The sequence below is a fragment of the Aegilops tauschii genome, chromosome 3 (assembly GCF_002575655.3).
Source record: "Aegilops tauschii subsp. strangulata cultivar AL8/78 chromosome 3, Aet v6.0, whole genome shotgun sequence".
Taxonomy (NCBI): Eukaryota; Viridiplantae; Streptophyta; class Magnoliopsida; order Poales; family Poaceae; genus Aegilops; species Aegilops tauschii.
In genome coordinates this window covers 610,678,383-610,750,471 of record NC_053037.3, presented here as the reverse complement: position 1 = coordinate 610,750,471, position 72,089 = coordinate 610,678,383, and the positions used below count along the sequence as shown (strand labels likewise).

General features: G+C 43.5%; 1 long non-coding RNA gene and 1 pseudogene across 1 annotated transcript; both read left to right on the top strand.

The window, feature by feature from the left end:
* The first annotated feature begins 4,969 nt into the window (after positions 1–4,969).
* Positions 4,970–8,922, top strand: LOC120962086 (uncharacterized). Its single transcript, XR_012205757.1, has 2 exons — positions 4,970–5,488; positions 5,575–8,922. It is a non-coding gene; the product is annotated as an uncharacterized lncRNA (long non-coding RNA).
* Positions 8,923–18,759: 9,837 nt separating this feature from the next.
* LOC109773306 (long chain acyl-CoA synthetase 8-like) lies at positions 18,760–45,548 on the top strand (annotated as a pseudogene).
* Positions 45,549–72,089: the final 26,541 nt, after the last annotated feature.

Here is a 72,089-nt window from a genome sequence, read left to right as displayed (position 1 = left end):
TTGGACACCGGAAGTGTTTCGGGACGTACCGGGAAGAAATCAGGTCACCGGAAGGGGTTCCGGGCACCCCCGACATATATATGGGCTTAATGGGCTAAGGGAGGGACCGACAAGCCCACAGGGGCTGGTGCGCCCCTTTTCCTAGACAAACAGCCCTAGGGAAGGAAAAGGGGGAGGGCTAGCCCCTCCTGCCTTTCCCTCTCATGGGAGAAAGGAAAAGGGGGGGCGCCACCCTCCCCTGCCTTTCCCCTGCTCCTATACACACCACCTTGGGAGAGACCCCAAGTAGGATTCCTCCTACTTGGGCGCCCCCCTTGGCAGCTCCTCCACTCCCTCCCACCTATATATATGTGAGGGGGCGCCCCTAGCACACAGCAGACAATTGCCTAGCCGTGTGCGTCGCCCTCCTCCACCGTTTACACCCTCGGTCATATTTTCGTAGTGCTTAGGCGAAGCCCTGCGAGGATCACTTCACCATCATGTCACCACGCCATCATGCTGACGGAACTCATCTACTACATCGACGTCTTGCTGGATCAAGAAGGCGAGGGATGTCACCGAGCTGAACGTGTGCAGAACGCGGAGGTGCCGTGCGTTCGGTACTTGATCGGTTGAAGCGCGAAGAAGTTCGACTACATCAACCACGTTGAGAAACGCTTCCGCTTACGGTCTACAAGGGTACGTAACACACTCTCCCCCTCGTTGCTATGCATCTCCATGGATAGATCATTGCGTGTGCGTAGAATTTTTTTTTCCATGCAACGATTCCCAACAAGAAGGTCCACATGTGGATTCCCTGTATTTCTGTATCAAATCTTATATCATGGAGTGCAAGAAAACATGTTACTGTCTCTAGATCCAGCATTGAAGCAGAATATAAAGCTCTAGCAAATGCAACTGCTAAAATCATGTGGATCCAGACTCTTCTTTGTGAACTGGGAATAAAAGCTCCACAAGCTGCAAGGTTACGGTGTGACAACATTGGTGCAACCTATCTTTCAGCAAATCCTGTTTTCCATGCACGAACAAAATATATAGAAGTTAATTTCCATTTTGTCAGAGAAAGAGTGGCTCGCAAGCTACTTGATATCAAGTTTATTCCAACAGGAGATCAACTTCCTGATGGCTTCACCAGACCACTTACCACAAGGAGGTTGAATGAATTTAAGTACAATCAAAACCTAGACGAAGCTCCATGGATTTAGACTGAGGGAGGATGGTAGATAGATTGATATAGTTATGTGTGTATGTTTCAAACTCATCTATCTCTTCTTGTGTTTGACTCTCCCTCTCGTTGTAATCTTCTTTCCTTCTCGTGTACGAACTCGGGATGAATCCTAGCGATCTCCCAAAACTTGTAAGCCACGACAGCTTCTCAATATATACTGCGGCCCGAGACCAAAGGGTTCAACTCTTCTCCAATCTTTACAAGGAGGACGATGACGATGTTCACGGACGCCGTGCTCTTACTTGGAAGTGTCATTATTTGGACACCTCCTCCTTCAAGCTGTTGGTATCATCCTACATTGCCGGGCCCAGCAATTGGAGTGTGCAGGGGGAGTGCTGGCCTAATTGTTGAGTGGCATCGTGGCGCTTTGGGAAGCCTGTCTCGTTGCTAGGATCAAGCAATCTCCTTTGGTTTAGTGCTTCATTTAACTTTGTTTTGTCCATGTTTTAGTTTGTTGTTCGTCTAAGACTCTAAGTGAGCTTCTTTTGTAAAGCTGGTGTCCCTTTATACTGGTTGGTGTTTTGTTTATAAAACGGGCGATGACGTTTTTGGTAAAATTATACATAGCCAATGTGCATCCAGTAGTCCTTGCTAGGAGTTGACAGGGGGCGACCTCCGGGTGTGGCACATGCCGGCCGAGCGCTGTGCACATATGAAACTGGCAGCATGAGCACCTTGCCCAGGCGTAGCAGCAGCAGCAGCAGGAGGAGGAGGAGGAGGAGGGGAGCATTGGGGTCGTCGGCGGCGAGGTGGAACAAGAGGTTCTTCCTGTTCGCAAGAAACAGAGGAATGATGCTCTGTTCAAACGTGTGAGAGTAGAGTGACCGGTGGCATTCAGTATATATACACGTATGCTCTGTTCGAATCGTGTGGGAGCAGAGTGTTGAAACTTGGTTGAAACGAAGCTACGCTGTAATTCCTTCTCATGTTGAACCAGTGGCAAACCATAAGCAACAGCAAAATAAATCCAAATTAACTTATTGCAAAGCACAAGGGGCTATATCACACAAACGCAAGTTATAAAAATCTAGCAGTTCATCGGATAGGACGCTTGCGTGATTTGGGAATCTCCTCTTCATTTGTTCTTTCACTTTTTTTTGTCACAATATCTAAATGTAAGTCGTCTGAAAATATAATTTGTGTCAGTTGATTTTCATATGAAGGAGGCAGCCGACGGAGGCGGGGGGGCAGCGAGGCTGACGCGGGAGCGGCCCGGCCGTGGGTGGTGGAAGCAGGCGGTGGCTCGGCGGTCTGAAGAAAGAAGATGAACAGGAGGCTCAATTGAAGGTTGAAGAAAATGATCCGACCCTTCATTTCGTATCGGATGGCTAGAAACAATAGGCTGACCCCAAAGAAATTTCCAGACGGCAGTCGTACAGGCAGTGACATTTTTGGTTGGTTGGAATTGCCTTTTTATCCCCTTGATTGACTTGCATAGTATACCACAGTTAGAACAATCTCACTTTAAGGCGAGTTAAGGAGCAGCGTTTGGATCCCCGCCGCGTGCTTCACGTGCCCTGTCGATCCGTGGCCGTCAGATCATACGGTCAGTCCCCGCAGGCGCCGTTGGATCTCACGGTAACCCAGCCCGCTCCGCTTACCAAAAATCGAGCAGGGGCGAAAGCCTTCTCCATCCTCCACCGCCTCCGACGGCCGCGACTAGAGAGGCTAGCCGTGCAGCAGCCTTTAAAAGCTGAGCCTGCATCTTCCGTCCCACAAAGCAAAGCCATCCGATTTGCGATTCATCCCAGACCCACACCCAAACCCACCCAAGCGCAGAGCTCCGGCCGGGGAGAGAAAGCTCGTGGCCTAGGTCCATGGCTGCTCCACAGCCAGATCCGAGCACCCGAGAGGTCCTCCGGTTTCTCTGCCGATATGTGAAGTTCGAGTCTAGCTGCGTCGCCGATACCTTCTGCACGGGCTGCGGCGCCGCTGCGTGCTCGCACTGTTGCGCCAGGCAGCACGTATGCGCGCACCACCCGAACCAGCTCGTGTACTACGCCGAGGTACCGATCGAAGCCCCCGCCCGTTCTTGAGCCCCTTTAATCCCCGATGTTTCTTGGTTTCTTTGACCCCCGAGGAGAAAATTAGAGTACTTCTTGATTTTCTTCTCTCGGTCGGGCTTTGATTTGCCCTGGTTTCTTGGTTTCTTTGACCCCCGAGGAGAAAATTAGAGTACTTCTTGATTTTCTTCTCTCGGTCGGGCTTTGATTTGCCCTGGTTTCTTGGTTTCTTTGACCCCCGAGGAGAAAATTACAGTACTTCTTGATTTTCTTCTCTCGGTAGGGCTTTGATTTGCCCTGGTTTCTTGGTCGCTGGTTTGCGGAGGTCAAAGTGGGTTATTGGCCAGCAACAGTCCGATTTCGTTCTTCAAACCGAGCTTTGTTCTACGGCGGTTCTTGCAATTTTTTTGTTGTTGTTGGAATTCTCTGCCGTTCGTTCTTGCCTCTCTGCGCCCGGTTCGTTGAGTGGAAGCGGTTCTTTGAGAGGCAAATCCGTGTTCTTTCTTATTTTTCCCCTTTGAATAAGGATTTACCCATTCCAATCCAGCGTATCTCTTTCTTGCTGATTGCCGACTCGGCTCTAACGTGGTTCTTGTATTTTGACGAACGCAGGTGCGCTGCTTGGAGAATGGGTTTGGGCCGGCAGTCGAGGTGGCGGATATGAAGTGCGGATATTGCTGGGATGGGATACGGAAGGTGCGGTATGGTTCATACAAGATCTTTGTTCCGCTATATGGCCGTGACGGGGATTACCACGAGCCAGACTTGAGGACTTGCCCGTGTGGTGATCCTCTTCCGGAGCGCGCTGGGGATTACTGCTCTTTGTTTTGCCGCGTAAGCACCCACACCCACACCCTTTAAACAAGATGAATCGAGCATTCAATTTCTCGCAAGATTGCTAATCAAAGTGTTTTTTTTTTGTTTCTGCTTACGAAGTTGCTAATCCTAGTGTTGTCTGTTTCTGCTTATTAAGTTCCACGCGGTTGAGGGAGGGAATCCTTTGGGAAGGCACAGAGTTGAGGCTCTGCTGAATGCTGATTTCGAGGAAGGGCGCGAGCCGGATCGGTTCTGTACCAAGTGCCTCGCCTACCACAGCACGTTCTTCTGCCCAGATCACGTCCAAGCGCACCACCCGGGGCGCGGTCGCCTCATAGAGGTCCTGAGGAGCGGCGGCCGAGTCCTTGTGGCCGCAATCGAGTTCCCGCAGATGGTTACTGAACACATGGAGGTGAGCGTGTTTCTGCGCTGCCTAACTTATGTGTGTTGATGCTTATTCGATCGATTTCTGTGCTTATGTTTCGCAATTGGAAAAAAAAATGTGCAGACATTCGAGGTTGAGGGGCTCTTCGTCCAGATCATCCCAGCCCGGCACGAAATGGGGCTCGGGCCAGGGCTCGTGGGTCCCGGGAACTGCAACCGGTGCGGCGTAAACGAGCAATTCTGCTCTCTTCTGTGCAAAGGTACGAGAGGAGGGAGGCTTCGTCAGTTGGTCGTCTGAATGACTGAATCTCGTCAGGGGTTTCCTTTTATGTTTGCTGTTCATCACTTTTATCTACTCGTAGCTAACTGTTTATCGCAATGCAGGCGTTCCCTATGCAGTGGCTCGGGCGAGGCTTCACATTGAATTGGCTCACGGACGAGGACGAGGAGGACTGACGTGGCGGTGGGGTGGGGACTGCGGGGAGAGGAGGAAGGTCCGGGAGAGGAACACGAGGCTTAGCTTAGCTTGGCGGGGAGGGAGACAGTTCGTCGTCTGAATCAGCTCATCCGAGTCTATTTTTGTTTTCAGGAGTAGAGTAGTTTAGTAGCAGTGTCCTCCGGATATTATTTGGCCATACTTAAAGGATCGGTATGCGACAGTGTTTCTATCTGTGTGAGATGTTTGGATTTTTTTCCTTTTTAAATGATGATGATGTGTCTATGTCTGTCTGGTCACATTTTGGGGTAAGTAATTATTTTCATTTGTACTAGGAGTAGATCGCAAAATCCCCCCGATGCTCCGCCAAGGCGGACGGGGACGGGATCCATCCCGCCGCCGGTGCCGGAGGCTCAACACAAGTTCACCTCGCCGCCGCCAAGCTTCCCCCTCCCTTTCTCTCGGCCCTCAATTGCCAGATCTGCTCGCAGCTAGCGGGCGGCTGCACAGCAATCTCTTCTACGCCGGCGGCCATGGTCCCGGGCCGGGGGGCTTCGTGCCTGGAGAAGGCGAGCGGAGTAGTAGCGTCCTCCTATCCATCTGGGCGGTGCCTGGTTCCAGGTACATCAGTGGATATGCTCCAGCCCGTCGTGCTCAGTTCGCCTTCCAGGTGTTCGATCAATTGACCAAACCGAGCAAGTCTGCAGCTCTTGCCCGGGCATGGACGGTGCCGGCCTACTTTTCTTCCTATACTACACGCAGATTAGCAAGGTGGCATTGACGGCCCTCTGCTACCATGCCTCTACACTAATGCTGTCAACGGCTTCGATGATGGAGTCGTCCGCCTCGATGCTTTCCTTTGGCGTAGCATGCGACGAGCTGGTCATGATATCCTCTGTCGGCAAAAGGCACATTGTAATCTTATTCGGGTGCTGAATTTGTGTAGTAGTGATGTCCCCCACGCTCCCAGTTAATTCTTTACTGCATTGCTGAATATGCAGATTTTTATTCAGTTCTATCTATCAGGTGGGAGCGCAAGCGAATCTGATCCGGACACTGCAAGTCAAGCTGCAGATGCTGAATCTGATGAAGACCAAGTGGCATACTTTGGTACAAGAGAATTTTTTTGTCGGCAGAATCTCTACAAATTGCTTCTCACAAATGGCTGCGATGCATTAGAATCTATTGGAGACTCCAGATCGTATACTGCCAAACCTACCAAGTATCCCATTGTTAAACGTCGAGATAAGTTGCCTGAGCCAAAGGAGAAAGAGAAGCCAATAGGATTATTATGGTCAATAATTAAAGAAAATTTAGGGAAAGAAAGATCTCTCCAGTGTTTGTCTCCCTGTTTATTTCAATGAGCCTTTGTCTTCTCTGCAAAAATGTTTTGAGGATCTGGAGTACTCTTACTTGGTTGACAATGCACTACAGTGGGGAAAACAGGCATAGTTGATAATCCACTTCAACTCTCTTTATAGCTCATTGATGCAAAGCAGTTCTGGTTTCATCTCAGTATAAGATATTTCCATATATGCTCACTAAGTATTTCGCCATACATTCTATTTTTCAAAGCTTTTTAGTTTAGATTCCTTTGTTAAATATATTGATAGATAAGTTGACTGTAATTTTATGGTTAACTTCCGGGCATCATTTCAAATGCTAATGCAAGACAGTTGGGGAACTGTACATAAAACTTTCTTTGGGACTTGAAATGCTTGATTGATCCCGCAAGCTATGTAATTTATCGGTATGTTATCCAATATTCCTGTCATACTTTCTATGGTCACATGTGCTTGATTTGAGAGTATGAGTGTTAAGGATTACTGAATTTAGGAACGCCTTTGTGTATCCCTGTTTTTGATATATTAAGACCTGATATGTTTCAGTAATTAAATGGTGTCCTGTATTTTTGGTTTAAGACACAGACACTGATAATAATTTGAGCCTTAGTTGTGTTTCTATTAACTAACATAAGATTACTTGAGGTATTTATCGCTACATTTTCTTTTGGTGACATGAACTGAAAAAATTCTATGAAATATACTTGTCTTAGGACTAAAACTAGATGCATTGTATAACCCCTTTTCCTTTGTGCTCAAGGACGTGGTCCCCAGCTTGGGCGACTGCTTTATCTATGAACATTTGCGTGTTAGTTCTGAATCATCTATTTGACATTCAGATTGATAAGGTATTATCATTTTTTTCTTGCAATTTGAAAAACAGTCTTCTTAATTTGTTTTAGTGGACACAAAGGAATATTCTAAGTTTCTAAATAGATTGTATTTTGTTTTGCCAAATCCAGTGTTTTCTCATGGACAATTCACAATTGTATGTGGCTGTCTCACGAGTGGCATCATGGCAAGGGTTAAAGATCTTAATCGAAGATGCCAAGGGTATCCCAACAAATGTTACTATAAATATTGCTTACAATGAAATTTTAATGCTCTGTAGGAAATTACAAAATAATTATCTGGTTGGATAAAGTTTCTCCTGTGCTTAATTGTCTGGTTCTGAATTGTTGTTTTTTTGTTTTTTTTAATAATCTTTTTTTCCTTTTCTTTTTTCAGGTTAGTAGTATGGGAGTTCCTGCCAAGACAGGCTTTTGAAAGTTATGCTTGCTTCACCAGTTGGGCTTAACAAGGAAGTAATTAATTCTCTGTAGGTAATTAGAAAGGAAAATAATTATCTGGTTGGAGAAAACTTTCTCCTTTGCTTAATTGTTTGCTTCTGAATTTCAGTTGGTTCACTTAGATCTATAGCTCAGTTCATCTCTATTAATTGGAACTTCTGCTATGTAAAGCAGACTGCCTTCGATTTGTTGTTGTGCTAGGCATAGAATGGACTAAGCTTTCCCTACTCACAACCACACTGATGCTAGCTTCTGGCTCTTCATTCTTTTATCCCTCTGTACTATGAACGAATATAGCGACTCTGATTAAGAGTATAATACTATTGAGGATATGCCTCTGCTATATGTATGGCATTATCGTTCAACCTTCTAAAATATTTGTTTGACATATATTCCAGAAAATACTTGAATTCTGTACTGCATGCTAGATAAGTTTGTTTTTCTTTATTTGCTAGAACATGGCTAATTGGTAGATGCACCACAATCCAGATGTTTTTCTAACTTCTGGGAGATATGTCAACAAAATGTTCCAAGTGCATTGCCAAGTGCATCATATATTGAGGGCTTGAAAGTGGTAGAGAAGATGAAAAGAAGCATCATATCTCCATTTTTCGTTCTTCTTCTGCAGTAAAGAAGGGAGAGGTACCAGGTGTTGTGTTGGTGATACAGCTCGCCCTGTGTATGATGTTTCATCTCAAAATCAAGATGTTTCGATCCCAGAAGAGAAGGCAAGGACATGGCGGCGATGGCGTGGTGAGCAACCTTACCCTGGAGCATGAAGTTGATTATTATGTAGTTATGGGTATCAATATTTTCTCATTGCTGCAGTTAAATCGAGATGATCACTTCACTCTCCTCCTATATTCCTTTAGTCCATTTATTGCTAGACTATATGTTCTTCTTTTGTTAAAATCTTGAAGTATTAAGATGTTAGGTAAATCATCTTAAAAGCTCTCTTTGTCCATAGTCTCTGTTATAGTAGCATGATCAGACGCTGTAAACAAAAATGTGGCTTGAGTTATGGTGTGGGTCTTAAGAAAATTATGTGAATGGAATCAGAAATGTATATATAGCTATTGATACACGTATCATGCATTTTAGAGATTGAATGGCACCCGCCTCATGTTTATAGAATGAAGGTTGCAGACTTTGCATCATTTAGTTCTTGGTCATCATTGGTCTGTTCTATAGAAGATGTACTTTTGTGAGGACAGTTGATCAAGTACCATGTTATTGGACAAGTATGGTCAATACTGATTACTGAAGCATATCTTCCAACTTTCTGTTGTACCTCTGCAGTAGATGACCAACTTTTTATGCATTTGTGTGCTTCAATTCCTTTTCAAATTTTAGAGTGACAACCACTCATGCCACATTTTTTGGCTGGGGCCTAGGAGGAATGTATTTGATTAATTTCTTGATAGACTGAACTATATATCGAGTTCTGTTTTGTGCTTGATAGCACGAAAAACGTTTAGGCAACTTCATTACTTTATAATGTACTAATATGAAGAGTTTGGATACAACCAGCTCACCACAAATCTTGTAATATACTCCCTCTGTCCGGTAAAGCTTGTCGCCAGGGCGGTTTTTGCAAAAAAAAAAAAAAAAAAAAAAAAAAAAAAAAAAAAAAAACCAACAACAACTCCCGACACAACCCACGGTACATCATCCTCCTCCTCTGACAGAAGCCGCAGCTCCCCTGCCGCTACTGCCTCCTCCGCCGCTCCCTCATGCTCGCGCAGCTCCCGCTTGCCTGCCTCCCCCAGCTTCCCCCCTCCCGAAAAAAGAAGTCCCTGATTTCCCCAGCGATGCCATGAGGGGCGGGATTGCTTCAGATGTTTGGTCGTGCTGTGTCTTCTCATCTCACGAATCAGTTGCTGACTGCCTCTGTGAGCATGGGGAGCAGAGGGGCGGCGGCGCGGATGGACCCGGAGGCGGCCACGGAGCTGGGAAGGGGGTCACGCTGCTGCTACTTGAGGTGCCCCAGAACACCGTCCTCGGTGTCGACACCCAGGTACGCCGCGCCTCACACTGGCCGCCCCTCAAAACCTCAAATCTCCTGGGATTGCCCGAAAACTACTGCTCCCAGGTAGCAACATGCTTGAGCAATAATACTGAAACTGAAAACTTTCAGATTTGGAGTATATGCTGCCTTTCTATGCTCTCCAAATGGGTGTGAAAAGAATCAGCTTTGCGGTAGCAGTTGACTTGGACTTTCAGTTTGCTGTGAACATCAATTTGAATGAAGTTTAAATGAAGCTGTAGTGGCAAGGAATTCAGACATGTGCTGTAGTTTAAATTTGACAGAAATGCCGTCAAACTAAGGTTACAAGGACATCAATTTCTCTCAAACTAAGTTTACAGTGTCAACTGTTGTATTTTAAATGAAGCTGCTGTTTAAAGTGGAGCTACAGTGTCGACTGCTGTAGTTTAAATTCAGCTGTAGTCAATTTGCCTGTACAAATTCTTGGTTGCTTCTCTGCTCCTCCATCAGCAGAAAGTAAACTGAATTTATTTTTAAATCCATATGCACTGGGCCATATGCAAGGAGGTGACAAAGAATTACTCCATCAGCAGAAAGTAAACTGTAATTTATTTTTCTACTCCATCAGCTACACAGAGGTTACAATCCTAACTAATCAAACGAGGTGTACAAGGAATATACATCGAATATATATATCGGTTGTTTAACACACCCCCTCAATCCCAGCCAGAGAGATTGAGATTGTGCCTGAAGAACTGAAGTTCTTATACACCAACGGGTTTGGTTAGGCCATTTGCTAGCTGATCTTGCTTAGGAATGAACCGTATCTCCAAGGCCTTACTTGCCACACGTACAAAATGTTAGCCAATCTCAATGTGCTTAGTCTATGCATGGAATACAAGATTAGCAGAAAGGTGTGTGGCACCAAGATTGTCACACCAAAGGACGGATGCGCGTGCTTGGTAGACTCAAAGTTCATCGAGGAAAGACTTTAGCGAGATGATCTCTGTTGTAGCATTAACTAATGCCTTGTACTCTGCTTCTGTGCTCGATCATGCCATCGTGGCCTGTTTGCGTGAACTCCATGAGATAAGATTACTTCCATAGAACACTGCAAAACCACTAGTGGACCGCCTGTCACCAGAGGAGCCAGTCCAGTCAGCATATGCGAATGCACTGACTAGGGAGGATGTGGACTTGCGAATACGAAGACCAGTATGCAAGGTGTGCCGCACATACCGAAGAATCCTCTTAATCATTGTCCAATGATCATCTGTGGGCTCACGTAAAAAATGACATACCCTGTTTACCGCAAAAGGGATGTCAGGATGAGTCAGCGTGAGATTCAGTTCACTCAAAAAGTCTTATATTTTGATACAGAGATCGTTATGTGCTTTTGTGCTGTAACATATTGTGTATGTAGAATGCCCTTGATGCTATGCCAATCTATGTGCTGCAGTAACAATTCTCTATGTGAAATACCCGTGATACCTCCTGCAATTTTTTCTCTTAGCATAACACAGCTCATCCATACAGTAAACTACAACACAAAATTTTCCTTCTCCCGCACCAATTCATCACAAACCCCATTGCAGAATCCAGTTATGCAGAATGCAACAATCAAGAACAAGGATAACCTGGATGGGGAAAGTGTTCTGATCCAGGATCTTAAACCGGTTCTCGAGAGCTCCAAAATGCCCTCTCAACAAACATAGCCAACATCTAGGTTAAACAGTTTTTGTAGTTCCTACCAGCGAACTTGTTTAGATGATCCTGGTTTTCCTGAATGGTGGAAGAACACCTGGCCGACATGCATAGCCGGCATCTCCTAGGTAGAACTTACCATCGGGGATGTTGATGCCATTAGGATGACTCATGTGTGTCACTGAGAACGTTAGCATCATGTGCTCATCCTTCCAAGCAAGCTAGCACATATGTGAACTTTAGATCAAAGCAACAACATCAAGCATATCTGGCTGTGTAGTGCTTTCTACCCGTGTATGTTGCAGATTGTGACCTTAGCACACTGGCAATGACATGAGTATCATCTATTGCCCTAATGCAATCCTGAAATGGCATTACAAGATGGTGTTATGGCTATAGCAGAACAATGCAAGCATATGAAGCATGAACTACATACTGTCGGTGCTCACCTTGAAGTATGGGTACCATCTTGGGCTAGTGCGAATTTTGCTAGCGGTCCAATCAGTTGGTGACTTGCCCATCTCTCCTCCGAGTTCCCCAACAACATACAGCACTTGCCTGAAGTACCTGAAAATGTTCTCCATTGATCTCCTGAACGTGTTGTGCATAACCCTGAACCTCTGGTTATGATCAATGCTACTTGTGATAATGTTGGGATTTTCCCAAAGAGGAAGGGTGATGTAGTATAATAGCACATAGTATTTTCCTTAGTTAAAAACCAAGATTTATCGAACCAATAGGAGACGCCACACAAATAAGATAAGGGGTACTTGCACATACACAAACAAACGCTTGCACCCAACAAAGGCAATAGGGTTGTCAATCCCCTTGTTTTGCCAATTGCAAGGATTAAATCTGTTAGTGGTAGATTGATAAAATAAAAGTAAATAAAATACAACAAGTATTTTTAGGGCTTTAGTGAATACTAGTAGAACGCCCGTGCGTTGCTACGGGCTACAATACATATAAATGAATCAAACGAATGATTAAGGTTGTCTCCAGGGTCGAAGCTCATTTCTTCCTCATACGTTTGGGCGTGTCCGGGCATCAAACGAGCGCCGAACAGGCTCCCAAAATTCAACCGTCCGACAGTTCAAGCTCCCCGAATCCACCATGTTATCTCAAACATGCGGGCCCAATACAAAAACCCCATCCGACGACACACCCTTGCCTTTTCCTGCTACACTCTCCCCTTCCCACTTGATTTTCATCATAGTGAAACATTTCTAGCTGGAGCCATGTCCTTTAAACCGGATGACGCCCACCTCACGTTGTCCATTGCGCTCTATGTTCTTCACCCTTTAAAACCCGATGACGTCCGCCTCACATTCGACATAGTGCCCTATGTTCTTCACCCTTTAAAATGGGATGACGCCCACCTCACCTTCAACATGGTACCCTATGTTCTTCACCCTTTAAAACAGGATGACGCCCACCTCACCTTTGCCATGGCGCCCTATGTTCTTCACCCCGCCAGCCGCCCCGCTCTCCGCCCTGATCCTCTCTCCCGTGTTTGTGCTGATCCACCACCGCCATAAGGGGGAGGAGGTGTGTGCCGCCCGTGATGGCCCCTGAACCAAGAAGGCAGTTCTAATGTCTCTTGAGCCAATTTTTTTTATGTTTTTTGTTGGGATACAAAATGTAGTTAATTGCCCATGAGTTGCGATGATGACATAAATACTACCAGTGAAATAAATTTACTTGTAGCAAATCACTATGGAGAAGAGGCAAGAAAATATCATGCCGAGTTTACAACTGCAAAATAAACCATTTGCATTGACATGTAATAAGTCACGGCCATGTAACATGAACACATTATAATTTGGATGGAGTATATGATATAACAGGAACATCCATGTTTTTCAAAATTTGCAGCAATCCATGGGAAGGGATTAGAGCTACCCCTAACGTTACAAATTTTGCAGGTATGAATATATCTCTACCCCCCTAACATGGTCCGTTGAGAAGAGCAATCACCAGATAAACTTTTTCTTGCCAAGCAGCTTTGGAGAACTACCATGAAATTCTGCCCTCGGAACGCACGATGGAGAAGAGTAAATTCATCAAAACCCCTACCTAGATAAATCAGAAATTTGAGCGACAAAACGGGCATGGAAAAAAATATTTCAACGATTGCGAACAATTGATCAGAGGGTACACCCTACAGTGGTCAGACTAAGTCCTCGACAGTGCACAGATTACCGGCCAGGAAAATAGCAGCAACACACCATGGACAATGACAGTCAAGAATGGCATCTCCTTCGTCCATACGGTGGTCCATTCTCTTTGAAATCCTGGAAGAACAAGAAACCTTGCAAATTTGGAATTGAGCGTAAAGAACATAACAAAAGAGTTCACAAATATAAAGGAGAAAATTCAATAGTCAGTAAAAAAAAGGTCTTTGTATCATAAACTCTATACATCCAAATCGCTAGGGAGATCCACCGCTCGACTACTCCTGCAAGGAGGTCTGGCATGCTACACCTCTTACTTCTAAACACAAGAACAACTCAACATACCTATGTGCTGAATGAAAAGATCCTCATGAAAAGTTAAAATATTCTATCAAGGTTTACCTGTTACTACATCCTTCTTAAATGTCAGTCCTTGCATAGAATATTCACGTTCTAACAACATATTTTATCATGCAGAAATCACATTCTTCATGAGAGATGCCCCTATAATGGAAAATCCATGTCATAGCAGAAATTACAGTTTGCCTTGATGAGAATATACTAATGGTCAAATCGGGCATCACCTTCATCATAGTTCAAGCCTTTACTGTCATTCCTCATATTGTGCACCATCTCCTATGATTATGCTTTCAGCGCTCCATTCACCCGGCGGCCATCGGTTCAGTAGTGGCATCTATCTCATATAAAGTGAATGACCCGGGGGCCATAGGTTTAGTAGTGGCATCTATCTCATGAGCATTGCAACGACGGGTAGACAAATTATGTTGGGAAATTGATAGAAAAACGCCATAGTTATGATGATTCTTCATGCCATGGTCAATATATATGCATTACGCGAGAGACAAGTAGACCAAAAAATGTCAGCACCTACTACTATTACTTCACCGCCCGACCGCTATCCAGCATGCATCTTAAGGTATTACGTTCATAACAAACAGAGTAATGCTTTAAGTAAGCTGACATAATGTAGACAAAGTAAGATAAATTAATATGTTATATCCCTATCATATTACCCTTATGGCAACAATACAATTACGTGCCTTGCAACTTCTCATGTCATAGAGTAAGGAGACCGCAAGATTGAACCTATTATCAAGCACCTCACCCACTGAAGATAAATCAATCTAGTTGGCCAAAAAAGATAGATAGATCGGAGACAAATACAAGGCTATAAATAATCTAATCATAAACCTAAAATTCATCGGATCCCAACAAACACTCCGTGAGAATTGCATCGAAGAGATTATTGTATTGAAGATCAAAGAGAGAGAGAGAGAGAGAGAGAGAGAGAGAGAGAGAGATAAGGCCATCTAGCTACTGCGATGTCCTCATAGGTATTGTTGGAACTACTCACACATCATCATGGAGGCAACAAAGTTGATGAAGATGGCCACCTGATGGATTTCCTTCCGGCAAAGTACTGGCGGAGGCCTCTAGATGGGATCGCAGAATAACAGACTTGTGATGGCAATAAAATTGTTTCTTGTCTCACTCTGGGGGTTTCTGGATTTTAGGGAATTTATATCGCTAGTATTAGGTTAATCGTGGCCACATGGGACCCACAAGCTCATATTGTGCCTCCCTCGCTCTTCGTCTGGTGCATCCCATGAAGCTTCTAGGGCCTCTTCTGGTTCAGAAAATATCCCCTAAAATTTCATCGTGTTTGGACTTTGTTTGGTACGAATTTTCCGCAAAACAAAGAAATAGGCTAAAAAAAGCAGGAACTGTCACTGGACACGGAGTTAATACTTAGTTCCCAAAATGAATATAAAACGGCATAAAACATACAAGATTGATAATATAATAGGATGAAATAGTCATAATCTATAGATATGTTGAAAACGTATCAACCAACAACATGAAGGAACATGGCTACTTGCTCTTCCACACTGGTGTGGATGCTATCTTGTAGTAGCCCCTGCTCCCGAAAGTCTGCTCAAGCCTAGCGAAAGGTGCTCTTTCCATTCGAAGCATCCACATAATCTCTGTGTCGTTGCAGTTGTAGATGTAGTTCAGATTAGCCATCCTCTCCTCATTATGGATTAACATTGGACCATAACAGATGGCATGCTTATCACCATGATGAACAACTCACTTGTGGATCAATGTGAGTCATGCCTGAATCACAGCTATCAGTGTTGTAGCCTGAACTACCAGCTTCATCTTTGCGTCCATAACCCAGTCGACAGCGAGGATGCGTTGAGCAATGGGGAAATTGAACCTACACCTTGCCTAATGGCCTAACAACCGAACTAACATAGGGAGAAGGGGGGAGGGGGTTCTATGTTGCTTACCGGCTTCAAAGACGACGACGACGAAGGGGGTCATTGCTGAGTCGAGGATGACCAAACGTTGGCCCAAAGGAACGGGAGAAGCAGCTCCTGCCGCCAGAGAGTGTTGTTGCTGCATCCGCCGCCGCCGCTTGTACAGATCTCAGTCGCAGCCGCCGCCGGAGCTAAAAACAGAGGAAGTGCCTATCCTAAAGCTAGTGGTTACCGAGTAAGTGGAGTGGGAGGGGGGGTGAGGCTAGATTTGGCGCCATCCTGCCTCATCCGATTTCCAACTCCCGCCATCCCCACACAATTTGAGCCGCAATCAACCTGGCCCGCCGGAAATTACCGATTTGAGGGTTGGTTAGTTTACAGCGAGCCGGGCTCTTAGCTGCTTTAAAGTTCGTGCAAATATTCCGTTTGCAATCAAACACGTTTTTCTTAGCCAAATCGATGGTTGGAGATAATATGGACAACCAAACGCAACCTAGAAGAACATAGCGGGGAAGACCTGTTGACCCGCCACGCCACTCACCACCCCGTGGCCATCCCACTCACCCTCGCTACGCCGCCTTCCGGTACTGCCCTCGCCTCGCCTCCCAGCACTAGGCGGAAATCCCCCCCGAGCTCCAGATGTTTCTAGAAGGTTCGAGAGGAGGGTGCCGTCTCGAGATGTCCCCGGGCTCCACCTCCGCGGCCCCTCCCGTCAGCGCGCGCTGCGCCGTGTGCCGCGGCGTCGACTTCTCCGTCCCCCACCAGGCCTAACTGCTCCCACTGGTTCTGCGGTAACCACCAGCTCGCCTTTCCCCTCCTACCCCTCCGCCCGCTAGGTAGGTCTCACCGGCCGCGTCCGCGCCTGGGCTGCTCCGTGCGCCGCCGCGCCCGCGCGCGCTCGATTTGGCTCCTCGATTTCGCATCGGCGTCGTATATACTTCGTCGCGATGCGGGGCTTGCGTTCGCGTTGGGTTGAAATGTTTCGCTGCCTCTCGTTGGACGCGGCTACGGATCGGCGTTGTGGTGTGCCGATTTGAAATGGATTGCTTCGTTCCGGTAGTTGCTTAGCTATTGTGCTATTTTGGGGGAGGATTTCATGCCGGTTTGTTCGGGGACACACATTTGGCCATGGGGGGTGGCGAGCGTTTGTTCATAAATTCCATGCGGATTGTTTGGTTGGTGGTGCCTCTGCTATGCGCGCACCACCGTGGCTTGTAATTGTGATGTGGCATGTTTGGCCATTCGTAGACATTATGTTATATGTATGGACCATGCGCGCTTGTGGAACTTCAGATGCTTGTCCATGTAAGTCTAATGCATTAATTCGTGCAATATGTTGGAGTCCATGGCAATGTCAGTCGCTGGTACTGGAATGCTCAATTAGGCTGCTTTGCTTACTTTAGTTTGATGCTCGACTCGGGGTTGTGTTTTGGGCTGCTGGCGAACGTTTTGGTCCTCCTGGACTATTGATGAACAAAAATTCTCACTGCTGACATTGTCATTTGTTTGTGTACAGGACATTGCATCGTGGGGTTGTGGCTACATGGATCTGTCCTTCGGCCATCCAATTGCCCTGTTTGTCGTCGCCCCATAACGCTGCTGGTACCTTCTGAAGTTGCTTCCCTGCTGCGTGATGAGCCGGAAATCGCTCCTGTCATGAACCGAATTGAGCAGTACAATGGCCGTTTTGCTGGAGCACCTCACAGTATGATTCAGGTATACCTGCCATGTCTTCTGGATAGACCCTTCTACCTATACTAAGTGCCATTGCAGTTTGGATTACATCAGTGGAAAAGGCCTAAGTGCATTTGGTTAGAGATCAGTACATGATTTTTTCCTTGTCTTCTTTCTCATATATAAATTTTGGACATTTTCAAAAGAAATGTTACTTCATCTCTCAAAATATAACTAAACAGAGTTGTACTATTTTAGATTTGTTTGATGAAATACTGTTAATTTATCTAGATCAGTCTATAGAAGCAGTTCTATTATCTCCGCACACATGTACAGTCCAATGTCCTAAAAGTTGCAACAGTAACCCTTCGAATTTGCTTTCAAAATAAATCCAGGTATTGAGACTCAAATGTCTATCAGAGGGTAGTAGGGTACAGTTGAAACTCGGTTGTTGATATACTTCAGTCACACCTAACTAGTAGGGTACAATGCCGCGGCTTCGACATCTCCGTTCCCCACCAGGCCAACTGCTCCCACTGGTTCTGTGGTAAGTACCAGTTTGCCGCCTGCACCACCATTCCGCCCCCATCCCCCCTCTCTCCAGCCGCTAGGTTTCTGCGACCGCGTTTGCGCCTGGGCTGGTGCGTGCGCCTCCGCGCCCTCGTGCGCTCGATTTGGTTCCTCGATTTCGTGTCCATGTGGCTAGCTTCATCGCAATGTGGGGCTTGCGTTCGGGTTGGCTGAAATGTTTCGCTGCGTCTCGGATACAGATACGGTGTTGTAGTGTGCAGATTCGGAGTGGCTAGCTTAGCTCTGATAGTTTCTTAGCTATTGTGCTATTTTGAGGGAATATTTGATGTCAATTTGTTGTGGGACATCTCGCTTTTGCCATGTCGCGCCTCATATTGTAGGGTTTTGCAGTTCCGGTCACATTTGTTCGTAAATTCCATGTGCCTTGTTTGATTGCTCATGGACATTATGTTATATTTATGGACCATGTGCGCTTGTGGAACTTCAGAAGCTTGTCCATGTAGGTCTACTGCATTAACTCGTGCAGTGTTTGAGTCATGGCCATGTCAATTGCTGGTGCGAGATCTGCCTTGTTTCACCTGCTCAACTCTGAATGTTCTTTGTCAAAATAAATGCTCAACCTCACATGACTATACACTTATTTGCTTACTTTAGTTAGATTCTAGACTTGGTGCGGTGTTTTGCGCTGCTGGTTAATTCGACTGCCGGCGGACATTTTGATCCCTAGACTCCTGATGAACAAGAGCCCCCCTCTGCTAACACTGTCGCATGTTATTGTTTGTATACAGGACATTGCGTCGTGGCGGTGTGGCTGCATGGATCTGTCCTTCGGCCATCTGATTGCTATGTTTCTCGCCGCCCCGTTACTCTGCTGGTACTTTCTGAAGTTGCTTCCCTGCTGTGTGATGAACTAGAAATCGCTCCTGTCGTGAACTCTGAACTGGATCGAGCAGTACACTCCTGTCGTGAACTGGATCGAGCAGTACAATGGCTGTTTTGCTGGAGTTACTCACAGTATGATTCAGGCATACCTGCCATGTCTTCTGGATAAACGCTTCTACATTATTGAGTGCCTTGCTGTCTGGATTACATCGGTGGAAATGGCCTAAGTGCCCTTGGTTAGAGATGAGCACTTGATTTTATATTGGCCTACTTCACCTCTGAAAATATAACCGAGTTGTACTCTTTTAGATTTGTTTGAGGACCTCCTATTAATTTATCTAGATCAGTCTAATGAAGCAGTTCTATTATTCTCACATACTTGCACAATACAATATCCTAAGAGTTGCAACAGCAGCGCTTCAATTTTTTCTTAGAAATAAATCCAGTGGATAAGACTAAAATGTCTACCAGAGGCTAGTAGAGTACAATTGGAACTCAGTTGTTGATATACTGCAGTCACACCTAACTAATTGAGCTATGTCAATTATGAGAGACAATTCTTGGTAAATTGGCTTCTGCAACATTATTTGAGTTGAGAGATTATGTTACATTGTTACTCTATGCTCATATATTAATAAGACCAGATTGTCAAGACAACTATTCTGTCCAGCTAGAAAGTTGCACCCATCCATGTTAGTCCATTAACTTAATTGAAGTATATCATCATCATCATCATGCTGCTATATTCAAAGCCTTGAACTTTAACCGGCTGTTATACGCCGTAGAATAGCATAGTGAAACAATTTTTTAAAGTTAATTTTTGCTAATTTCCTCTTAAATTTGGTGCGTCCTTTTGTCTGTGCCCATGGTAGGTTGATGTATTGAAATGAAGGGAGTTCTCATGTTCTGATTTTAACTTGCTAGTTTATTGATGTGATCCAAGATAGAAAGATTTACCAGTTACAAGTGCAAACTTTCAAGAAAGAACCATGTAACTGGTGCTCCTACATCTGATATATTTTCTTATGTCGAATTTCAGACACAGGTTTCCACTTTGATTTATGATTCAAAACAACTTAAGAAGCTGCCTGCAGTCAGTTCAAAGTTGCATGGTCTTAAGCATGTTATCTACATTGAGGATGAACCTGTTGAGGCCGACACACTTAAACAACTGAAACACTTGACAACATTGTCTTTTAATGCGGTCAACTCTCCTGTCCGTGTTCCTGGAAATTCAAGGTAATTAACCATAGGCAAAATAGTGCCTGCATACCAGAATAAAATGACTGCACCATTACATAAGAGCAAGTTATAAACACTTTAAAGTACTATTCATTCAGCTTTTTTTTCTTCTTATGTTGCTGCTTGCTACAGTTGATCATCTTCTTCCATGAAATCTTGTAGGTTCACATGTTTTAACATGCACTGTATTAATGAGTTTTGTGATGATTTTTCGGAAACTTAAAACTTCAAGACCATAATGCCTACTCTAACCTCTTTTATCAAATGGGTGCAGCTTATTTCATCGGAAAAGGCGGTTATAGGAATTCTGATTCTCCAAAGCCCTGTGGAGAAGTTATTATTGGTGGCTACAGTATAACAAACGGTTATTTCAACAATGAAGCAAAAACAGATGAGGTGTATAAGGTGATTATCTCCAAATCTGCAGTCACTGAATGCATTTATGTTTTTCACTTCACGATTGTGTCGTGTGTCCCTCAGGTGGATGTGAGAGGAGTATGCTGGTTTTACACTGGAGATATCGGCCAGCTCCGTCCTGATGGATGCATTGAGATCATCGACAGGGAAAAATACATAGTAAACCTCCAACATGGAGAATATATATCTCTTGGCAAGGCTTGCTTATAAATTGGGCCCAGTTATGAGCATTCTGTTTGCTGAGTAATTAATTCTCTCTCTGCAGTTTGAACCAGCTCTACATACAAGCAATCATGTGGACAGTATCATGGCCTATGCTGATCCATTTCATGCTTACTGTGTTGCACTGGTAGGTCCACCGCACCAGGCCTTGAAGAAGTGGGCTCAAAATTCAGGGATAAGCTACAAAGACATTGAGCAGCTGTGTCATAATGATCAAGCAATTAAGGAGGTCCAGCAGTCTCTATCAAAGGTTAGATTTGATCGCAAATTGAGTATGTCAATGTTCCGGTATATTCATATGATACATCACCAAACTAGGTTAGCTATCAGTTTAACCAACTTCTCTGGTGTACAAAAGCACATTTTGTACATTTGAATGGGTGCAACCAGGGTCTTAACAGTATCTGGTTTAGCTGACAATATAATACCACTGCATACTTCTGAGTTTTTGGCCATGGCAGTTGCAGATTGTAATGATGTGATGTATGCTAGTATATTGTGGTACAACCTTCTGGGGGGCAGCCAGTGGTCAGCATTCGTCACGGCTGAAGGGGAAGGATCTTAGGATAAAAACGGTTGGCATCTTGTTTAATGTTAACAATTATGGTACACCTTCTTGTATGCAGAGCCTTCTTAATTAATACCGATAGGAAAATCCAAATATTTCCCAACTGATATGGACTAGTAGAGCTGACCCTGGATCTTGGCAGTATGACAGCGATGATGACTGTGGCTGCCCCCAGGCACTGGGTCGAAGAATTAAACATTAGTTCAGTTCTTGCTTAATTAGGGCGCATAAAATACTCATATATGTTGAAGATGTAGTCATCTAACCATCTATCCCAAAAGGCAGATCTGATAGGAAGAGGAGATATAATATATCTACCCCTCTCCCCACGCCCAACGTGGATAAATGATTGGGGAAATGCGGGGACCAAGACTTGAACCCCAAGACCTCTGGTCTGATTCCATGTTAAGATATAGTCATCTAACTATCTATCCCAAAAGACCGATTTGATAGGAAGAGGAGATATAATATACTTAACAGTTCACAGGATATAGTTATCTAGTTTATTCAAATTATGTAGCCAGTATGGGTGTGTGGCCTCATTTTAGCGGTTACATGGTAATCAGCCTTTTAGAAGTTCTTTCTGGAACAGGACCTCGTGAGCAGTTAGTGTCGCTGACTTAGTACAACTTTGTACTAAATTTGTACTAAGTCAGCGACACTTATTTTGGGATGGAGGGAGTATGAACACTAATAAAATGCTATAATGCATGTCTAGATCTAACTCCGCCTATGTTGTCTCAACATAGCTGGTCCCATGTCCGGGTAAAGGAGGAGGGTTGTGATAGGCTTGGCGACCCAACGTCAAAACTCAGTCAAACATCAGTTAGTGGTAAGCAGGAATTACTCTGTTGTCTCATCCCTGTTTTCCTCCCTCGCCCCCTCAACCCATGCCGATTTCCCAGGCACCACAGCCTGCCTTACCACAGTCTACTGCACAATAGCGTGCATCTGAGTGTTTTTTTTGGGCATGTTACTGTGTTATGTCTGGTTTCAGTTGTGGGCAACTGTGTTGCTGATAAATAGGACCCTGTGGACTGAGGTTCTGCAGACTTGTAGCAAATTAGGTGCAAAACTCAAGTTTTATGATTGAAACGAAGATATTGCATTGCCCTAAGCTATGTTCTGTATTATTGTTCATGATAACAATATCCTATTTAAGTACTCTTCATGCCAGCAGCAGATTCACAATTCACCTGCCCTGTTTGCAGTGCTCTTGTCTGTTGTCTAATGCAATGTGTTCCAACTGTGCAGGCCACAAAAGCAGCAAGGCTTGAGAAGTTCGAAATACCTGCTAAGATCGTCTTTTGCCTGAATGTTGGGCTACAGAGTCTGGCTTGTGACTAAGAGGGAGAAGCTAAAGACTAAATTTGAAGATGATCTGAAGAAGCTCGATCACTGACCTGCAATTCACGGTAACTCCTTTCTCGAACTATCTTTCGGCCATCCGTTTGCCCTGTTTGCTGTCGCCCCATAAATCTGCTGGTACCTTCTGAAGTTGCTTCCCTGCTGCGTGATAAACCAGAAATCGCTTCTGTTGTGAACCTGACTGAGCAGTACAGTGGGTGTTTTGCTGGAGGTACTCACAGTATGATTCAGGTAAACCTGCCATGTTTTCTGGATAAACCCTTCTATGTATGCTGAGTGCCATGCAGTCTGGATTACATCAGTGGAAAAGGCCTAAGTGGCCGTGGTTAGAGACCATTACATGATTTTTTTCTTGACTTCTTTGTCATGTATAGAGTATTGGCCTATTTTCAAATGAAATGTTACTTTATGTCTGAAAATATAACTAAACAGAGTTGTACTATTTTAGATTTGTTTGATGAACTCCTATTAATTTATCTAGACCATTGTTTCAACATACTTGTACAATACAATGTCCTAAAAGTTGCAACAGCAGCCCTTTGGATTTTTCTTAGAAATAATTCCTGTGAATGAGACTAAAATGTCTATCAGAGGGTAGTAGAGTACAATTAGAACTCAGTTGTTGATATACTGTAGCCACACCTGACTAATTGAGCCATATAAATTATCAGAGACAATTCTTGGTAAATTGGCTTCTGCAACATTATTCAATGTTAAAAAAAGCGGCAAGCGTAAGAGGAGCGGAAGGTCACAGCTTAGAGCAATGGCCGCCGGGGTTAAGCGTTTTTCTAAAATTGGTCAGAATTTGGCTGTTTTTGAATAATATGCACAAGAAAACAGGAAACATAGCACATAGGTAATTGAATAGCATATTATAAGGTTCAGTGGTTCACACACCATAGCAAATAGCCAAATACACATAAGGTTCAGTAGTTCACAGTCACACAGCAAGCCCAAATGCGTAACAACTTAATGTCTTAAACTTTTAATAAGATAAATGGCAGCAGCCAAGCAGAAGGCCGAGAAGGAGGAGGAGCTGCCGCCGTTCAGATCCAGTACGGGGCTGAGGAGGAAGAACACATGGAGCTGCGCTGGATGCAGAGCAGGAGCAGCCGTCACTGGAGCTCCCCCCCCCCCCCCCCCCCCCCCCCCCCCTTCTAACTGAGTAACCCTAGCTGAACAGGCCAGTATTGGGCCAGGCCTTTATACCACCCTTTTCCCTCCCTCCTGTGGCCCATGCCTCACTTTTTGATCGCTTAAGCGCGCACAGCGCTCGCTTAGCCAACGCTCAGCGCTAAAGCGGCTGCTAAATTGCTTTTTTTTTCGCTCAACGCTAAAACTTGCGCCTAGGGCAGAAGCGAAGCGTTTAGCTGTCTCTTAGCGCTTAAGCGCCGCCTAAAACACTTTCTTGAACATTGATATTACTTGAGTTGAGAGATTATGTTACAATATTACTATTATATACTATATGCTCATATATTAATAAGACTAGACTGTAATGCCAACTGTTCTGTCCAGCTAGAAAGTTTGCACCCATCCATGTTAGTCCATTAACTTAATTGAATTATATATCATCATCATCATGCTGCTAAATTCATAGTCTTGAACTTTAATAGGTTGTTATACACTGTAGATAGCAAAGTCAAACAATTAATTACTAATTAGTTCTGTATCTGGAACTGAGCATGCTCGGCAATTGCTAGACAGAATCACTATCCACTGCAGACACATGCTGTATGTGAATCACAAACTAAGAATCAAAACCATGCTCTTATCACATATTCTCTTCATCACATCGAATGGCAGGCAATGCTCTGCATTTGCCTGGTACCTGTTTTTGCACTGGTTGCTGGACCAGCCCTTTTACATCAGGAGGATGCTGACATAATTCAGAGACACATGCCAAGGACCTCCCTTGTTCTTCAGGGTCCAAGTTGCATTGGCAGTTAAGTCCATCAGTCTATTCCAGTTCTGTCGTCTTCATTTGTCATGTGATGTTATTGGGCTGACAGTAATTGCAAAATGACACTTAGATAGCGAATATCATAGTCCAGTGCTGCAGTGAGCTATTTACTAGATTCTGCATGATGTCAGTGGACCAGTAACTCCCAAGTTCCAGTTAATTACTCCCATCATATTCTGAGTCATTGCTTCTAGATTAGCAGTGTACCAACCGAAAGTCGATTCTTAGGTTGCTACACAGTAAAATGAATTACAGAGTTTGTCACTGTCAGCCACTCAATCTCATAGCTCAATTTTATAAGTAAAATGTTGTGTGAGAGTACTATACACCAGTTCGCTGCCCCTCCTCTCCCTCCAGCTGCTAAGTTGGCTCTTTCGACCGCGTTTGCACCTGGGCTGCTGCATGTGCTGCCGCGCCCACGTGCGCTTGATTTGGTACCTCGATTTCGCATCCGTGTAGCTAGCTTCATCGTGATGTGGGGCTTGCGTTCGGGTTGGGTTGGTTGAAATGTTTCCATGCGTCTGGTTGGTTGCAGGTACAGATCGGCGTGTCTGCTCTGCGTGCGCTTCTGGCCTGTAATTGGTTGATTTGACCTGAATTGCTTGGTTCTGATAGTTGCTTAGCTGCCTTCTGATATTTCATTGGTTTTGGGTATGGTTTGGTTCGGGGCCATGCATTTGGCCATGGTGCGCAGCTGCAAATTTGGCATGGTCAGGGTTTGCAGCTCGGATATCTTCGTAAATGCGATGTGGCTTGTTTGATCATTCGTGGACATTATGTTTGAGTCCGTTGTCATGTCAATTGCCAGTACTGGATCTTCCTCGTTTCATCTGCTCAACTCTATTTTTTTTAAATGAATACTCAACCTTGCATGATTATACACTTGCTTTGCTTACCTTGGTTTGATGCTAGACTTGCCGTTGTGTCCTGGGCTGCTGGTTAGTTAACTGCTGGCGAATGGGTCCTGAACTAATGATGAACATAAATTTGTGTTGCTAACATTTGCCATATGGTATTGTTTGTATGCAGGACACTGCATCGTGGGAGTGTAGCTACATGGGAGTGAGGAACCAGAAATCGCTCCTGTCTGTGAACCGAATCAAGCAGTACAATTGCCCTTTTGTTTGATTCCTCACAGTATGATTCAGGTATAAGTGGTATGTCTTCTGGAGAAACCCTTCTACATATACTGAGTGTCATTGCAGTTACATCGGTACATGAGTAGAAAAGGCTCAAGTGCCCTTTGTTGCATCAGTACATGATTTTTTTCCTGGATTCTTTTGTCATGTTTAGATCGTTCGTCTACTTCCCAGTGATATGTTAATTTTCCTCTGAAAATATGACTAAACACAGAGCTTTTCTATTTTGGATTTGTTTGATGCCTTTAATTCGGCAATCCATTTTGGCTTTCGGGTCCAGATGCTCCCTCAATCTGGACCGCATGCCTGCATCGCGATTCGCACACAGCCAAGTATTCTGTTCTGTATTTTGATTAAATAGCAACGATGCATGGCCTGTCTGGAAGTTGTACGGATTAGATGTGGCCGTGTAACGTCGTTCTAGTACAGACGGAGGGCGACGGATCTGTCCCAACGGCTGCACAGAACTGGACCAACGTCTCTAAACGCCCAACGTCAACGCTAGATATTTCCACCCCATCCCACCCACCATCTCCTTCCTCTGCACGCTTCAGTTCATCCACCAGTTACTCATATTCCTCTCCCCTTTTGCCTCTTCACGGCCATGGAGTCTTCTTCCTCCTCCAGCAAGCCAAGCCTGATGTGAGCACACCTGAGCTCGGCCAGCTGATTGATGATGCCATCCTCTTCCTGCTCTCACCTCTGCCGGGACAGCCATTTTTCCTTCGAAACTGCCCACACAGACTTGCCAATGGCTCCACACAGTGCCCCTATATATAGACATCTACAGCAACTGGAGGTAGCACAACCACATCAGGCCCACCAGCTATCCTCCTTTTCAAAATTCAAATTTCGAACCAGACCATGTACACACAACTCCACACCTCAGAATAGTCACATTCGCCCATGCCACTAGTGAACACCAAACCAAGCTTATGGCTTAGGTGCTGCATGAATTTGTGTGCATACATACAACTCTCAACGTTTAACTTGTATCGATACATTTTTTGCATAAAAAATCAATAGTTCCAATGGCAGAAAATCGTACTAAATCATTATACAACTATTATACATGGGATTATAACATAATCCTTTTCTAACTAGCTACACACGGGTAGTTTGGAGCTTCACACCTTCAGGATTTGTGTATGTATTTCTCTTGTGACCAGCCACGCCGTAGTTGCTGCATTTTGCTTCTTTCCTCGGCTGTTTTGGCAGATCACCTCTTTCTGGGCAAGTGGTCTTCTTATGTCCCTTTCCTCTGCATATGCTACAGAATCTAGTTCTCTTACTCAGCTGCTCATATGGCGCTTTTTCACGGCTGTTTGTCGGCCTTCCTGCAATCCAGTACAGCCAACTTTTGTATCTGAGTTTGGTTGTCATCACCAACGGCTGGCACAATGTTTGCTTCCATGTCCGGGTTAGAAGTTCCAACAGTATCAATTGCTGGCCGGTCCTCCTATCCAAGTCCACCTCTGGATTTTTCATACTCAGCTAGCAAAGCTATTCCATCCTTGATTATTTGCATCCCTTTCTCATAAGACTCGACTCATGTACGTAGAGTGCTGTGTGCTGATGTGTCATCGACCTGCTCCCAGCATGATCTCGCTGACATACGTATACCTGTAGGTGTGCTGACAGTATGTCACGCGCGTCCCTTGTCCACCTCTTCATGATCAATTTCTGTGGTATCTCCGTACACCCCAGCACATCCATAACCTGTAAACAAAATACAATCTAATTTTATCAGAAGAGAAAAATCCCTAATCCCATATTTAACCGATGTAGACAATATCACATACTTTCAGCATATGGCAGCACGGCATGCCCATGTGCTCGATAAGCCCGCACTCACGCTCTAGTTTCTCGCCGCTTTCGATGGTTTTCACTTAGTAAACACCCCTTGCCCTCTTCTCTCACCTTTCAGCCAGAGTGTGGACAGCTTTGTACAAGATGCTCTTCTCAATCTCCTCTATCTTGTATGCATGGGCCTGATATAACAGGTCGCCAGACTGGTCGAACATTGCCCTTGTGTATACCTTGCTAGCGTGCCTCTCCATCGACATGCCACACTTGACTACAACTCCTGCCTGCAATGTAGCTCAGATAGTAACATTTGTTAAGTTTGATAGAGTGTACTAATTGATGAGAAAATACTTATGATATCTCGTAAAAACTCATAGTTTTGTTCTCTTCTTCATAGCTTTCTTCTGAGTCCCTTACAAATTGCAAGCGCATATAATGTCTTACAAACATGTGCACCAGGCAGCCAGGTGGTACATACGACTTCAGCATGCTATTTGCACTCTCGCTTCTCTGCGTGCTGCCCATCTTAGCACAGAAAACTCCCGTGAAGTAAGGTTTAGCCCACATTTCCCTGATCTCATAGATCTGTGTCATGTATGTGTGAGTCTTTAGGTTATACTTTCTATCAGCATTTTCCAAGCCTACTCAAGTTCTTCAATTGTCAACATGCGGTTCACAACCTTGTGGAACGCAGCCCTTAAATCACATCGTTTCGTGTACATCGGTCCTAGTGTCTCTTTAGCTTTCTTCGAAACGTGCCACTTGCACCACCGGTGAGTCGTCGTAGGCAATGTATTCTTGATGGCAACTTCCATCGCCCTGCATTGGTCTACATCAGCAAAGAACAATGCATTTTTGAAAATTATTTGTTAATGACCTATCCGGTATTGTGGGAATGGACAAAATGAAAGACCTACGAAGCAGCAACCATCCCAGCGGAAAGTTCTACTTGTGAGAATTGTCACCTGAGGAGTGCCACCCATCATCCTAACAAACTCCGAGTAAACCCACTCAAAGCTTTCAACTTGTTCATCCCTAAGAAGTACACCAGCCAATATAATAATCTGGAAGTGGTCGTTGACCCCAACGAACACAACCCAAATGGCATGTCATACAAATTTGTTCTTGTATGTTGTGTCAAATGTAACAACATATCCAAAAAAATTATATTGATTCCTACTACTCCCCGTAGCCCACATGAGATTCTTAATTCTTTTTGTAGAACAACTGGTATTTTATCCATACATGTCTTTACACAGTAGTGGCTCAAGAGACAGCGGAGCAACCCCGTGCCACACATCCGAGCCATTCAAATAACACCCAGCTTTTGCTAGTACATGGGCACAACCATTGGCCTCTCTACGACACCACACAACTCGAAATTCAGAAAAAGAAGAAAACCTAAACTTGAGCTCTTCGATTAGAGAGTCGTAAATCGATCTGTCAATAGTGGCATTCTTTTGTTTACTCACCATTTCCAAGTTGTCCATCTCCAATACTACTTCTCTAGTCCCTGCTGATTCGCCAACATGACACCTTTCACCGCCAATAGCTCTGCAAGTGCTGGATCACGCACATACAGGAGCCTAGAGCTTTTCCTTGCAACAAAAGAGCCATCATTTCTCTTGATAATTACTCCTGCTCCCCCTCCTCCACCTCCAACATCAAGCCCACCATCCACGTTTATGTTCACCCAGCCGTGAGGGGAGGAGACCATCTCCCATTAGTATGCACTCTGGAGGAAACATATGCTGATTTAATTTGGGTTCATTCAGTAGCAAGAGCACTGACTCTTCTAGCCATTTCCTTTGGATTTTGCACAGGTTCACCTCTAGAGGCAGAATTTCTCTCCCGCCACAGCTCATATAAGATTCTAATCTACTATATCTAAATAAAGGACCCCCACTACTAGGAATTCTCTAGCTTGTCCTTAAGCCACATCACCTCAATTAGTTTTGACCATTGATTCAAGGCACGCATGATAGATATCCATCCGATTTGCAACCTTACTGGATTAAGGAGAGGTCATCCATTGATAAAACCTGGAAGAGGTTCAACATCCAACTCGTCTGGTCTCGTCCTTTTCTGCTCTTTTCAGAAAGTAGTGGCCATTTTTTGTTCCATAGATGCTCCAGCTCCAACCAAGCTTCCTTCACATAACAGCAACCCCAAAAGCAATGTATGAAAGATTCTTCGCTGCAGCAGTAGGGGCATTTTACATTGAGCTTAATCTTTCTTCTAGCCAACTCGACTCCGATTGCCACACTCTGATGGGCAACCCGCCATGTATGGATCTTCATTTTACCCGGGACATCACAACTCCATAAATTAAACCATCCCTTGTGTGCATAAGATGAAGATCCACCCTTCCTGGCCAAATGAACCACCAAATCATTAAACCTCCTAGCTTTGTATGCAGATTTGACAGAGAAAATACCATTAGATGTGTAATTCCACGCTAGGTAGTCATTTCCTACCCAATTCCTCATCCTTGTCCAGTTCCACGCTAGGTAGTCATGTCTTGCAATTTTTTGCGGCTTTAAGAAAACTAGTGTGCTTGAAATATCTAGCTTTTAACACTCCTACAGATAGAGTATCAGGGCACGTTAGCATTCTCCATCCCTGTCTAGCCAACAACGCCTGGTTAAAGGCCTCCATTTCTCTGAAGCCTACACCGCCCAAACATTTAGGCCTCGACATCTTCTCCCAGCTGATCCAATGAACCTTTTGTTGTCCCTTGCTTGACCCCCATCAAAATTTGGACATAACAGAGGTGAGTTGTTTACAAATAGATTTGGTGATGGCAAAACTACTCATTGCATATGCTGGGACGACTTGCAGGACCGACTTCACTAATATCTCCTTCCCCGCTTTCGATAGTCCTTGACCTTTGCAACCTTGGACTTCATTTGATGCCCTTTCTAGGATGTGTCTAAACGCTCCATGTTTTGATCTACCAACCATGGTAGGCAATCCAAGATACTTTTCGTTGAGAGCTTCACATCCCACCCCACTCACTTATTTCAATATGGCTTTTGACTCTTCTTGCGCGCTAGGTCCAAAGAAAATGGAGGATTTCTACAGGATAACCCGCTGACTAGAGCTCGCCTCATACCTGTGTAAAACTGCTCTTAATCTTAGCAGGCTTTCTTGAGTTGCTTCCAGGAAAACTAGGTCGTCATTGGCAAAGTGAAGATGAGTAACATGGGGGCCTTGAGAACCAAATTTAATACCATTAATCCTCCTCGCTTCCTATTCCTGCTTTAGTAGCCCTGAAAAACCCTCACCACACAGGATAAAGAGATAGGGGGAAATTGGACCCCTGCCTCAAGATGGAACAAAGTGCTCAGAAAAACCTCCATTTTCTTCCATCTTCATGAATGTAGATATCCATATGATACTGAGAGAAAGGTTTGCATTCAACCTCAATTTCACCTCTTCACCAGAGAGCCAAACATCCACTTCTTCCATTACAGTTCACTGCTACGCCATTAAAAAAGCCTAAACTCCATCTCAACTTCTTGACAGTAGGTGCTCGCTTTTTTGTTTCACAGGAAGTTCTACTGTCGAGGTCAACCCCAAACCCCGATAGTTCCACACTAGGACTTTCATGGCGTCCGGCGGGCCTACTCCTACACGACAGGCTCCACTGATTTATCAGAAGCGGGGTTAACAGTCTCTCCTTCCACCATCTCTCCTCTCCCTCCCCGTCCCACCACGCTGACCATGGCCACCGATCTCCGCTGCCGGCGATGCGGGCTGACGCTGATGCGTCGGGGACGGTGGTCGTGGGCGTGTTCGTGTACCGCTCAGCTCGTCCCGTGTACCGTAGAGGACTTCCGACCCTGGGGGTACTCGGGCCTGCACCCAGGACATGCGCCATGGCGGGACCAGGTGGTGGGGCGAGCCCGGTCCAGGTGGGCCCGCCTGCTACAAAGCACGCAGCTAGGGTTACGGAGGGGATAAATCCTCCCTCGGCCCTCCCGCATTCCATTCCAGATCTCGACCTTCTTCTTCTCCACTTCTGGGAGGCACCTAGGGTTTCGACGCCTAGGGTTCCTCCCTCGTTCGGCTCGTGGGAGGGGTAAGTGGGGGGAGACCATAGATCCTTCGCTCAGGTCGCTGCATCTCCACCAAGTGCGAGTCCACCAGCAGCAGCTATGGCAGATCGAGGAGCGGAGAATCGCAGCCACCGCCTGGATAGCTTCGGGGCGGGCTGGGCCGACCATGGTGCCGGTTGCTTCGGCCGGGGCGTCGGACGCGGTGGCGGCGGAGGCGGCCGCAACATGGTATGGACGCGCGGCATTGAGGAAGGCGGCCAGATCTCCACCAACATGGACCATGGTCGCGGGCTGTCAGATCGGGCAAGGTGGGAGGCCGCGGCCATGGAGACGCAAAGCGACGGCCGTCGGGTCGAAAGGTGGGGTGACAACAACCAAGGCAAGGTGACCGCGGGGGATTCTGGCTAGCGTTTCGCAACAAGATCTTCGTCTCCAACAGGATGCATGCCCACAGCAAGATCGTCGTCAACTGACTCCAGGAAGAAGGAATGCCCCCCCCCCCCCCCCCCCCCCCCCCACTAGTGGGTGGCGTTGAGGTTTGCGTTACTTGCAAAGAACCAGTGCATATACCCATGTGCTGTCCTCGTGCTGTTTGTGGTAGATGTGGTCTAAATGGGCATCTTGTTCCAATCTGCAATACTGTGCTTCCTTGGGAATGTGTGGCTCCCATGTGTGGATTTCAAGCTAAGGGGAAAGGATTTTTCTATATCCATGATTCTAGTACGCCTAACCAGAACACTGATAGGAACAGATTTATTGTGATCACTGTGATTGAGGGGCAGGCTAGTGGCAGGTAGCTAGAGGAATTCTTTAATGCTTACATTAACACAAACTGGAAATGTTCGGCTAGATCGATTGGGCTTTAGTACTTTTGCCATGAGACTTCCTTCACCCAGGGACGTTGACAAAGCTTGTTTTGCTGAAACTATGAACATTAAAAGTGGCGGGGCTGTGGTGAGTCTTAAAAAGTGGCCTGAATCTGTGGGTGCCAAGGGTGTACTTAACATTGCTTGGGTCAATGTTAGCAACATCCCTCTGGATAAAAGACATGAAAGAAATATTGCATATGTTGGGTCTCTGGTGGGTGTCACATTAGACATTGATAAAACTACTGTTAACAGACCCGAGTATGTCAGAATTAAACTGGGATGTAGAGATGCTGAAGATATCCCAGCTAAGGCCGAGGGGGTGCTGGGAGGCCACTTCAATGATTTTTTCTATTCAGTGGACAAAATTATTGTGAAAAATCCCCCAAAAGAAAAAGTGGTTGTGCCTCAGGATGCTGACAGGGGGGTGTCACCCAAAAGAGCCAGAATCGCTGAAAAAACACAAAATAATGGGCAGGGGGGTTCCTCCTTCATTTTGTGGTGGAAGAAGTGCAGACCAGGCTGAGCTAGAGGACAGCTGGTGGTAACATTGAAAACATGGGAGTTCGGGCTGAAAAAATGACTAAGAAGAGAAATCTTCAAGGTAATGAAAAAACCCCTAACTCCAATTCTTTTGAGATTCTTTCCAACCTAGAAATTGTATCTACTACTTCGATGATGGGTGTTGATATTCCTGACAACAACTTTACTGTGGTTGATGTGATTAGGGAACTAGAAAAATCTAGGGCTAATATAGTCGAAAAAACTGAAAATGTAGAGAAACAACAGGATAAAATTCTGTTTATTACCAATGCTGCTGGGGATAAATCTCCCTTAAACACGGAATGTATGAGAGATGGTGAGATTGATGGTGATGAGTTTACTACTGTAAGATCTAGAAGGAAGGAAAAAAAGAAGGTAAATGTAGTAATATCCAAGCCTCTGACTAGAAGTCAGAAGAACAAAGTGGGTTTTGATGCTGGTTCGACCATGCCTCCTGGTAAACCTAGGAACAGAAACCACTCCCCATAATGCAAGAAAAATGATTAGTCTCTTCTGGAATTGTAGAGGTGTGGGGAAGAAGGGCATGGCAACCTGCTTATCTGACTTGATTAGAGAATATTGCTTAGACTTTATTGGTATGCAGGAAACTATGGAGAAGGATTTTTCCTCTTGAGGAAAATTGATCCAAGAGAATGTTTTTGTTGGAATTGGATTCCTTCAGTGGGCAAGTTTGGAGGGATTTTGTGTGGTGCTAAAAATGATACTTTTGATATTAGATCTTGCAAGGCAGGAAAATATATTATGGAACTTGAGTTGTGGGATAAAAGTAAAAAAACTGAAATATTGTAATCTTGTAGTCTATGGATCTGCACATGAGGATCATAAAGTGGAGTTTTTGACCGAGTTATCTGATATGTGTAGCAATATTACTTGCCCTTATATTGTACAAGGTGATTTCAATATACTTAGATATGCTAGTGGGAAAAAACAAGAAAACTAGGACAAGTCATTCTTCTGATCTTTTTAACTCCACCATTAATGCTTTTTGTCTAAGGGAAGTAGACATGAATGGTGGTCTGTACACTTGGTCTAATAATCAGCAAAACCCTACCCTTGAAAAGTTGGACAGAATACTTATGTCCAGTTCTTGGGAGAGACAATTTCCTTTGACTTTTGTTAGGAAACTGGTTAAAGAAATCTCAGATCACTGCCCTCTGATTTTGAACACTGAAGATTATATTTCAACTCCAGTGCAGAAAAGAGAATTTAGATTCGACCTTAATTGGTTCAAAAATCCTGATTTTGTCCCCTTAGTTGCTAAGGTGTGGATGAAACATGTTAAATCAAATGATCGCATTGATATTTTGAACATTAAACTAAAGAGATTTAAAAAGTTATTCAAAGGATGGGGGTCTAACATTTTTGGTAAGTCTAGAAAAAGGAGGAGAAAACTAAGAGAGGAACTAGAACATCTAGAGAAACTAGAAGAAACATATGTACTATCTCCTGAATTATACTATAAGAAAGTTGAAATTTAGGTGGAACTCTATAACCTCCTGGTGGAAGAGGAAATTGCTTGGCTACAAAAATCTCATGAAAGTTGGTTGTTGAAAGGGGATAGTAATACTTGAGTATTTTCATAGAATAGTGAATGGGAGGAGACAGAGGAACACCATCTTTTCTCTTAGTTGTGGTGACGAGGTGATAGAGGGGACCAAAAATTTATTGAAACATGCCACCGAATTCTATAAGGACCATTTTGGGTCTGCACCTGGGAATCTTTGCAAGTTGCGAGATAAAATGTGGGAACCAAATGAAAAGTTATCCGATATTGATAACTTTATCCTTACTAGACCCTTTTCTGAAATTGAGATAAAAACGCTCTTCTCTATGAAACCAAACAAAGCACCAGGTCCAGATAACATCCCTATTGAATTTTTCCAACATTGTTGGGAGATTGTTAAAGGGGAGGTGATGCTTTTATTTGAATGGTTCCATGACAATAAACTAGATGTGCAACGCTTGAACTCTGGGATTATTACTCTGCTTCCTAAAGTTGTTGGTGCAAATAAAATTCAACAATTTCGCCCGATATGTTTACTGCGGTGCATCTATAAGCTAATTACCAAGGTGCTCACTATTAGGCTGGAACCTTTTGTTGATATCCTGTTCAGTAGACACCAGAATGCTTTTATTAAAAAGCGAGATATCATGGATGGGATTATGTCCCTGCATGAAATCTTCCACCATACCAATGCTAGGAAAAAACTGGGATTGTTTTGAAACTAGAGAAAAATCCTAGTGGGAGGCACGGTTAGTGTGAAACTGAATGATGAGATTGGCCCCTATTTTCAAAGCTCGGAAGAGGTGTGCCAGGGAGACCCGTTTTCACCTTTCCTTTTTAACCTGGCTGCTGATTGCTTGACTTAAATGATACTTAAAGCTCAACAAAATGGTTTATTCAAAGGTTTAGCGGCTGACCTGATTCCAAATGGGTTAGCTATTTTACAATATGCGGATGACACAATCTTATGCTTTGAAGATAATCCTAGAAATGCACTTAATATCAAGTTGCTCCTATATCTTTTTGAAATCATGTCTGGGCTGAAAATCAATTTCTTAAAAAGCAAGATTTTTTGGTTCGTGCTGATGATGATACTATGCAAACGTACGCTGAGATGTTTAATTGCCAAATAGGTACTTTTCCTATCAAATACCTAGGAATGCCCGTTAGCTACGCTGGTTTGAAATGACGTGATTGGCTTTTTGTGGATGATAAATTCATCGATCAGTGTGAGAATTGGATCAGTGAAGTGCTGTCTATAGGAGGTAGGCTTATAAAAGTGAACTCTGTGATGTCACAAATTCCAACTTTCTACATGTCTATGGTCTTGTTATATATAACCACTTTGGAGAAGTGGGACAAACCTAGAAGGAAGTTTTTCTGGCATAGTAAAGGGAAGAAAAAAGGCTACCATATGGTTAAGTGGAGTCGTATTTGTAGATCCAAAAAGAAAGGGGGCCTTGGGGTAAAAGACTTGAGAAAACAGAATATAAGTTTGCTGGTGAAGTGGTGGTGGAAACTTGAGAAACAAAATTCAATGAAATTTTGTTACCTTCCACCCCAATTGGACAAAAAAAAAATGTTTCAGGAATACGGATGGTACCGATGAACAAATTCAATGAATTTTGTTACCTTCCACCCCGGGGCTTGCGGAATGGGCTGAAACTGCATCCCGACTCTCTCCTTGGTCTGTAGTTAGAGATTCCATGGTTGGCTGCTTGTTCCACTGGGCGTCAACTTGCTCAATCACATCTGTGTTATCTCCTGCACTCTCACTATAATCAAAAACAGTACCTCCCCCCGGCACCAATACTAGTTTGCTCGCCGTATGCAGCACCACTGAGCTGGCCTCCTCCACGCTTACAACTGAACCCCCAACCACCACTAATGCCTGCATCATCTATTGCCCATCTAGATCCACCTCCAGAATGAACTTCCGCTGAACCTGCACCTTGGACCATTTCCATTAAAATGGCAACGCTGCACGCCTCATCCATGAAAATAGGTAACCTTCAATAGAGTTCATCAACAAATCAAAGCTGCAACGCGCTAGATCGAATGCTTTAACCTCCGGTTGCAGCTTGGGGAGATAAATCTAGATTTACCTGGCCACTGGAGTGACTAGGAAGTCCGTCGCGATGACCAAGGCGTCTTCATGATCTATGCACCGGCGGCGCTCCCTGCAGTACTGCTTCGACATCGTAGCTCCCCATTTCCGCCACCTAGCTCCTCACTTGCCTTACCTAGAGCAACACCACTCCTCCCTTGATAAAAGAATATCCTTACCGCTGCCAGAGGAAACAGAGGATGAGAACTACTGCACACCACGACCCACCACGCATCCATTTTTTTTCACCTTACACGTGGGCCATGCAAACGGACCACGTCGTCCCAACCAGACACCTGTTCAGAGTACAGGAGCGTCATCGCGCATTAGCGAGCCAACGTGCGTCGTCTCAGCCGCTAACAACCGTCTCCAGTGTATAGTTCATTTTCAATTCCAGTATTCACATGACAGTGATGTGTATTTCAGATCTCAATGCATATCTGGATGGCTCAGATTCCGGGTGCAGCTGCACCCGGGAGCCAAAACGACCCCCCCCCCCCCTCAATTGATCTAGATTAGTCTATAGAAGCAGTTCTATTATCTGCACATACTTGTACAGTATAATGTCCGAAAAGTTGCAACAACAACACTTCAAATCTATTTAGAAATGGGTTTTTGTCACTTTTGCCACCACTTTAGTAATCCTGCTAATTTTTGCCACCAATTTCTTGTCCTACTCAGTTTTGCCACTATTTTGGAAGCCTTGCCCACTTTTACCATTTTATCCAGATAATGGTTTGTTTCTTCGATAATCAGGGATCATCCCCAGGTTCCATTTTCATTAAGGACACCACTCGGTTGGCAAATTTAAATTGTTTTCTCACTCCTTAGGCTCACGGTCAACATCAGTCGGCTCCAGGAAGTCATCCAAATCAACGAAGGACATCACTCGGTTGGCAGCATAGTGGAACCTTGGGAAGATCTCATTAAGGTCCACATCTTTGCCTTGCTCGTCGACGGGGATGCCCTTCTTGATGTTGGAGAGGCCCTCAGCAGTCGGAAAGTGCCCTTGTACAAGAGTCAGTGATGTTAAGGCTCCGGCCCTGGCAGACGACTCCGTCCATTGCATGATGTGTTTAGGGGCTTGGAGCAATTGAGTGGACAGGCCGTGGACATCAACTCGAGCGAGTGCGTCTAGCCACAGGGATGTGCAAACTCCCTGTGTAGCTGACGTCAACCGCTAAAGCAGTTAGGCTGATCCTGATCACTAGTCGGACTTGGGCATACTGCTACTGCGCGCGGTTAGGCTGAGCGGGGTCTCGGGGTCCTTGGCGACGGAGGCTTGGCGGGGGCGCTTGGACAATTGCTCCGCCTCCGTGCGAGCGACGTCCTCCCGTTGCCGCCTGCTTCGGGAGCATGCAGGGGAGGGGAAAGGAGCAACCTCCTCCACCTCCGGGTCGGTCCTCTCCTCGGAGTCGGCGACGGACGGGGCCTTGGAGCGCCGAGTGGGACGTCGCCCTCTCTCGCTGTCGGAGGACTCGTCCTGAGAAGAAAAGCCATCCCCTGGAGACTGGATTTTCTACCATGCACGGGAGGTCCCGTGCATGGTCTAGTTGGCACTCTTTGTAGAATACCCTATTCATACGTCTAGAACTATTCATCAACATTAAGTGATACATGGGCCCAGTAATGCAAATTAAATGTCATCCCTGTGCGGAACCAGTCTATCTATACAAAAGCTAGCATTTTATTTTCTTGTGAGATACTAATTCGTTAATATATTTTGAATATTAATTCCATATTAAAATATTTTAAAATATTTGAATTCCTAACGACATGCTCTTTAAAACAAGGTTAATATTGAATATATTTTAATTGAGTTTCAATTTCATCAGCATATCTCACTCATTTTTTAAAACTGATTTGACTCATTTTAAAAGGCATATTCCAGTCATTTAAAATAATCACTTATCTCAAAATGTTGACTTTACACATTCCAAACAATGCTTTTACTCAGTGGAACAAACTAATTTTGCTTAATTCAGAAAAACGATTTCACTAATTTCAATAAAATAATTTCACTCAATTTTTATTTGTATTTCACTCATTAAAAATCATTTCAATAACTGATTTAATCATTAAAAATTTCTAAAGGTTGAAATTATAACGTGTTTAGAATCTATCCAAGGTTGATCTTGTTCTAAAGGTCTTCATGCGATGAGTTCAAATATATTAAAACTTCCAAAAAAGGAATTTTGGTTTCAAAGATATTATATTTTGTAAAGGAAACTAAAAATGATGGATTTTGAGAGGAAGAGAGGAGATGTTGTCAGCCATGCATGTGTCATAGTTTGTGAGCAGAGAGAGAGAAACGCATGCATGGCATTAAATGGACTGACATGATACACTGCTATATTAATGCGAACGACAGTATCCTGGCCGAACGGTGGACGATGTTGGATTGAACGGCGTTGTTTAGTTTAGCTGTACTTGTGAACGGCTTGATGTGTTACATCGTCTGAAAATCGTCCAGCGTTGTCGTCTGTGTAGCAAAGCTCTAATGAGAATGGCATACTCTATACGTATACGCGAAGCATAGTTTGCATGCACTCGGATCTCCAGCATAATCCAGCAATGGATGCATGCACTGGACCTCCCGTGCATGGGAGAATCGCTTTTCTCCCATCCCCTGCATTATCTGACTGAGGCATAAGAGAAACAACATCGCACACGGATCCAACTAAAATGACTGGAATGAAGTCAAGTGCAAGAACTTACTGCAGGGGGAGCTACCCGACTGCGAGGGGCTTGACGGGGCCCTCCCGGCTGATTGGGCCCTGGGTTCGGATGATCCGCCTCATCCGGGCCTCGAATGTGGTGTCCTCTAGTCGAAGTGCCGAGGCACGCTAGGGATCCCACGACCACGGGCCTTGAGAGGCTGGATTCGCTGGCTGACCCACGCAGCCATGATGTCTTGGCCGGAGAGGCCGGCCGCCGACAACGCGGCCACCTGCTTCGCCAATACCGTGGCTTGCGTCGCCTCCCCTCGAGTGGGCTTCAACCCCCGGAAGGGGTGCCACACGACGGGGGCGGAGTACGGGGGCAGGGCTGCATCACAGATTGGAGTCGACAGCTCCTCGCAGTAGTACCACGTAGAGGTCCACCCCTTCAACGAGTCGGGCCACTTCATCTCCAAGTAGCTTGACATGCGCTTGGCCTGGATGCCAAGTGCCTTGCATGTGTCGTAGACGTCCTTCGGCACCGTCTGCAGCTACAATAGAAAAAAAATATGCTTGAACAGGGCCCAATCTAGCGGAAGCCGAGGAAGGCCTCGGTCAAGGTCACAAATAGAGAGGTGGGCGACCGTGTTCGGTGGGAGACAGTGAAGCCGCACATGGAAAAAATCCAGCATCTGCCGGAAGAAGGGGTGGATCAGGAGGCCCAATCCCTGATGTGAGGATCGCCCGCTCATTCCCCCGGGGAGCCGGCTCCCGCTCGTGGGAGTCCGGCACCCATCAGGTGTCTTTCGGCAGCTGATGGTCCTGCTCGTACGCGCGGGGGACGCCCTCCGTCACTATTGACGGGAGTCAGTTCCCGTGCTCCCTGTCCTCAGCGGCGGCAGCCGCAGAGAGCTCTCCGCCCGTGGTAGACGATGCACCGCTGGCAGCCTTGGCCTTCTCGAGCTTGCGGGTTGAGGAAGACATGGCGATCCGAGGCCTCGAGGGGAGGAAGGGATACGAAACTGCTCCGGTGGCTATGGAAGATGTGGGGGACGTGCAAAAACCCTCCCACGTATGGCTGGGTATTTATACCCGAGTGTGAGGCGAAACCGCCGCGAGAAGTCTGCACGACACGCGTCAAAAAGGGGCCGTGGCATCAATTCAACACGGGAGTCCAGACGGCCAACATTTAAAACCAACTACACCGCGAAGCGTCACTTGGGTATTCTGTCCGACAGCTGGCGGAACTGTCTTCCTGCGCGACTGGTCAGATAGAAGCTTGTCAGAAAAGCAAAAGATCTTGATGTGATGATTCATGAAGATCTGTAATGATGACTGCTGACAACTCACCTTCCAGCCGGCTGACGACTCGCCTTCCAGTCGGTTGATGACTTGCTTTTTGGTCGGCTAAGAATCACAAATCAAATCGACCAGCAGGGATTGTCCCGGGTCGAACTATCCGTGTCTGAAGCATGATGGCTATCCAAGTGCCCGCCACTTGAAGGAAACCGTCGTGGACCTGTTCTGCTTAAAGAGCAAGGGGCACCCGCGATATCCTCCATGGCACGACTCAGATTCCCTCGGGGAACCGAATATTCCCCACAGAAGGACTTCCGACAGGTGTTCTTCCGAAGGATATTGACTGGTAACGCTTGATCCGATCAAGCCCAGATGCCTGGGACTGTCACTTGAAATTTGATGATCCCAGATGCCTCGGACTGTCACTCAAAATTTGATGATACGCCCGACTGTACATTCCTACCCCCCAAGCATTGTCAGGATTATATCCACGACACCATGAGAGTTGTTCTCTTAAAGGTCAGCTCTCCTCTCTTGGATTTGATTGGATCCAACTACTTTTCTTCCCATCCCCACACAGCTGCAGCTCACCACCTTGATAGATGCAGGGACAATGCCATGGAAGGTCTCTCTTGTTCTCTGTTTCATTCATGGTCATGATGATCTAGGGTTAGCTAGGAATCTGCTACTTTTAGGCTTAACCTGTTGTTCATGGATGATCTCTTCTCCTTCTGCAGCAGCAGCAGGATGGATTTGGCACAGCAGAGATTGGCCTCCGCGCCGACGTCGGCCACAAATTTGCCATGGTGAACTACTCCAGATCCTCTTCCTCTTCTGTGCACCGCCTGCATGTTAATTGTTTGTGTTAATGCGTGGGGTGAGAAATCAAATTGAGTGTGTTTCCATTGTCTATGATCTTTGATTTTTTTGTACATATAATTTAGTTTCAAGTGTGTCTCTTAGCCTTATGTGTGCAATTTAATTGCTAAGTTTTTTGTCAGAAAATATCCGTGATACTTCCTAAATCATTCCGTACTGTACATTGCAATATCTGTAATTGATACCACCCAGTCATATTCCTATTTGTATACTGTACCTACATTTAATTGCAAAAAATTATAGGGAACAGAAACTGGGACGCAAATAATGTCTTAGCATACATTTTCTGTAAGACGATTCAGTTTACCTATCCTCATCAGATGAATGTAATATATCTATGATATGGACTAGATGAACTAAACTGATTTTTTGTTGATACTCCTTACTGTGCTATACACCTCCATGAATGCAGCGTGCTTTTTTTTTCCGATAAAGGGTGTTTTTTATTGACTCAAAATATAGCATTGAGGGATACAATTATAGTGAGTACACACCCGGCCTCTGCATAACTAGGATGCACACAGCCAACACTAACACACGCATATGAAAAATCACGTCGGCAAATAGCAAAGTCAACAAGACCAAAGCTATGCCTAGGCAAAAGAAAAAGAAAATAAAAACCCCGAAAGCGATAAAAACAATGATTTGACAGCATACAGCAGTGACCATCGGTGCCAAACCATCTCTTGACAACACAAGGACTACAAGGAAAGTTCTTCAAAAGCGACATGGAAGCTTGGAACAAAGAAAGAGGTGTAAACTGAAGCCTGGAAAAGGCAAGAAGGTAGCCTGCTTTGATTTGCATACATCTCAGGTATTTCCCATTAGCTGTATCAATGTACTAATGGCTTGCTTTTGCAGTTGACATCGCAAAAACCTCGGTATTCTATTTGAAAAACGCGTACTTTTTCTACAATTGTTATTGCTCAGTGTTCTTGACAAAATCTACCAAAGTTGCAATTAACTTAAAATGATATATGTAGATCTTATGATCATTTTAATTTGCGGATATATTTGGTGTGCATAAGGAGACAAAATACACTTGCTTTTAGCATTCCTTCTTCAATGGTAATTTCGTGTACAAGTATACAGAGAAAACGCATTCCAACCCTACTCTTTGCGCATATGTTTAATGTTTAAGGGATCTGGCACCATGGTTTTCACTTTCAGTGAGATTTCAATGAAATTCACTGAATTTCATTAATTTCAGCAGTCATTGAAATATTTACCTTTTGGCCAGAATATTTCAGCCATTTCAGTAGTACACATGGATTCAAATATTTCAAAAATAATTTCAAAACATTGTTTAATTGAATTCAAGTGAATATTTTGGCCTTTTGGCAAATGTAAACCGATATAACTGGAACTCGTTGAATTTCAGTTGGTGCTGAATGTTTTTCTGAAACTGAAAGTGAAAACCTTGTCTAGCATTGTGGCACATCATATGAATGATTTTGTGTATTGTTTTACTTGGTGGACTTCCTGGTGTTGCCTGCTGAAGCTACATGGCTATGTCCTGCAGCACAATGCTTGGAACAATTGTAAAAGGTCACTGCCATTGTATACACAAATTTATTCCCATATTCTGGACATATAAAGTACAGTGGCATCATTTCATGAATGTGGAACCAGATTGCCCCAAACTGATTTTTTCATAAATTTTAATTTATTGGTGTAAAATATGGAGTGCGTCATTACTTTGTAATATCAGGTTTGTTCATATAAATATCTGACTCTGATTTTACTTTGCCTTGCCATTTCAACCTGTCTAGGCTGTGGAGCTCTAGATGTAGAAGCTCCCCTACGCCCACCCTTTTAGGCGCAGCCGCTTGCCGCTGCAAACATCAATGATTCCAGTGACGACCAACTATTTGGTGAAATGTCAGAACAGCCGAAGGTTTATTTTCCTTCCAATCGGTCTGGATAGACTGCGATGTTATTTTCCCAGATTTGTGGTCTTCCAAAAACAACAGACTGTTCCTTAAACAGATCAAAAGCAACTCCACAGCCAGGCTAAATTTCTTAAGGAATTTTAGTCGTAAACTACATGTCGTGGTAATTAGTTATGTACTCTCTTTATTTGGTTTATCTTGGTCACAATATGTAGTGTTAGGTCTAGAAAGATATATTGTAAGGGTGAGCAGTTTATTGAATGATGATGATATTCTCTTTTTTACATAAATTTGAGATTTTTATTATGGTAAACAGATCTCGTTTATGATGAAAGGTGAGAATTTTACCAATGGGTGATGAAGAAACATGCTTTACCATATCCTCTAATCAGTTCTGGAGATATTGCTATGCTCCAAAAGGAAGCTCCTGTCCTGGGCTACAACTTACTGGCACATCCAGTTGATGGTAAGCATTATTCAGTAATGTTTACAGGGCATAATATTTAGATAGATGGATAAATCTAATTGTCACCACTCACCAAGTATAGTCTTGTGATTCTTCAAAAGCCAAATGATCTTTTCTGTGACCTTTGAAGCTCAGTTCCTGTCTTCGCATCTCAGTTCAACGCTTATGCGCTGATCTACATTGATTACAGTTTTACTTGATGAATTATATTTGCAGTGTGATCAAAATATAGATATAATCATACTGTTTGTGATTTGTCTTCCTTCCTCAAATATGGATCCTTGCAAATACTTGGTCATTAGATGTTGTCTCTATAGTTATTTTTCTGTTCGATGGAATAATTAGGGTACTAAAACATTGATTTCACTTAAAATCCCTTGGCATCTATTTCCATTCTGCCACATCCATTAACCGACTGCCGTATATTACAATTGCACAAGGTTAGGGGTATGCCTCATCAAATCGAGTTACGAAATGCAGGGCAGGGTGACAGGAACCAACTGAAACAACTAATAAAAACATGACCAGTTTAGAACCTACTGACACCATGGTATTAACACAAGTACTTATTACCATTGTTGCACCTATGCATGCTTTTAAGTATTAACCTCAACATATGTTTTGACCCTTCTACAGAACTGATACTACAAACTCACGATTAAAATCGCTGTGGTAAATCGACCTATGACTGGTGGTATATGGGATGCAAAGTTTGCTGGAAGAAGCTGAAAATGGCGCATTGAAATGTCCTACATGTTCCAATCCAGAACCATGACCAAGGTATTTTTTACCCATGTTACATCTCAATTGGTAACTGTGTCACAAGCAAACAATTCACCACAATTCCATCATGTAAATAGGTACAAAATAGCAGTGCTTGCAATAGACATGGAACATGAGGAGGAACCAAACCCAGTATTCACAGAGTTTGCCTTTTTTAGAGCATGAGGCGTTATAATCACTGGAAGAAGCGCAAACTCGGCTGTAGCTCATGGAAAAGGACGAGTTGGTTACCTGGCACTGGAAATAGAGGAACTTTCTGGAACAAAAATATTGTGAGCGGTCACTCCAAATAGTAGATCCCTGGGCTGATTTTTATTAGTATTTCCGAGTGCAAGCAACAGATCATGTGCAAAGTGAGGCACCATTAACTCGGCATCGAATGGTTAATCCGCCATCTGCATCGGACGTTCCACGGTCTTCGTGTTCCACCCAACACCAGGCAACACAACTGTCAAGAATGTGCTGCCAACACAACTGTCAAGAATGTGCTGCCGGCTCCAGCATCTCCTGACTACTGTATGAGGGTGTGTCATTGGAACCAAAAACAAAAAGGCAAGCAGTCCGACGATCCACCCATGGGCCAAGCAAAAGAAAAGGTCAGCACGATTTTATTGCAGCAAATTAAAGAATGGCTGAATGTTCAGACCAATGATACAATATTGTTTAACTATATGTAGATGTGCCGCTAAAGAGTCTTTTCCTTTAAAGAGCCACGAGGAAGAGGAAGCTAATCTTTAGAAGTAGAACATGTCAGAAGCCTACCGTGTCAAAATAATCATAGGTGCTACTGTTTGTTCATCGTCTAAGCGTTCTTTCCTTTTGAACTAAGTACCTTGTGGTTTCATAGCTTTTGAATTGATGTCCTTTCAGCTGTAATGATATCCATCTGCTCACGTATCAACTTAGTACATCTATTATTCATCCACTAGCACATATGCCTGTGCGTTGCAACGGGAGATAATTAGTATGCATTTAAAGTCAGTGGGAATTATATGTGCAAGCAAAATCCTGTGTGCACATGAAAAACGAACATTTAGCTTCTCGGTTTCGCCGTGTCTGAAGGAATCAATCCACTTTTTTTATATTCATTCATTGAGGGTATTTAAGAGTTTTGTTACGTCATCGTATGCCACAGAAGGCCCATGAGTTATTTAATCCACCCTTCCTTTCAATCGAGGATTTTAACGTATGAAACTTCTAAATATTCTAGGAAACATAAACAATTTTTTCAATCCCGAAGAGTTTTTTGAAAATTATGTACACTTTTGAAAAAACACGAACGAAATATGAAAGGGAACATTTTTTAAAATTCACAAACATTTTCTGAAAACACCAACTTTTTATAAAAATATGAACATTATTTGAATTTGTAAACATTTTTTTAAAACAGGAACATGTGTTGAAAAAACATAAGGTTTTTTGGAAATGTGTATCTTTTATACACGAACATTATTTTTAATTTGGAAATTTCACTAAAACAAGAATATTTTTTGAATTTGGAGCATTTTTTGAAATTCCATTTTCTTTTTAGAAATCTTGAACAATTTTGAAAACAATAAAAAATTGAAAAAATGGAAACTTTTTTGCAAGTTTTGATTATTTTTCAAAATAGCAAAATAAATTCTGAATTCTTAACATTTTCCAAATTTTCTTTTATTCTGAACAATATTTTAGAATTTTTAGTTTTTAATTTATAAATTAAATTATAAAATAAAAATAAACTTGGAAGTGAAAAAAGATATAGGGAAAGGAGAATAAAAATAGAAGTAAAATACAGAAAAAAATGGGCCAGCCCATTATTGTTGTCTTGTATGAAACTCCGACTATTTGTCACCCAGCGCGGAAAATAGAATTTTCACAGCTGTGTGGGCAGAAAAATTAGTGGGCTGGCGTCGCTGGGCCACAGCGCACGGCCCACGTATGAAAAAAATTCTAGCAGACAAATGCATAAGAATTTAGTACCACCTCGGATATAAAAAAAATTGGCGGTGAACGGATGAAAAAATGGGCGAAACATACCTTGCTTTATTAGTAGGTATAGGTATAGATTACTCTTTTGTATTCCGGCCTAGCATCTGTTATTCATCTACCACTTCTTTGTATTCCAGCCTATTATACGAAGTAACAAGTGTTAGAAAATGCTACACATGAAAAGAAAATAAGCAATTTATGAACTGCCGAGATCATAGATGATACAAGCACAAGCACAGACAATTGGCTTAGAGGTGCGCCCGTCCACATGTGTGCTTGATAGACAGCTAAATAGGTTGCCAGAACAGACCCTAATACCTGAAATGCTACAGACGATACTAATTAGACACAGTACAAAATCTGAATGTTCTGATCATGCAGACCAGTTAGCTGGGGTTCAAATTAGGACAAAACACATACTTTACACAGCAACCAACAGTGTGCCCCACCAATATTCATAATAATAAAAAAATTAGTGTTACTAATAGTTGTTAAGTTGTTTTTTAGCAGTAATTTTTTTTTTGAGAATCAGTGATAGTTGTTAACTTGATGATGTTGTCTACCAGCACATCAGGCCCAAGAAATAGAAGAATTAGAAAGCCCACTAATTATTCAACAAGCCGGCCCGTTAACCATAAAAATCTTGGGCAGAGCCATTTGTTTTTTTACTATAAAAAACAACCGTTCAACCAGTCAAATGGAATAAAAGTTTCAAAAAGAAAGGAAATTTCATTTTTGGATAGAAAGTGTTTTATACTCTAGAACACGTGTTCATTTTAACCAAACATTGAAAACAAAACTATCAGGCACACACGGATCTAGCGACCACCAGAATACTCCAAAATATGCTCGATCAAACACCAGAATACTCCAAAATATGCTCGATAAAAAACACATACACATGTAACAAAGAAAAATATTGAAGGACATGCATGCTAAACGAAAGCTTTCATGCACTAGCTCCTTACCCAATCCACTACTACTTTTCTTTTAACAGAAACGCACTCGCGGGCTTCCTCACGGGCACGGCGTGCTGCCACGCCATCTCCTGCTAGTAGTAGAAGAATAAAAGTGGCTAAGCTATGAACTCTTTCATTTACAAAATCGGTGAACTTTCTTTCACAATCGATGAACTTTTTTCAAGATCGATGAACTTTTTTCTAAATCGATGATTTTTTTTCCAAATTGATGAACTCTTTTTCAAAACCGATGAACTCTTTTCACAATTCATGAACTTTTTTTCAAGATGGATGAACTATTTTTCAAAATCGATGAACTGTTTTTAAAAATTGATGATTTTTTTTAAATTCGGTGAACTTATTTCAAAATCGATGAACTCTTTCCCAATTTGATGAACTTTTTTCAATTTTTGTGAACTTTTTTCCAAATTTGATGATTTAAAAAATGGATGAAGGTTTCCAAATCTGTGAACTTTTTTGAAATCTCGATTTTTTTTCTTTTTTAGTGATTTTTTTGTTTTAAGTTTGCATCTTTTTTCTAAAGTCAACGATTGACCAGTCTGTCAACTGGTCAACCGCGACCGTACAAACAGCCCTGGAGGCTCTCGATCGAGCGAGGGACCAGGCGGGGCGAGTTTAGCGAGCGACTGGGCGTGGTCGCCACATGGGCCGGCCCACGATTCGGCGGCTGTGAGCGCCAGCTCCCTTAGCTGGTGCCTGAAGCGCCAACTAGGAGCTCCCGACAACTTATGGGTCTCCTAATATATGTATGCATTTAAGTGGGCTAGGCCTGATTCTAGTAATTCATTGAGGCTAATTTTCTTAAGTGGCATGACAACGTATGGGTCTCCTAATATATGCATGCATGCCTAGCTATGTCACCGCATGCATGTATGTACCCAATCTAATGAATCTTTTTTTGTTGTGTACCGGATCAGTCCTATTATTGGCTTTCTCTATCAAATTATATTTTGTGTGCATCCGTTAAGATACAATGATATTTTGATGGAGGAACATACCCCATGATGCTTCGACAACACTGGCGCCGCCGCTGATGGTGAAGTTTTAGATCGCTTTTACAACAATGGCGCCGCCTCTGACGGTGAAATTTTAGATCAGTATCCATCGGCGACGGTACGCGTACATATGAACTGTGCGTCCCCCATTTTTCCAATAGTTGAAAACTTAATGGCTGTTTATTTGTTTCATAATATTTGATAATTGTCGGTTTAATGCGTGCATAATCGACATTCGGAAATATATCATAGGCCTATTTTTCTCTCAGTCATCAATTTGAGTGGTTGATTATAATTGATTATTTTTCATTATAAAACGGATTTTTGCCATTTTGTGTTTATATTTTATGTGGTTTATGCATTTTATTTATCTAGGTGAAATTCCATGTCAACAGATGCCCCTTGAGGTCTGGGTTCGAAGAGAATATTTTTTTTTGACTCGGGCCCAGAGCTCGAAACTTGATTATACATATTTCTTGTGTTTATAGCACTGCCCGTGAGTATATGGGCTCATGATTTTTAGTCAATTGTGTGCCATCTACGTGGTTGTGCAAATTTATCCACACAATGCAATTTTTAGTTTCAATTTAGGCTTGGAACTTTTTTTTGGAGCGCAGAACCTAACACTTAGGAGTTTAAACTCATGAAGGTCGGATCAAATTTAACATTATTAAAACATGCTTACAGTTTGGCATCATATAGCATTAATGCATTTTGTATATGCGTAAAAATGTTTCACATGACGCTTATAATTTAGGATCATATAGCATTGGAGCAGTATGAGGTTTTAGTTTATCCTCATGAGGCAACTGATTTGTGCTCATAGCTTAGAGCATTAATTAATTTTCCGAATATATGAAACTAATAGTTTATTCTCATATAGCTTGGAGTGTTAGATTTTTTTTCATGAGGCTAAAAGTTTATACTCGTATAGCCTAGGAGTATTATATTTATTCATCTAGCCTGGAAGTGTTTTACGCTCACATTATGTGTTGGCAGAGCGCTCGAGCATTTGGCCTATTCTATTTTTTTGTTCATTTGCAAAGCTCATTATTCCGGCTGCACCAAGCAATTTAAATTGTCATTTATGTTTTCAGCTCGTAAAGTATGGAGCTACTTCAAGTTTTTTTTTTTCCATTTTGGTGCCAACGGTTTATACTCGCGAGAGCTTGGAGTGTCTATTTATATAATTTATTTTGCATGATGTTAATGGTTTATATTCCTGAACACCAGGGTGATTTCATTCAGTTTTTTTTCATGACGCTAGCTACTTTTACTCAGCAACCTCTAGCGGGTAACATTTGTTTTTGGTGACATCTTTCAAAAGATGCCATATGATACACAGTTTGGGATAAATGACACCCTAGTTTATACTTATGAGAGTGGGGAGCATTTTTCTTATACTCGTGAGGGTACAGAGTATTTTAGATGATTTTTTTGCATCACGGTTTCTACTCGTAAGTCGTTGCAGTATTTTTTTTTTGTTACAAGGCACAGTTTAGACTCGTAAGTTATTGGATTATTTTTGGTATATGGCACAGTTTAGACTCGTAAGTTATTGGAGCGTACCTTTTTCTAGATGCCACGGTTTAGACTTTTATTGGAGTATATGTTTTTTTGGTGCCCCAGTTTAGACTCGTGAGGGTATGTGGTGTATTTTTCTGTGTGCCCCAGTTTATACTCATGAGGGTATGGAGTAATATTTTTTTCTCTATCACAGTTTAGACTCGTAAGTTTATTGGAGTGTATTTTTTTGGGTGCCCCAGTTTAGACTCGTGAGGGTATGGAGTGATTTTTTTTGGTGAGCCCCTGTTTATACTCATGAGGGTATGGAGTAATATTTTTTTTCTAAAACATTTTAGACTCCTAAGTTTATTGGAGTGTATTTTTTTTGATGCCCCAGTTTAGACTCATGAGGGTATGGAGTGATATTTTTTTCTATCACAGTTTAGACTCGTAAGTTTATTGGAGTGTATTTTTTTTGGGTGCCCCAGTTTAGACTCGTGAGGGTATGGAGTGATATTTTTTTCTATCACAGTTTAGACTCGTAAGTTTATTGGAGTGTATTTTTTGGGTGCCCAGTTTAGACTCGTGAGGGTATGGAGTGATTTTTTTGTGTCACAATTTTCTAAATTAAATGCACATAATGTTGCAACATTTGTATTGCGAGCATTAATGCAAAATATAAGTCATTTCTATTCAGATTCACTTGTCTTCTATGAGAACAAAAGTATGATGATACAAGAACATTTGCTTCCCTGTATCATCATATTTAATATTCACCTAGTGGAATAGGCATAACCATAATATAAAGAAAACATGGTCGTGTATATATTTTCTTTGATAAAGACTCAACGACCTTTTCCTTACATATTTCACCTACGAACGAACCTTTCAACAAGTTCTAAGATAACCGGTTATGTTGGAATGTCGCCTGTAAACCTCGAAGCTTGCATAGGCATCCAAGCATGCATACTTGATCTGGTCATGGTCCAGGTTGGACTTCTCCCATTGACTGGTAGTGATGCTTTTGTCCTTGTTAAGACTTGTTTTTGCAACCTTCTTTGCTAGCTTCTCCAATGAAACCAAGTCACCTTCTTTTTTATTAAGAACCTCGATATCCAGTCCCTGCACATCGATAGGTGTTCTGATACCCAGGTTATAGAACTCAAGTTTTTTATGTCATTGCCAATAGCGGCGCCCGCAAATTCAATTGTGCCATTGTCAAGGAAGCTATAGAGAAGTGGAGGGATAACACTCCTAGCATGAGCCTGGTATAGCTGGTAAATTAGGCAATGCTTACCCACACAAAGCTGTAAGATAGCGGCGCGTTGTGGCTTTTGATTAGAGAGAGCAACTTGTTGCTCAAGTGGAAGCTTCTTACGCTCTTTGCTGTTGACATATCTACTATATTCGCAGTCAAGGCCGACAACACGCCACTTGGCATGATTAAGATACTTTTTCCAAATGAACCTGATGAAGGCCACAACTGTTGAAGGGTTGCTAGTCACCGTGGTATGAATTCTAATACCGCCCTTGCTGATATGAAAAAGGTGGTTTGTGTTGGGAATCGTAGCATAATTTAAAATTTTCCTACGCTCACCAAGATGCATCTATGGAGTGTACTAGCAACGAGGTGAAGGGAGTGCATCTACATACCCTTGTAGATCGCGAGCGGAAGCGTTCCAATGAACGTGGATGACGGAGTTGTACTCGCCGTGATCCAAATCACCGATGACCGAGTGCCGAACGGACAACACCTCCGCGTTCAACACACGTACAGTGTAGCGACGTCTCCTCCTTCTTGATCCAGCAAGGGGGAAGGAGAGGTTGATGGAGATCCAACAGCACGACGGCGTGGTGGTGGATGTAGCGGGTCTCCGGCAGGGCTTCGCCGAGCTTCTGCGAGAGAGAGAGGTGTTGCAGGGGAGGAGGGAGGCGCCCAAGGCTGTAGGTTGCTGCCCTCCCCCCTTTATATAGGCCCCTGGGGGGGGCGCCGGCCCTGGGAGATGGGATCTCCAAGGGGGGGCGGCGGCCAAAGAGGGAAGGGGTTGCCTTGCCCCCCAAGGCAAGGGGGAAGCTCCCCCCCTTAGGGTTCCCAACCCTAGGCGCATGGGGGGGAGGCCCAAGGGGGGCGCCTCAGCCCACTAAGGGCTGGTTCCCTTCCACTTTCAGCCCACGGGGCCCTCCGGGATAGGTGGCCCCACCCGGTGGACCCCCGGGACCCTTCCGGTGGTCCCGGTACAATACCGGTAACCCCCGAAACTTTCCCGGTGGCCGAAACTTGACTTCCTATATATAATTCATCACCTCCGGACCATTCCGGAGCCTCTCGTGACGTCCGGGATCTCATCCGGGACTCCGAACAACTTTCGGGTTTCCCATACATATATCTCTACAACCCTAGCGTCACCGAACCTTAAGTGTGTAGACCCTACGGGTTTGGGAGACATGCAGACATGACCGAGACGCCTCTCCGGTCAATAACCAACAGCGGGATCTGGATAACCATGTTGGCTCCCACATGTTCCACGATGATCTCATCGGATGAACCACGGTGTCGAGGATTCAATCAATCCCGTATGCAATTCCCTTTGTCAATCGGTATGTTACTTGCCCGAGATTCGATCATCGGTATCCCAATACCTAGTTCAATCTCGTTACCGGCAAGTCTCTTTACTCGTACCGCAATGCATGATCCCGTGACTAACGCCTTAGTCACATAGAGCTCATTATGATGATGCATTACCGAGTGGGCCCAGAGATACCTCTCCGTCACACGGAGTGACAAATCCCAGTCTTGATCCGTGCCAACCCAACAGACACTTTCGGAGATACCCGTAGTGCACCTTTATAGTCACCCAGTTACGTTGTGACGTTTGGCACACCCAAAGCACTCCTACGGTATCCGGGAGTTGCACGATCTCATGGTCTAAGGAAAAGATACTTGACATTGGAAAAGCTCTAGCAAACGAAACTACACGATCTTTTATGCTATGCTTAGGATTGGGTCTTGTCCATCACATCATTCTCCTAATGATGTGATCCCGTTATCAATGACATCCAATGTCCATAGTCAGGAAACCATGACTATCTGTTGATCAACGAGCTAGTCAACTAGAGGCTTACTAGGGACACGTTGTAGTCTATGTATTCACACATGTATTACGATTTCCGGACAATACAATTATAGCATGAACAATAGACAATTACCATGAACAAAGAAATATAATAATAACCATTTATTATTGCCTCTAGGGCATATTTTCAATAGTCTCCCACTTGCACTAGAGTCAATAATCTAGTTACATTGTGATGAATCGAACACCCATTGCTGGTGTTGATCATGTTTTGCCCTAGGGAGAGGTTTAGTCAACGGATCTGCTACATTCAGGTCCGTATGTACTTTACAAATATCTATGTCTCCATTTTGAACTCTTTCACGAATGGAGTTGAAGCGACGCTTGATATGCCTGGTCTTCCTGTGAAACCTGGGCTCCTTCGCAAGGGCAATAGCTCCAGTGTTGTCACAGAAGAGAGTCATCGGGCCCGACGCATTGGGAATCACCCCTAGGTCGGTAATGAACTCCTTCATCCAGACTGCTTCCTGTGCTGCCTCCGAGGCTGCCATGTACTCCACTTCACATGTAGATCCCGCCACGACGCTTTGCTTGCAACTGCACCAGCTTACTGCTCCTCCATTCAATATATACACGTATCCGGTTTGTGACTTCGAGTCATCCAGATCTGTGTCGAAGCTAGCATCGACGTAACCCTTTACGACGAGCTCTTCGTCACCTCCATAAACGAGAAACATATCCTTAGTCCTCTTCAGGTACTTCAGGATATTCTTGACCGCTGTCCAGTGTTCCATGCCGGGATTACTTTGGTACCTTCCTACCAAACTTACGGCAAGGTTTACATCAGGTCTGGTACACAGCATGGCATACATAATAGACCCTATGGCCGAGGCATAGGGGATGACACTCATCTTTTCTATATCTTCTGCCGTGGTCGGGCATTGAGCCGTGCTCAATTGCACACCTTGCAATACAGGCAAGAACCCCTTCTTGGACTGATCCATACTGAACTTCTTCAATATCTTGTCAAGGTATGTACTCTGTGAAAGACCAATGAGGCGTCTTGATCTATCTCTATAGATCTTGATGCCTAATAAATAAGCAGCTTCTCCAAGGTCCTTCATTGAAAAACACTTATTCAAATAGGCCTTTATACTTTCCAAGAATTCTATATCATTTCCCATCAATAGTATGTCATCCACATATAATATGAGAAATGCTACAGAGCTCCCACTCACTTTCTTGTAAACACAGGCTTCTCCATAAGTCTGTGTAAACCCAAACGCTTTGATCATCTCATCAAAGCGAATGTTCCAACTCCGAGATGCTTGCACCAGCCCATAGATTGAGCGCTGGAGCTTGCATACTTTGTTAGCATTCTTAGGATCGACAAAACCTTCCGGCTGCATCATATACAACTCTTCCTTAAGGAAGCCGTTAAGGAATGCCGTTTTGACATCCATCTGCCATATCTCATAATCATAGTATGCGGCAATTGCTAACATGATTCAGACGGACTTCAGCTTCGCTACGGGTGAGAAAGTCTCATCGTAGTCAACCCCTTGAACTTGTCGATAACTCTTAGCGACAAGTCGAGCTTTGTAGATGGTCACATTACCATCTGCGTCCGTCTTCTTCTTAAAGACCCATTTGTTTTCTATGGCTCGCCGCTCATCGGGCAAGTCAGTCAAAGTCTATACTTTGTTTTCATACATGGATTCTATCTCGGATTTCATGGCTTCTAGCCATTTGTCAGAATCCGGGCCCGCCATCGCTTCTTCATAGTTCGAAGGTTCACCGTTGTCTAACAACATGATTTCTAGGACAGGGTTGCCGTACCACTCTGGTGCGGAACGTGTCCTTGTGGACCTACGAAGTTCAGTAACTTGATCTGAAGCTTCATGATCATCATCATTAACTTCCTCCCCAGTCGGTGTAGGCACCACATGAACATTTTCCCGCGCTGCGCTACTTTCCGGTTCGGAAGGGGTGACTATCACCTCATCAAGTTCCACTTTCCTCCCACTCAATTCTTTCGAGAGAAACTCCTTCTCCAGAAAGGACCCGTTCTTGGCAACGAAGATCTTGCCTTCGGATCTGAGGTAGAAGGTGTACCCAATAGTTTCCTTAGGGTATCCTATGAAGACGCATTTTTCCGACTTGGGTTCGAGCTTTTCAGGTTGAAGTTTCTTGACATAAGCATCGCATCCCCAAACTTTTAGAAACGACAGCTTAGGTTTCTTCCCAAACCATAATTCATACGGTGTCGTCTCAACGGATTTCGACGGAGCCCTATTTAAAGTGAATGTGGCAGTCTCTAAAGCATAGCCCCAAAATGAGAGCGGTAAATCGGTAAGAGACATCATAGATCGCACCATATCCAATAGAGTGCGATTACGACGTTCGGACACACCATTTCTCTGAGGTGTTCCAGGCGGTGTGAGTTGTGAAACTATTCCACATTTCCTTAAGTGTGTACCAAATTCGGGACTTAAATATTCTCCACCACGATCTGATCGCAAGAATTTTATTTTCCTGTCACGTTGATTCTCAACTTCACTCTGAAATTCCTTGAACTTTTCAAAGGTTTCAGACTTGTGTTTCATTAGATAGACATACCCATATCTACTTAAATCATCAGTGAGAGTGAGAACATAACGATATCCTCCGCGAGCCTCAACACTCATTGGACCACACACATCGGTATGTATGATTTCCAATAAGTTGGTTGCTCGCTCCATTGTTCCGGAGAACGGAGTCTTGGTCATTTTACCCATGAGGCATGGTTCGCACGTGTCAAATGATTCGTAATCAAGAGACTCCAAAAGTCCATCTGCATGGAGCTTCTTCATACGTTTGACACCAATGTGACCAAGGCGGCAGTGCCACAAGTATGTGGGACTATCGTTATCAACTTTACATCTTTTGGTATTCACACTATGAACATGTGTAACATCACGTTCGAGATTCATCAAAAATAAACCATTGACCAGCGGGGCATGACCATAAAACATATCTCTCAAATAAATAGAACAACCATTATTCTCGGATTTAAATGAGTATCCATCTCGAATTAAACGAGATCCAGATACAATGTTCATGCTCAAAGCTGGCACTAAATAACAATTATTGAGGTTTAAAACTAATCCCGTGGGTAGATGCAGAGGTAGCGTGCCGACGGCGATCACATCGACCTTGGAACCATTCCCGACGCACATCGTCACCTCGTCCTTCGCCAGTCTCCGTTTATTCCGTAGTTCCTGTTTTGAGTTACAAATATGAGCAACCGCACCGGTATCAAATACCCAGGAGCTACTACGAGTACTGGTAAGGTACACATCAATTACATGTATATCACATATACCTTTGGTGTTGCCGGCCTTCTTCTTGTCCGCTAAGTATTTGGGGCAGTTCCGCTTCCAGTGACCACTTCCCTTGCAATAAAAGCACTCAGTCTCGGGCTTGGGTCCATTCTTTGACTTCTTCCCAGTAACTGGTTTACCGGGCGCGGCAACTCCCTTGCCGTCCTTCTTGAAGTTCTTCTTACACATGCTCTTCTTGAACTTAGTGGTTTTATTCACCATCAACACTTGATGTTCTTTTCTGATCTCCCCTTCCGCTGATTTCAGCATTGAATATACCTCAGGAATGGTCTTTTCCATCCCCTGCATATTGTAGTTCATCACAAAGCTCTTGTAGCTTGGTGGAAGCGACTGGAGGATTCTGTCAATGACCGCGTCATCCGGGAGATTAACTCCCAGCTGAGACAAGCGGTTATGCAACCCAGACATTCTGAGTATGTGCTCACTAACAGAACTGTTCTCCTCCATTTTACAGCTGAAGAACTTGTCGGAGACATCATATCTCTCGACCCGGGCATGAGCTTGGAAAACCAATTTCAGCTCCTCGAACATCTCGTATGCTCCATGTTTCTCAAAACGGTTTTGGAGACCCGGTTCTAGGCTGTAAAGCATGCCGCACTGAACGAGGGAGTAATCATCAGCACGTGATTGCCAAGCGTTCATAACGTCTTGGTTCTCAGGGATTGGTGCATCACCTAGCGGTGCTTCTAAGACATAATCTTTCTTGGCTACTATGAGGATGAGCCTCAGGTTCCGGACCCAGTCCGTATAGTTGCTGCCATCATCTTTCAGCTTGGTTTTCTCTAGGAACGCGTTGAAATTGAGGACAACGTTGGCCATTTGATCTACAATACATAGTGTAAAGATTTTAGACTGAGTTCATGATAATTAAGTTCATCTAATCAAATTATTTAATGAACTACCACTCAGATAGACATCCCTCTAGTCATCTAAGTGAAACATGATCCGAGTTTAACTAGGCCGTGTCCGATCATCACGTGAGACGGACTAGTCAAGATCGGTGAACATCTCCATGTTGATCGTATCTTCTATACGACTCATGCTCGACCTTTCGGTCCTCCGTGTTCCGAGGCCATGTCTGTACATGCTAGGCTCGTCAAGTCAACCTAAGTGTATTGCGTGTGTTCCGAGGCCATGTCTGTACATGCTAGGCTCGTCAACACCCGTTGTATTCGAACGTTAGAATCTATCACACCCGATCATCACGTGGTGCTTCGAAACAACGAACCTTCGCAACGGTGCACAGTTAGGGTGAACACTTTCTTGAAATTATTATAAGGGATCATCTTACTTACTACCGTCGTTCTAAGCAAATAAGATGCAAAAACATGATAAACATCACATGCAATCAAATAGTGACATGATATGGCCAATATCATTATGCTCCTTTGATCTCCACCTTCGGGGCACCATGATCATCTTCATCACCGGCATGACACCATGATCTCCATCATCATGATCTCCATCATTGTGTCTTCATGAAGTCGTCACGCCAACGATTACTTCTACTTCTATGGCTAACGCGTTTAGCAACAAAGTAAAGTAAATTACATGGCGTTATTCAATGACACGCAGGTCATACAAAATAATAAAGACAACTCCTATGGCTCCTGCCGGTTGTCATATTCATCGACATGCATGTCGTGATTCCTATTACAAGAATATGATCAATCTCATACATCACATATATCATTCATCACATCTTCTGGCCATATCACATCACATAGCACTTGCTGCAAAAACAAGTTAGACGTCCTCTAATTGTTGTTGCAAGTTTTTACGTGGTTTGTAGGTTTCTAGCAAGAATGTTTTCTTACCTACGTATGACCACAACGTGATTTTCCAATTTCTATTTACCCTTCATAAGGACCCTTTTCATCGAATCCGTTCCGACTAAAGTAGGAGAGGCAGACACCCGCTAGCCACCTTATGCAACTTGTGCATGTCAGTCGGTGGAACCTGTCTCACGTAAGCGTACGTGTAAGGTCGGTCCGGGCCGCTTCATCCTACAATGCCATCGAAACAAGAAACGACTAGTAGCGGCAAGAAGAATTGGCAAACTCAACGCCCACAACTGCTTTGTGTTCTACTCGTGCATAGTAACTACGCATAGGCCTGGCTCATGATGCCACTGTTGGGAATCATAGCATAATTTAAAATTTTCCTACGCTCACCAAGATGCATCTATGGAGTGTACTAGCAACGAGGTGAAGGGAGTGCATCTACATACCCTTGTAGATCGCGAGCGGAAGCGTTCCAATGAACGTGGATGACGGAGTTGTACTCGCCGTGATCCAAATCACCGATGACCGAGTGCCGAACGGACGGCACCTCCGCGTTCAACACACGTACGGTGCAGCGACGTCTCCTCCTTCTTGATCTAGCAAGGGGGAAGGAGAGGTTGATGGAGATCCAACAGCACAACGGCGTGGTGGTGGATGTAGCGGGTCTCCGGCAGGGCTTCGCCGAGCTTCTGCGAGAGAGAGAGAGAGGTGTTGCAGGGGAGGAGGGAGGCGCCCAAGGCTGTAGGTTGCTGCCCTCCCTCCCCCCCTTTATATAGGCCCCTGGGGGGGGGGGGCGCCGGCCCTGGGAGATGGGATCTCCAAGGGGGGGCGGCGGCCAAAGAGGGAAGGGGTTGCCTTGCCCCCCAAGGCAAGGGGGAAGCTCCCCCCCCTTAGGGTTCCCAACCCTAGGCGCATGGGGGGGAGGCCCAAGGGGGGCGCCCCAGCCCACTAAGGGCTGGTTCCCTTCCACTTTCAGCCCACGGGGCCCTCCGGGATAGGTGGCCCCACCCGGTGGACCCCCGGGACCCTTCCGGTGGTCCCGGTACAATACCGGTAACCCCCGAAACTTTCTCGGTGGCCGAAACTTGACTTCCTATATATAATTCTTCACCTCCGGACCATTCCGGAGCCTCTCGTGACGTCCGGGATCTCATCCGGGACTCCGAACAACTTTCGGGTTCCCGCATACATATATCTCTACAACCCTAGCGTCACCGAACCTTAAGTGTGTAGACCCTACGGGTTCGGGAGACATGCAGACATGACCGAGACGCCTCTCCGGTCAATAACCAACAGCGGGATCTGGATACCCATGTTGGCTCCCACATGTTCCACGATGATCTCATTGGATGAACCACGGTGTCGAGGATTCAATCAATCCCGTATGCAATTCCCTTTGTCAATCGGTATGTTACTTGCCCGAGATTCGATCGTCGGTATCCCAATACCTAGTTCAATCTCGTTACCGGCAAGTCTCTTTACTCGTACCGCAATGCATGATCCCGTGACTAACGCCTTATTCACATAGAGCTCATTATGATGATGCATTACCGAGTGGGCCCAGAGATACCTCTCCGTCACACGGAGTGACAAATCCCAGTCTCGATCCGTGCCAACCCAACAGACACTTTCGGAGATACCCGTAGTGCACCTTTATAGTCACCCAGGTACGTTGTGATGTTTGGCACACCCAAAGCACTCCTACGGTATCCGGGAGTTGCACGATCTCATGGTCTAAGGAAAAGATACTTGACATTGGAAAAGCTCTAGCAAACGAAACTACACGATCTTTTATGCTATGCTTAGGATTGGGTCTTGTCCATCACATCATTCTCCTAATGATGTGATCCCGTTATCAATGACATCCAATGTCCATAGTCAGGAAACCATGACTATCTGTTGATCAACGAGCTAGTCAACTAGAGGCTTACTAGGGACACATTGTAGTCTATGTATTCACACATGTATTACGATTTCCGGACAATACAATTATAGCATGAACAATAGACAATTACCATGAACAAAGAAATATAATAATAACCATTTATTATTGCCTCTAGGGCATATTTCCAACAGTTTGGATGATTGTTGTCCACACTCTTGGGGAATTGGACACGGACTTTGCCGACCTTAATATTTTGAAGGTTGACACGGCGAACATTTCTTTGCTGAGGTTGACGGCACACCGACTCAAAGAAAGTCTAAGAGGAAACATGTGCAACAGGTGTTGATGATGACAAGGGACTTGCTAATGTTGATGTTGGGTTCACAGGACATGTTTCATAGCCATGGGAATTGGGATGCTTTTTCTTGCATTCAAGGGGAAACTTGAGAACCGTCTCACAACATTCTCCAATGGACTTATCAGCCAACAAAAGAATAGGCTCTGAAGCATCATGTCAGCTTGAACTTTATTCTAAACCTTTGACGTCCTTCCATGCAGAAACGATGAGGAGGGAAATATAATCATGCCCCCGTTCATAGGTTGCTCATAGTGGAATTTGTCCATTGTCTTCCCTTCTCCTTCTTCGTCTACCCTCATACTTCCCCAAAACTTGAGTGGAGAGCAGACTTCCGTTCCTTGGTCATGTTTAGTCGGTGATGCAGTCATATTATCTAGATGTTGATTTTTTGAAGTCGCACATGGACCAACTGGCACATCAAGCAAATGTCTCCAATGCGGAGTGTGACTGACTGCGGCACTTGACCTTCCATACCTTCGAATAAATAAAACTTTATATCAGTTTTCTTTGAGTATATTTAGCGTACAGAATGTTTATAAACTTCATGTACTTTTAGAAATTCATATGTTGCAATCCTATGTTGGAATACGAAGATGAGGGGAGAAATATGTCCCACCGGGCGTGCCAGACTCTGATGACGGAAAAATGGAGGGCGTGAGACATGCGTCCACGTCATTGATACAGAGTGAAATTTAAATGCATAAAATAAAAGTAGAATCAAACATTGCAGGTACATTATTTCCAGAAGTCTTACATTTGCATAAAAATTCTATTAATTACATCTCCGAGATGAAAACCCCTAATTAAGTATTCCAACATATCTATTACATAGGATTACATCACATGCCTATTAAAATATGCTACAAGAGAAATCCTCCTCGCGGTCGACGATGAACTCCTTCTTGGTGAACTTGAAGTTTGGTCTCATGCAAATACTCCTCTATGATTTCATGTGTGATGTTGGGAATATATTTTCCTAGCATGCAACAATTTATTCATGTTCAACCTCATTTATATGCAGAATGGAGATTGATTTTATCTAGGCATAGTTTTATCCTACGTTTGGCACATAGGATATGTGTATGTATCTTGCTCTAGGAATTTTGCATGATATATTCAGTTGGTGGCATGGATATATGTGATATACAAATTTTAATAAGTTTTACATCGTCACATTACTACTATCATTGCGTAGCACTGATGTGGTGCCCACGTGTAGCGTAACGGACTGAAGCTTTCTGACACAAACTTGATGCTTTTTTATGGTGCATATGATATATGCCATATTTTGTTGACTCTAAGCCCAGACAGTATCAAGCCTGACCTGAGCGGAATTTGCTTATGATATTTTTGCTTATTTAAAGACTACGTGGGCTACATGGAATATGCCTTGTCATGTATTTTGTATGCATATGTGGATGTGGAGTGAACCTACTTTTTTATTAAGTTCTGCTTTACCTGTATTACTACTAACACTGCATAGCACTAAAATAATGCACACGTGCAGCGAAACCAAGCAAAGGTTTGTGGATCCATTATGGTATTGCATTAGTCATATACCATCTATCATTTTTGTTTATGTTTGTACCTTACATGGTATTAGCACTAACTTCACATAGCGTCATTTCATTGGCGCACGTGTGTAGCATAACCCAAATAAAGTGAGATTGTGATATCCATTTGTGCTGATGCTAATAGTTTAGGCTCTTACAGCATCAGAGCATTTTATGACATATATTTATGTGAGTTTGGTTGAAATGTATGACTTGGGCATTTCATTTAGTTTTATCTTGCTTGTATTACTACTACGCTGTGTAACACTAATGTAATGTCCGCGTGTAGCATAACCAAGTAAGATTGGTTTTATTGACGCAACATGCTTTATAATACAACTGATTTTGGTCTTTGCATGTGTAGCATGAACACATTTTTTAATTAACTTTGCCTTGCTTGTATTACTACTAACACCGAGTAGCATTAAGATAATGCCCACGTGCAGCGTAACCAAGTGAAGGAAAGTTTTCGTATATTCTTGTATGTATTACAACTAGCGTGACACATACTATCCGTAGCGTAAGCGAACAAGAATTTTATTCTGAATTCATTTGAAATTTGGCTCCAACTTAGTCATACCAATTTCGTTTATGATGACCAAAGCGAGACAATCCTTTTATGAGATTTCCGTACCTATGACACTCTCTTGATTTGTATCCACGTATAGAGACCAAACCAAGGAACCAGACATTCATCTTGGCTTGTATCTCTAAGGGGACCGAACCAAGAGGGAGATCAATAGGACGAAGTGCACGCAACGTGTAAAAGAAACATGCGTGCTCCTTGGCGCGTACCGTGTTGGCCGAACCGAAGGCAAAATCTTGGGGTGGATATAACATGTTCCTTGATTTGTACCATGATGGCCGAACCAAAGACGAAATTTTGAGGTAGATTAAACATGCACCTTAGTTTGTACCGCAATGGCCGAACTAAGGGCAAAATGTTTGGAGAGATGAAACATACTCCTTGATTTGTACCACGATGGCCGAACCAAGGACAAGAATTTTGGAAATATGAAACATGCCTGTTGATTTGTACCGCCATGGCCAAACCAAGGGCTAGAGTTTTAAGAAAGGAGGAAGAAGAAAGCTCCCTGATCTGTACCGCAATGGCCAAATGAGGGGCTAGGGGAGAGCCATGAATCTCACCTTCTCTGCTCCTGCAAGCAAGACACCTGCCTCCTTCTCTCTTTTCCTATGCTGTAATATACCGTATGTGTGTGTAATTTTAGCAGTGGGAAAGACGAATGAAGGGCCGAACCTATAGCAGCCATGATGCCTCCTATTTATAGGGGTAGGCTAGAGCAGAGCAAGGCTCTCGCTGGATGTGCGCCCACGTTTGATCGATCGTGGGATCATGGGAATCGTGGGAGCGGGCTGCTTTTTATTTGTTTAATCACTAATTACCCGGCAATGTCCCATCAGCCAATATGGGCTTAACTAGGCCATCATTTCTCAAAGTGTGGGCTCTTGCTCTAATCCATTTGCTTGTATGGATGATGGATGATGAGGCAACACATGCACATGTACGTAACCATTTTTTTAAAGTGGGCTAGGCCTGATTCTAGTAATTCATTAAGGCTAATTTTCTTAAGTGGCATGACAACGTATGGGTCTCCTAATATATGCATGCATGCCTAGCTATGTCACCGCATGCATGTATGTACCCAATCTAATAAATCTTTTGTTGTTGTTGTGTACCGGATCAGTCCTATTATTGGCTTTCTCTATCAAATTATATTTTGTGTGCATCCATTAAGATACAAAGATATTTTGATGGAGGAACATACCCCATGATGCTTCGACAACATTGGCGCCGTCGCTGACGGTGAAGTTTTAGATCGCTTTTACAACATTGGCGCCGCCTCTGACGTTGAAATTTTAGATCAGTATCCGTCGGCGACGGTACGCGTACATATGAACCGTGTGTCCCCCATTTTTCCAATAGGTGAAAACTTAATGGCTGTTTATTTGTTTCATAATATTTTATAATTGCCGGTTTAACGCGTGCATAATCAACATTAGAAAATATATCATAGCACTAGTAGAAAAATACCCATTTGTCCCGGTTCTAGAGGCCCATTTGTCCCGGTTCAGGAACCGGGACTAAATGGTCGGTACTAAAGCCCCATACCTTTAGTCCCGGTTCTTATACCAACCGGGACAGATGAGCCTCCACGTGGCCGCTGCGGCGAGCCCAGGCAGGAGGGCCTTTGGTCCCGGTTGGTAGCACCAACCGGGACCAAAAGGAATCCACGCGTCAGCAGCTGGCAAGAGCTGAGTTTTTTTTGAAAGGGGGTGGGTTTAGGGGGGTTAATTTAGGGTGTTAGCTGACTAATAGAGAGAAGTGTCCTCTCTTATCTCCGTGCTTGGTTTACCAACGCTACTGCTATGCCTAAACATGGCTTAGATTGAAGTGAAGGCAACATGTGGTGCATGTCGAAAGTAATACTAATCCTAACTTGATCAAATTTGGATTAGTACTACTTTCGACATGCACCACATGTCGCCTTCACTTCAATCCAATCCATGTTCATTTCACCTACTGATATATAATAACTCTTCATGCTCGCATCATGCATCATCATAATAACAAGTCCTACTAATCATCATCATACAACTTCTACTCGTTATTAATAACAAGTCATACGATCATCATCCTCATAGTCATCGAACCAACCCTACTTAATTGTTCTTAGCACATGATCATCAGTATTAGGTAGGACCTAAATCCCTCTTTAAGGTAAAATAGCATAAAACAATATAGGCCCCGACTCTCCATTATGGAGAATGGAGATCATCATGTCTCCAATTCTTGCGCTTCGCTTCCTTTTGCTTCCAACAACCTCCTTACGACTGTCCATACATTTTTTCCATTATTTGATTACCATGTGTTCACCGGTTTTAGAAATCCGGTATGGACAGGTGAGATTCGTAGGATGACCTGGCTGTATGTTCAAAACATCAAGGCGACCATTCTGATACATCAAATGAGGCACACAATCCATCGGGATTTTCTGTTGAAAAACATAGTAATAACTTCGTAGTTAGCAATGATGTACTAGTTTTAGAAGTATGCAAAAGATGCACGGATGTCGTAATAGTAAAAAATCTTACCAGGATATCTCCATGGAAGTTACCGTGGTTCAACACATGCACTAGTGGCACGTATTGATCATAATTTGGAGGAGTATGATAATAAGTATTGTAATTCTCAAGGTCAGTACAAAATGCGATCAGACGATTTTTCTCCTGATAAGTTAATTCGGAGCCATCGGTGTAGTGGGTTTTGTCTACCATCTTCCGCACATTGTTTGAAGAATGAAAATAAGCTGTCAATGAAAATAAGTTGTCAACTATTTTGAAATAAACAATATAAATTCGTTAATAACTATGTTTGAGAAACTCACACAGCGGTAGAATTGGAAGCGTATCAACAAGGACCCAAATGTCCATATTGTCTTGCTCCATGTCAGGATCACCAAGATCCATGGTGATAAGCATATCCTCATAAAAACCATACATCTTGCAAAGTGCTTCCCAATTTGGGGAACCAAAATGGGTTACGCTATGAGAATTGTACAGATTTACTTCAAAATCCATACCATGATGGGTCCTTAGGTGAATTTTCTTTGTTTCGAAACTTTCATGGTCTTCAAAACCCATCCTCTCCAAGACATAGCGTCTTGCATAGCATGGGATAAGCTAGTCAAATTGTAAAAGATGAAAATTACACGTTGAAATAGTTGAAGTCGTGCTTAATTAATTATGAAAAAAACACCTGTCGTCGTTGCGTACCGTTCAACATCGAAGGTCTCCTGGAGCTTAATGCTAAAGCACCGATCTTCGTCCAGTTGAGGCCTGTCGCACAGACCTCAGTCGTCGTTGCACCAGTCGCACTCCCCCGGGAGACTTCCGTCGTCCGAATACAACATTTTCTATGTTCATAATTCAAAGATTAAACTTGTACAATTAAATATATGTACTACAAAAACTAAATTAGATCATTATTATTCATCACGGGTTGACTATCGGTCTGTCGAGTCTTTTCTTGAAAACTCTCAGCTCACGTGGTGTATATATTCGACCGTCGGTGATGGTAGCTCCTCCTTTCGTTCCCGAGTGCATTACACCAAATTGTCTATCACACGGGAACGAAGGAGAAGCTACCCCCACGACAACAGTCGGGATTCTTCGTCCTCTCATATATGGTGGAGACTCTCCCTCACTGATTCCTCTCTGACATTTACGATCGTCGGTAATGGTAGCTCCTCGTTTCGTTCCCGAGTGCATTACACGAAATTGTCTAGCACACGGGAACGAAGGAGAAGCTACCCCCACGACAACAGTCGGGATTCTTCGTCCTCTGATATATGGTGGAGACTCTCCCTCACTGATTCGTCTCTGACATTTGCGACCGTCGGTGATGGTAGCTCCTCCTTTCGTTCCCGAGTGCCTTACACCAAATTGTCTAGCACACGAGAACGAAGGAGAAACTACCCCCACAACAACAGTCGAGATTCTTCGTCCTCTCATATATGGTGGAGCCTCGACAGACTTAAAGTCAACCTAAAATATCGATTAATTATCTTTCTAAAAAATGACATATCGTTTAACTAAAAAAATAAACTAGTTCAATTAATTTTCTTACTAAAAATGAACTACTTCTATAGTAAAATAAACTAGTTTTTATTAAATCAACTAGTTCAACTAAGCACTTACTATAAATAAAATTAAGTAGTACTTACTAAAAATAAACTACTTCTATAGTGAAATAAACTAGTTTTATTAAATCAACTAATTCTATTAAACACTTACTAAAAAACATCTAATTCAACTAACCTAAAATGCACACTAACCTAACATCTAATGCACTAACCTAAATCAGAGAATGTTCAAATAAAGTAGTATTGCTTGGTTTTTTCTAAAGAAATGTTCAAATAGAAAATTTAGAGAAAAAGTAAAGGTTTTGCCTAATGCATTCTTCATATAGAAAATTGTTACTCTGTAATTTAAAGTGAAGAGACTACAGAAATATCCATTTCAAGATTACATGATTTTTTTACATAATTTAATGATTTAGTACTGTGACTATACATAATAATCTGTACAAATTACTAGTATATATACATGGAAAAAATACAAATATGAAAAAAAATGAAAAAAGAGAGCCGGGGCGGCGGCGGCTCACAGCGGGGCCGACCGACGAGGGCGACAGCGGGGGCGGCGAGGGCGTCGATGACGGCGACGGTGGGGGCGGCGGACGGCGTCGGCGTGCAGGATCCGGGCGGGCGCGTGAGGGCAGGGGCACGGGCGACGGCGACGGCGTGGGCGGCGGACGGCGACAGCATGGGCGGCGGACGGCGTCGGCGTGGGCTCTGGGGCGGGGGCGACGGCGACGACGTCTGGCAGCCTGGCGGCGTCGAGGAGGTCCGCGCGCGTTGTCGGGGGCAAACTGCAAGATGAAAACCAAAATTTTCACAAGTGTTCCTTATATACATGAAGCTTTAGTCCCGGTTCTTGGAACGAACCGGGACGAATGCACCCTTTTGGTCCCGGTTCGTACCACCAACCAGGACCAAACGGCTCTTTTCAGCAGCCCAAAGGGCTGGAAACAGAGACCTTTGGTCCCGGTTGGTGGCACGAACCGGGACCAAAAGGGTGCATTGGGGTGTGCTGCTGCCGCTGCCAAAACTTTAGTCCCACCTCGCTAGTTGAGAGGGGATCGGAGTGGTTTATAAGCCCCACTCCTGCTACCCTCTTGAGCTCCTCTCAAATGCAGGCTTACGGGCCTAAACACACTATATCTGCCTGTGGGATTATTGGGCCTTCTGCGGGCCTGAATCATGTCCCAATGGTGGGATTCTAGTCGTATTCACGCCATGGTGGCCCGGGGGTGGCATTTTTTTTCCAGTTTTTTGTTTTGTTTTTTGCATTATTTATTTTATTTTGTTTTTTGCTTTATTATTTTAATTCTTTTTTGCTTTTAGGTCAGAAAAATATGAACTTTCTGTTAGTGCCATTAGTTTTCAAATTTGAATAGTTTAAATTCGAATTATTTGAAATTTGTGTGAATCACTAGTTTGTGATTAACTTTACTATAAAAATAGAATTTGGAGTGATTCTTTTTCCTGCTATTTAATATTACTGTGTTTTATCAATATATTCAAAAACAGTTTTTGTTATTTTAGTTTCTAACAAAAAAATCTTTATGATAATTCTTTTTGCTATTAAAGTGTCTAACAAAAAAAGTTCTTTATGAAAATTCTTTTTTTATTTTAATGTTTTGAACAGAAAATACTTTGATAATTTAAGTTGCATCAATTTTAGTTTATTATTTTTGCTATTAGAGTTTCATAAAAGTTTTCTAGTTCATTCTTTTTTATATTAGTTCATTCTTTTAGCTATATGACCCTGAAATTCAAAAGCACTTCAAATGAACTCTGAAAAGGTTGAAAGTTGGCATGGTATCATCATTTCACCCACATAGCATGTGCTAAAAAGTTGAGAGGGTTACGGGAAAAACTGGACGCACTTTGTGTATAAAACGGACAATCTCTTTCGAAGTATCAGGGTTTCGGACGAAAACTCATCTGTTACAAAGGGATTTCATTATTTTTAACTTATTTGAACTCCAGACTTTTTGTGTGTTCAAAATTCACCATTCAAAGCCACATCAGCAATTTTCAACTCTTTCTGACTTCATTTGTTCTTTTTCATGCATTCACTCATATTTTTGAGCTAAATGACCATGAAATTGAAAAGCACTACAAATGAAGTCTGAAAAGGTTGAAAGTTGGCATGCTATCATCATTTCACCCACATAGCATGTGCTAAAAAGTTGAGAGGTTTACGGAAAAAACTGGATGCACTTCGTGTACAAAACGAACAATCTCTTTCGAAGTATCAGGGTTTCGGACGAAAACTCATCTGTTACAAATGTATTTCATTATTTTGAACTTATTTGAACTCCAGACTCTTTGTGTGTTCAAAATGCACCATTCAAAGCTACATGTGAAATTTTCAACCCTTTCTGACTTCATTTGTTCTTTTTCATGCATTCACTCATATTTTTGAGCTAAATGACCATGAAATTGAAAAGCACTACAAATGAAGTCTGAAAAGGTTGAAAGTTGGCATACTATCATAATTTCACCCACATAGCATGTGCTAAAAAGTTGAGAGGGTTATGGCAAAAACTGGATGCACTTCGTGTACAAAACGGACAATCTCTTTCGAAGTATCAGGGTTTCGGACGGAAACTCATCTGTTACAAACGGATTTCATTATTTTGAACTTATTTGAACTCCAGACTCTTTGTGTGTTCAAAATGCACCATTCAAAGCCACATCAACAATTTTCAACCCTTTCTGACTTCATTTGTTCTTTTTCATGCATTCACTCATATTTTTGAGCTAAATGACCTTGAAATTGAAAAGCACTACAAATGAACTCCGAAAAGGTTGAAAGTTGGCATGCTATCATCATTTCACCCACATAGGATGTGCTAAAAAGTTGAGAGGGTAACGGCGAAAACTGGATGCACTTCGTGTACAAAATGGACAATCTCTTTCGAAGTATCAGGGTTTCAGACAAAAACTCATCTGTTATAAAGGGATTTCATTATTTTGAACTTATTTGAACTCCAGACTCTTTGTGTGTTCAAAATGAACCATTCAAAGCCACATCAGCAATTTTCAACCCTTACTGACTTCATTTGTTCTTTTTCATGCATTCACTCATACTTTTGAGCTAAATGACCATGAAATTGAAAAGCACTACAAATGATTCTTTTTAGTTGCATAAATTTTATATAATTTAAGTTGCATAAATTTTATTTTTTATTGATTCTTTTTAGTTGATTCCTTTTCCTATTAGATTTTTATTAAAGCTTTTTAGTTGATTCTTTTTGCTATTGTAGAATATTATAGTTTTGTTTTAGTTTTGTTTGGGTAAAAAAATACACCTTTGGTCCCGGTTCCAAACACCAACCGGGACTAAAGGTTGTGGGCCAGGAGCAAGGCCCATTGGTCCCGGTTTGTGTCTGGAACCGGGACCAATGGTCTCAGACGAACCGGGACCAATGGCCCCCGAGCCCGGCCCGCGCCCTGGCCTCATGAACCGGGACCTATGCCCCCATTGGTCCCGGTTCATGAGTGAACCGGGATTAATGGGCTTGCCCTGCCTGGACCAAAGCCCTGTTTTCTACTAGTGTAGGCCTATTTTTTTCTCAGTCATCAATTTGAGTGGTTGATTATAATTGATTATTTTTCGTTATAAAACGTATTTTTGCTGTTTTGTGTTTATATTTTATGTGATTTATGCATTTTATTTATCTTGGTCAAATTCCATGTCAACACAGTTCGGTGTGGGAACGGGCTAAGTTGGCAGGGTTGGGTCCTTCACTTTCTGACTAAACAAAAGCAGTTCTTACTGACCTACATGAATGGGATCGAGAGACTCTCAAGAGCCCGAAGAAGAGAATAAACAAGCTTAAGAAGGAATTAGAGAAACTAAGGTGTGGACCTAATACTTCAGAAGCGCGTTAGAAAATGAAAGAGTTACAGGTTCTTGTTGAGAACTTGCTGGATCAGGAGGAGATGATATGGCTCCAGCGTGGACGCGCTAACTGGTTGCTTCACGGTGACCGGGACACAACTTTCTTCCACAGAGCAGCTGCTGCACGGAAGAAAAGAAATTGCATTAAAAACAACTAGATGATACAGGAGTTTGGAAAGAAAATGATGATGATACAAAGGCCATTATCTCCGGCTACTTTGCTGATCTGTTCACATCGCAGGTTCAAACTCCGGACCACAATGTGCTATCTCTAGTGCAACGAAGAGTAACAGATCCTATGAATGAGGCTCTTATGGCACCCTACACGACTGAGGAGGTTAGCAAAGCGCTATTCTCCATTGGTGAATTTAAAGCACCGGGGCCGGATGGTCTACATGCAGTCTTTTACAAAAGATTATGACCAATGCTTGGGGACGATCTAGTAATGGAGGTGTTAAGTGCAGTCAATTCTCAGGTGGTGCCACCAGGTTGGAATGACACCTGCATTATAATGATCCATAAGGTAAACACACCTGAGAAGGTCTCACGGTTTAGACCAATTAGCTTATGTAATGTGGTCTACGAAACTATCTCTAAGATGATTGCTGCTAGGTTGAAAATTTTACGTCTAGAAATTATTAGTCCTACACAAAGTGCCTTTGTCCCAGGAAGGCTTATTACTGATAATGTTCTGATTGCATATTAAAGTCTCCATGCTATTAAATAGAGAACAACAGGCAAGGAGGGCTGGTGTGCGGTAAAACTAGATATGAATAAAGCCTATGACCGTCTTAAGTGGGTGTTCTTGGAAGCAATCTTGTTGAAATTGGGTTTCAAGCCTGAATGGGTCAATATGATAATGGCATGTGTGTCTTCTGTGAAATACAAAGTGAGATATAATTCAGTGGAACCGGAGACAATCAAACCTTCTTGTGGACTCCGACAGGGAGATCCCTTGTCACCATATCTATTCTTGCTGTGTATAGAGGGACTTACAACCTTGTTAAATCACGCAGAGCAGTTAGGTGAGTTAGTGGGAGTTAAGGTTTGTGCACCATCTGTCACCAACCTTTTATTTACGGATGATTTGTTAATTCTAATGAAAGCTAATGTGCAAAATGCCACTTGTCTAAAGTCACTACTAGACTCATATTGTGGGGCCTCGGGTCAGCTAGTAAGTGTGGATAAGTCCAACATTTTTTTCAGTCCTAGCACAGATGTTAGCGTTAAGGTTCAGGTATGTGGCATCTATTTATATATAAAAAGTAAATGATGGGTTAATTAGAGGCAAGAGAATTAGTCTAAAAAATTCCACGTTAATCAAAAAATACTATGCCTCGATCTGATGGGTCCTTTAAAATTATAATCATATAACCGTTAGATATGCGTAACATATATAGCATCTTCGTAACAGACCATGAGCCCTTAACGTGTCATGCTTGGTCTCTCAGGAAGACTCAATTTTTTTACCCGATGGTAAAAAAACTGACGTGCCCATC